We start from the raw sequence: 72,089 nt of genomic DNA on the forward strand, positions 1-72,089 counted from the left end.
AATTATATGGTTTTGGGAATCTTTATGATAATAGGATAAAAATAAAATATTTGGAAAAAACATTCGTCCTAAATTGAGCACTTGCAGAACAAATCTCAACTCACTGGATTTTGAAGGCTCAAAATAAATAATGTCTTTTTGGTCAAAATAATATTTTGCAAGAACAGTTTTAGATCCTATACACACGGTATAATCATTGGGCAAGGATTTGGATCAAGAAGATAAGCATTGGGAGAGAGAATAATTTTTGTGAGTAAAAACTAAAATAGGCATACAAGAACATAGCAATCAATTTTATCATCACATGCACACAAAAAGTTTCAAATGGTTCCAAATTTTATAAAATCATATTGTGGCAAAGTGGTACAAAGACACGGTGTGATAGACCTACCCCCCTTACGAGAATCTCGATCCCAAGATTCCTATTGAAAAGGATTGAGATGGACCTAGAGGGGGGGTGAATAGCTACAAATCCAAATTTTAACAATTACTTAGCAATTTTAGGCTAAAGTGCGGAATATAAGTGTAAGCCTAATAATTGCTATGACAAAGAGTAAGCTATTAGGAGTGAATCAAGGCAAGCGGTAAACAATAAGCAAATACAAGTATGTAATAAGGATTAACACAAGTAGAGAGTTAGGGTTAGGAATAACCGAAACTCCGAGAGAGACAAGGATGTATCCCGATGTTCACTTCCTTGGAGGGAAGCTACGTCACCGTTAGAGGGGCGGATGTTACCACGAAGGCACACCAACGCCACGAAGGCTCACCCTATTCTCCCTTTGAGATAACTCCACGAAGGCGTTTCTGAACCACTAGTGGTAAGCCTTGAGGTGGCTTCCAAACCTTCACAAACTTTCCGGGGGATATCACAATGGTTTGATTCCTCTCCGAAGACTCCTACCGCCTAGGAGTCTCCAACCTCCAAGAGTAACAAGATCACGGGGATTGCTCAAAATTTGCTCAAATCACAAATCACTTTGGTGGGAAGGAGGAGAGGGAGACGATCTATCTTTTGACTGGAACAACACTCAAAAGGACTCACAAATGCTCTTGGGTCTAGGATTTGGTGTAGACAAGAGTGAGTGAGAGGAAAGGTGTTCTTGGATGTGTCTTAGCTGTGTTGAACAACCTTTCACAAGGTGGGAGAAGAGTATTTATAGTGTGGTGTGAAATCCAGCCGTTGGAGGTGCAATAAGTCACACAGGGTCCGGACGTCCGACACTTGTCGGAAGTCCAGGCGCCCGTGAGGGGCCGGACGTCCGACAGGGGTCGGACGTCCGAGACCTGTAGGCATGCCTGGAACTCTTCTGAATTCATCAGCGTCCGGACGTCAGACAGGAGTCGGTCGTCCGAGGCCTATAGATGTGCCTGAACGTATTTGAATTCATCAGCATACGGACGTCCGGAGTGGCCCGGAAGTCCTTGTTATACAACACAATTTCTACTGGTGGTGGCTTCCGGATTTCCGATGGGTGTCGGACATCCGGCGCTCGGACGCCCGGAGGGAGCCGGATTTCTGAGATATAGTGCACACAAACTACTGGTGTTGACCTCCAGATTTCCGGAGCTTGGCTGGACGTCCGACCCTCGGACGTCCGGAGGGTGCTGGATTTCCGTGATATAAGCCTAACAAACTACTGGTGTCTGGCTGCGGATTTCCGAAGTCAGTTGGACGTCTGGCCCTCGGACGTCCGGAGGGAGCCGGATGTCCGAGGAGATTGGACATATGTTGAATTGTAGAGAGTGGACAGTATGTGGTTTTTGATATGGTTGTAGAGATGTGGTATGAGCAAGTTTATCGCAAAGCCTGTGATCCCCTCTTAATAGTGAGGGATCCCTATACTCAATATTAGTAAACTCAAAACACTATTCTACAGCATCTCTTCTTAATCCCGAGTCTTCTCGAGATATAAATCACCAATCTTTTCAGGCAACCTTTGGCACATAAATCTTAATCTACTAAAGTACTTGTCGTCCTGAGGTACACTCAGCAAATAGGATTAGTTTCCTATGTGTGTGTTGGCATTAACACCAAAAGACAATTAGGGGCATAGCATGCACTTTCAATCTCCCCCTTTTTGGTAGTTGATGACAACATATACATAGGTCTCAAAAATATTAACCATACATTATAGTCTAGGAGACATTAAGTACGGAGCTCCCCCTTAGGATATGCATGATAAAGAAATCGAAGCTCCAAATGGATCAACATGGAAGAATAATAGATCATCATAGAAATAAAAGAGCAAGACATAATAGTCTATGATGATATCATAGCAAATCACAACCATTCATAAGTAGCCATACATGAGTTTTATCCATTACATTAAATCTCCAAAGACTAAAAATGATGAGAATAAAAATTTTAACTACGATACATTACTCCTCTTTGGCACCATGTACCAAAAAGGGAGCCATCAATAACACCAACCAAACTCAGAGCTCATCACCATCATCATCAGCATCATCAGCCAAACCACTGCCCCCAGCCTCGTCAAAGAACTCAGACCACTCAGGACCAGAAGGGAAGCCAAAGTTAATGGAAGGAGCAGCAGGAGGGGCCTCATCATCACTCACATTAAGATCGCCCGAGGCTCTCAGACGAGCCTTGAGGGCATTCTGAGAGGAAACTAAGCGGGAAACCACATCATGGGTTTGACCACACTGAAAGGAGACAGCCTTCATCAAAGCAGAGTGAGCTTTGCCAAGGAATTTGGCAATGCGACCGAGAGAAGAGGAGCTAGATGAAGGGGTGGCGGCCTGTGCAGCAGTGCGGCGAGTGGTAGTAGAGGAAGAAGGGGCGTGCTTGGGAGAAAAAATCATTGGCCATGTGAGCGGGAATGGACCACTTGCGATGGATGTGAGTGGTAGCCATAGAGAAATCAGCAACGTGGTTAATAAGTGCCTGGATGAAAGGAGCATGAGGAAAGGCTCGCTTGTACTGAAAGCTAGCAAGCCGAATCTCATGCCATAGGAAATGGGGCACATTGATTTTGGTCTTGGGGTTCTCGAACAAGTGGTACATGATGTCGATACAATAGCCAATGCAAGAACCCTTATCACCCATCTTGGGATAGATGGTGCGGATGACACACTGAAAGATAATGAAGTAAGGTGAGCGCCAGATGGATACCTGTTTAAGGTCCTTCTGGTGCTCATCCTCATCAAGCTCACGTAGTGGTTTGAGGAGGTGTCCACACACGTCAATAGTCTTAGGCGCATGGTTAGGATCATCCTTATGTATTTTATAACCGGAATGGGGATAACCAAGTGCGGCAACAAAAGTAGCATAAGTGGCTTTGAAGCGAACGTCAGAGGTCATCCAGGTGACAGTGTTGTCGGAGCCAAAATGGCATGTGGCATAGAACTGGTGAATGGCAGCAGCATTATAGTCGCAATGAAAAGCAAACGGAGTGGCAAGCCACGATGACTCAATAAGCTCAATCGCACCCGGATATTTCGACACGTGCTTGCGAATATGCTCAATATCAATGTAAAGATGATTAGATAACCCCTTAGGAACTATGGCGGTGGAAAAGATGTCCGCCTGGACGTTTGTGCGAAAACGTGAATCCGTAGAATCACTGCCGACCTCATATTGATTTACGTCGTGGCGGAAAGTAAGATAGGAAGCTTCCCCAAGTGTGGTAAAGTTTGTGATATTACGACCTAACGTGGCAGGAGGCTCTAAGGAGATGCAGCGAGCTTCACCTTCAGGCTGGGCAGGAGGCGGTTGTGGCATGTAGGACGCCCTGCGAGACCCGAGCTTGGACCTTCGAGCGACGGGTTGAGGAAGTTCCTCGACGGCAAGCTCCCCCTCGAAGTCGGTGTCAGCATCATCAAACGGCGAGGGAGACGGAGACCTCCGGGGCGGAGAACGCCGGTCAGCCCGTTTGAAGGGACGGTGAGGCTCATCCGATTCCGACCCCGTGTTCATAAGGATGCGAGAGGATGAGCCGGCCACGGTCTTCCGAGCGGTGTGCTTGGTCTTGCCCATGGAGCCCTACGCGGATGAAGAATCCCCAAATGAGGAACGAACAAGGAGAGACATGGGGGAAATCAAATCCAACGCGAGAAAAGACGGAGGAGCAACCTGAGATGGATCCCGTGAAGAGTACGGATGGAGGATTAGGGGATCCGCGGAGGAGATCGGCTCGATCTCGTGGGTGGCGGCGCTGGGAAGGTGCTCCTCGAGCAGCTCCCAGGGCTGGCGGCGGCGGCTGGGGAAAATGGGGCGCTGGGGATTAGGGCAAAAGAGCCAGCCCCGCGCCCAGCTTTATATAGGGGCCCCGAGGCGTCGGACGTTCGAGAGGCGTCGGACGTCCGGTGGTCGGACGTCCGAGAGATAGAGGAGGGGAGTGTTTTGATGATAAAGACTTGCATGGTATATATATATAAAAGACAAACTATGAGCACTGTTTTCCTAGAAGCATTACATGCATGAAATGATCTCTGCGTACGTTGTAAGCTTAAACATACATAGAATTACTACGCACTCCCCCTAAATATATGCGCACATCAAGACACAACCATAATGTGAGTGTATGTATGTGTGCAAGATTTCAAGATATATTGTCAAGCTCCAAGATACCAAGTTCACGCCTAAGTTGACAGAACCTAGCTACGCTAAGTGGCTTGGTGAAAATGTCGGCTAACTGCATGTCGGTACCCACATGGGTAATATCAATGTCACCCTTTTGCACAGGGTCTCTCAAGAAATGATACCTAATATCAATATGTTTTGTGCGAGGGTGATCAATGGGTTTTACGGAGATCTTTATGGCACTTTCATTATCACAGAGAAGTGGAACGTGTCGATACATGATACCATAATCCTTCAGTGTTTGCCTCATCCATAGCAATTGAGTAGCACAGCTTGCGGCTGCAATATATTCGGCCTCGGCCGTGGAGAGAGAAACAGAGTTCTGCTTCTTCGAGGACCAACTTACCAACGAGCGTCCAAGAAACTGACGTGCACCAGAAGTGCATTTCCGTCCCACTTTATCACCGGCCCAATCCGCATCAGAATACCCAATAAGATCAAACTTTGCATCCTTAGGGTACCATAAGCCTAACTATGGGGTGTGAACAAGGTATCTAGGAATGTGCTTAACCGCCGTGTGATGGCTTTCCAAAGTGGAAGCTTGAAATCTAGCACATATTCCTACACTTAACATGATGTCCGGTCTAGATGTGCAAAGGTAAAGCAGCAAACCAATCATGGAGCGATAAGTAGATGGGTCAAAAGGAATACCGTTTGAGTCTTCATTTAGAAGTACATCAGTGGCCATGGGTGTCTTCATTGGTTTAGCATTTTTCATATCAATATTCTCAAGAATGTCCTTGAGATACTTAGTTTGAGACAAGAAAAGCCCTTCTTGAAATTGTTGTATTTGAAAACCAAGAAAGAACTTCAAGTCCGTGTTGAGTGACATCTCAAAGGTCTTGGTCATGGAAGCCGCAAACTTCTTGCACAAATGGATGTTAGGAGAACCAAAAATGATGTCATCTACATAGATTTGGCATAAGATCAAATCACCATTTTCCCTCTTAGTAAAAAGTGTGGGATCGATCACCCCCACCACAAAGCCATCGTCGAGTAGGAACTTCTTAAGATGATCGTACCAAGCACGGGGTGCTTGTTTAAGACCATAAAGTGCCTTGTGAAGTTTATATACATGGTCTTTGTGATGAGGGTCAACAAACCCAGGTGGTTGTGATACATATACCTCTTCTTGTAGAGGACCGTTAAGAAAAGCACTTTTCACATCCATTTGATGCAAGGTAAAACCATTGAAAGCAGCATAGGCCAATAAAATGCGAATGGACTCAAGACGAGCAACAGGGGTGAAAGTTGCACCAAAGTCCAAACCTTCAACTTGGGAGTACCCCTGTGCTACTAACCTTGTCTTGTTGCGTAGAACAGTCCCGTTCTCATCTTCCTTGTTCTTGAAAATCCATTTAGTTCCAATAACATTATGTTCCTTAGTTGGTCGTTCTACCAATGACCATACTTCATTGCATGTGAAAACTGCTTAGCTCTTCTTGCATAGCAAGTAGCCAGTCATTGTCACATAGTGCATCCTGAACCCTGTGTGGCACGGTACTAGAGACAAACGAAAAGTGAGCACAAAAGTTTGTTAACTGTTTACGAGTCACTCTACCTTCCGATACGCCTGTGAGGATTTGATCAATATCAACACGACCGGCAACACGTGGCATGATGGAGGTCAAGGTTTCACGAGGTTCAACTTCGTTTCCATCATCAATGTCCTCAACATATGGATCATTTATGTGCGGAGGAAGATATTCCTCTTCGCGTTGCACCAGTTGAGGTTCATCATCAAGCATACGCATACTTTGGTCTACCTTCTTGAAGATCAACTTGTTCTTGAGTGTCATCTCCCACTTGATCCTCAAAAACTGGCATGATGGGTGTGCTAATATATTGTGGAGGTACGGGTAGTGAACTGTCTTGAGGATGAGAGATGTTCTCATCATCTTCATCATCATCATGGGGTCTTTGTTCCATGGGCAGAAGTGCACCTACACCCATGTTTTAGATATCTTGTGGGGAGTCTTCTTCACCTGCAACATTTAGATCAACTTGCTCCCCATGGGAGCGGTTAAATCCATGAAACGTCACGTCACAGGTTTCTATAACACATCTAGTGGATTCGTTGTAGAATCTGTAGGCGTGAGAGTTTGACCCATAGCCAACAAAAATCCCTTCAGTTCTTTTGGATTGAAATTTCCCTAACCGTTCTCGTTTGTTGAGGATGAAGCATTTGCATCCAAACACACGAAAGTACTTAACATTGGGCTTGTTCCTAGTTAGGAGCTCATATGGAGTTTTCTCCAATATTGATCGGAGGAAGAGCCGGTTTGATGCATGACATGCTGTACTGATGACCTCAGCCCAAAAACTATGTGGTGACTTGTATTCATCTAACATGGACCTTGCCATTTCCACAAGTGTCCGGTTCTTCCTTTCTGCCACACCATTTTGTTGTGGAATGTAAGGTGTGGAGTACTGATGTTCAATCCCCTCATCACTCAGAAATTCTTCTAGGGTGTAGTTCTTGAACTCAGAGCCATTATCACTTCTTACTGCCTTAATGTCCTTGTCAAACTTCCGCTGGGCTTGTTTGGCAAAATCAATGAAAGTGACCTTTGTCTCGTCCTTGGACTTGAGAAAGAACACCCATGTATATCTTGAGTAATCATCAACAATGACTAGGCCATACTTTTTCCCTCCAAGACTCGCCCATGAAGGAGGCCAAAATAGATCCACATGAAGGAGCTCTAATGGCCTCGAAGTGGATACTACGTTCTTGGGTGGATGTCTTGATTGATGTTGCTTCCTAGCTATGCATGCACTACACACACGATCTTTCTTAAAAGATACATTTGTTAGTCCAAGAATGTGATTACCGTTTAAGAGATTTTGAAGATTTTTCATGCCAAGATGGGCGAGCCGGCGATGCCACAGCCATCCCATGTCGGCCTTGGCCATTAGACAAGTTGTATCGAAAGTGCTCTCTTTCAAGAAATCAACCGAGTAAAGGTTGCCATCCAACTCTCCAACAAAAGCCACTTCAAGAGTGTCTCTCTTAAAGACTTTCACATCCGTTAGTCCAAATAGTGTGTCATAACCGACGGAAGCCAATTGGCGAACTGAAAGTAAATGATATTGAAGAGATTGGACAAGCATGACATTTGCAATAGACATGTCACTAGTGATTGCCACCTTGCCCAACCCAATTACCTGCCCTTTCGACCCTCCACCAAATACAATGCTCATGTATGGTCGAATGGCTTGCATGAAGTCATACATCAAGTTACTATCTCTGGTCATATGATTGGTGCATCCACTGTCGATCACCCATTTTTCTCCACCGGAGAAAATAACCTGTAAAGAATTAAGACTTGGTTTGAGGTACCCATTTTGTCATGGGGCCTTTCACATTAGTTACAAGAGTCTTAGGGACCCAAATGGCATAGAATCGAAATGCATTACGGGGACCAACGAATTTAGCATAAACTTCTCCTTCCTTTGATTTGCGTAGTACATAGGATGGAGGCATGAATTCGGTTGTCTTTTTGTGTGTAGATGGACCCCTAGTGGCCAATCCACTCACAACCTTACCTTTCTCCGTGTGTCCCTCTGGTACAAATATTTCCTTAAGAGGAGTGGTACACTTCAGAGGAGATGCACTTTTCTTGGCAGTGCTTGGGTTGAACCCAAGCCCTTTCTTGGCGACACCTCCATTGTGTCGACTTAAGATCTCATTGAGAGTCTTTTGTCCTTGTGCACATGTCATGAGACCTCTGTCTAGCTGTGCCCTTAACGTACAGTGTTCCTCAAGGATAGATGTCAGTTCACTACTAGGGTTAGTAGTGCAGGTATCAACATTGATAATAGGTGAGGAGTAGGCCTTAGCTAGAGTGTCAAGATAAGTGACCTTAAGTGCCTGAAACCTCTTTGTAAGAACAGTGAGTTTCTCTTCATTGTCTTTGAGAGACAAGGATAGACGCTCACAGTCCTTAGAAAGAGAAGCATGAGAGTTCACAAGTCGGTCTTTATCATTTAGTAATTCTCTGCACACATTTTCAGCCTTTTTCAAGGAGGCAAGATCATTAGCATGTTTATCAAGGTTTTCACCTACTTTTGAACATAATGCTTCCTTTTGTGCTTCCTCATAAAGGACTTTCTGCTCAAGCAGTTCATTTCTCTCCTTCTCCCCAGTGACGAGGGTTTCTAGTTCCTTGATGGTATTGGTGTGCTTACTCACCATTTCCATAAGTATGCGAAACATAGTGAGCTTCTTTCCTTTAAGAGAGCACATAAATTTGTTCATTTTAGCAAACATGGGATGATCTAAATCATCATCCTCATAATGATCTTCCGCATCAAGATACTCATCAGAGTGGGTAGAAACTAGACTGAAAGAGTTTAACCGTGGGGTTACCTTAACCTTATCATGGGAGCTTTGGTCTTCCCAATCTCCCATGGCAGTCTTTGCCATCACACACTTGTGAGCGTTGCCCTTGTAGTCCTTCATATAGTTGTAGTGAACTACATCACCACTTTTGTTGACTAGCCTCAAGGTACTCTGTGTATCTTGAGCTACTCCGGCAACTCCACCAACATCTTCTAGATCTGATTCTTCTTGTGCAACCATTGCTCTTCCATCTGTCCTCTTGGACTTGGAGTTCATAGGGTTTGGTAACTTCTTCTTTACAAAGGTCTTTGGAAACCTTGGTTTGTCTTCTCTCTTCTCGTAAGGGCAGTCGTTGGAGAAGTGGTTAGTTTCCTCACAGTTATAGCATTTCCTTACCTTCTTCTTTGGGAATCTTCCCTTGAACTTCCCTGCACTGAACTTCTTCACAAAGAGAGCAATGTCCTCAAACGATGGGCTTTCATCAGAGTCAACATCATCACCATCTTGACTGTCATCATCACCTTCTTCTTCTTCACTTTCTTCTTCGTCATATTCATGCTTGGCTTTCAAAGCAAGATTGATCTTTGATGTTGAAGTGCCATGCATGGCTAGGTGCTTTGTTGCATTTTCCTTTGCCTCTTCAAATAATTGGAAAGTGGATATGATGTCATAAGGAGTCATTTGTTTGAAAGCATGATGTTGTTTCATGTCCCATACCATTTGATGGTGATATGGATCAAGAGCGTGAAGTAACTTGTCCACAAGGAATCTCTTGGTCAGATTGAAACCATCTTCCGTCTTGTCGCAGTCACATGACTCAATGTCTACGGCGAGAGTCATGAGACGTTCTCGTAGCTGCTTGGGAGATTCACCCTTTTCCATACAGAAATTCTGTAATTGCCCCTTGGCAATTTCATATTGAGCAAGCCGAAGAGTGTAGGTGCCGGTCTTGGTCCTTATGATGCTGTCCCACATTTCCTTGGCACTTGTGATGTGAATGTAAGGTCTTCGTTCCTTGTCATTCATTCCTTTTCTTATGCACATGATCGCAGTGTCATTTAGATGCTTGTCATAGGTTTCTCTAGGCGTGAGGCATCTTGGATAAACAGGATTGTACCCATGTTCGAGGATGTCCAACATCTCATCATTGGCGTACCTAAGATAATCCTGCATACCAACTCTCCACAAAGCAAAATCGGAATTGTCATCAAGCAAGGGAGGTTTTCCTCTAGGATTGTACTTAGGTTTCTCAATTTGAGATCTAGCATAAAGCCATGGAACACTGGTTTGGTTCCTCTCTGGAGGAGGTTGGCCAAATGGAGTACGGTGCACGTGGGGCCCTGAGGCCCTCGGGGACGTGGTTGTCCCCGTGGTTAGTGATGCTAGTCTCATTTGGATCATGGTCTAAAGAGAAGCATCATGCTCCTCTTTTTGCTTGGCAAGGGCCCGTTCCAGATCCTCAGAGGTGAAAGACTTGACTTCCGAGGAAGTCCCGTCCCTCTGCATTCACGTCCATCTCGCTCTAGGGCGGTTAAGCCACACAAATAGAGCACGAGGCTCTGATACCAATTGAAAAGGATCGAGATGGACCTAGAGGGGGGGGGGGTGAATAGGTACAAATCCAAATATTAACAATTACTTAGCAATTTTAGGCTAAAGTGCGGAATATAAGTGTAATCCTAATAATTGCTATGACAAAGAGTAAGCTATTAGGAGTGAAGCAAGGCAAGCGGTAAACAATAAGCAAATACAAGTATGTAATAAGGATTAACACAAGTAGAGAGCTAGGGTTAGGAATAACCGAAACTCCGAGAGAGACAAGGATGTATCCCGATGTTCACTTCCTTGGAGGGAAGCTACGTCACCGTTAGAGGGGCGGATGTTACCACGAAGGCACACCAATGCCACGAAGGCTCACCCTATTCTCCCTTTGAGATAACTCCATGAAGGCGTTTCTGAACCACTAGTGGTAAGCCTTGAGGTGGCTTCCAAACCTTCACAAATTTTCCGGGGGATATCACAATGGTTTGATTCCTCTTCGAAGACTCCTACCGCATAGGAGTCTCCAACCTCCAAGAGTAACAAGATCACGGGGATTGCTCAAAACTTGCTCAAATCACAAATCACTTTGGTGGGAAGGAGGAGAGGGAGACGATCTATCTTTTGATTGGAACAACACCCAAAAGAACTCACAAATGCTATTGGGATCTAGGATTTGGTGTAGACAAGAGTGAGTGAGAGGAAAGGTGTTCTTGGATGTGTCTTAGCTGTGTTGAACACCCTTTCACGAAGTGGGAGAAGAGTATTTATAGTGTGGAGTGAAATCCAGCCGTTGGAGGTGCAATAAGTCACACAGGGTCGGGACGTCCGACACTTGTCGAAAGTCCGGGCGTCCGTGAGGGGCCGGATGTCCGACAGGGGTCGGACGTCCGAGACCTGTAGGCATGCCTGGAACTCTTCTGAATTCATCAGCGGTCGGACGTCCGACAGGAGTCGGTCGTCCGAGGCCTATAGATGTGCCTGAACGTATTTGAATTCATCAGCATACGGACGTCCGGAGTGGCCCGGAAGTCCGTGTTATACAGCACAATTTCTACTGGTGGTGGCTTCCGGATTTCCGATGGGTGTCGGACATCCGTCGCGCGGACGCCCGGAGGGAGCCGGATTTCCGAGATATAGTGCACACAAACTACTGGTGTTGACCTCCGGATTTCCGGAGCTTGGCCGGACGTCCGGCCCTCAGACGTCCGGAGGGAGCCGGATTTCCGAGATATAAGCCTAACAAACTAATGGTGTCTGGCTGCGGATTTCGGAAGCCAGCCGGACGTCCGGCCCTCGGACGTCCGGAGGGAGCCGGATGTCCGAGGAGATTGGACATATGTTGAATTGTAGAGAGTGGACAGTATGTGGTGTTTGATATGGTTGTAGAGATGTGGTATGAGCAAGTTTATCGCAAAGCCTGTGATCCCCTCTTAATAGTGCGGGATCCCTATACTCAATATTAGTAAACTCAAAAGACTATTCTACAACATCTCTTCTTAATCCCGAGTCTTCTCGAGATATAACTCACCAATCTTTTCAGGCAACCTTTGGCACATAAATCTTAATCTACTAAAGTACTTGCCGTCCTGAGATACACTCAACAAATAGGATTAGTTTCCTATGTATGTGTTGTCATTAACACCAAAAGACAATTAGGGGCATAGCATGCACTTTCACCTATGCTAAGGGCTAAGAGATAAGGAAACTCAGATCTAAGGTAGTCTTCACGCTCCCATGTTGCTTCTGCTTCAGTGTGGTTGCTCCACTGAACCTTAATGTACTTGATGGTGCGTCTTCTGATGCAACAATGGCTTCATTCAGGATGCGTAATGGCCCCTAACGGTAAGTGAGGTCTGGATGAAGGTCGATGGCTTGATGATCGATATCCTTGTAGATATCGGGGCGGTTGGGAAATCGGAGGCAGTTCTAGAGTTGAGACACATGCAAAATGTTGTGCACATCCAAAAGCTCGGAAGGTAGCTCTAGATGGTAGGCAACTTCTCCTCGTCTTGGTGTGATCTTGACGGGGCCTATGTACCTTGGTGCGAGTTTTCCCTTGACGTGGAATCGCTTGGATCCTTTGAGAGGTGTGACTCAAAGGTATACATGGTCTCTGTTGTTGAAACTCACTTCCCATTTCTGTAGCAACTACATAGCAACCTATCTAATTCCCTCCCGCACAACTCTAAGCACGAGTAGAGTCATGTCATGCAAGTATCAACGAGGCATTAACAGAGGCAACACATACAGGTGGTCACCATAGTCATCATGATTTGATGCAACAAAGTAGTTTCTCTATGCCATGCAAAAAGGGTTTCAAGTCATGGTCAAGGGGCTGCTTGTATGGGTCAACAAAGTCTCTAGGGTCTTCAAAATTTTCTCATCCAACTCCTTCGGAAACCATGCAATCTATTGTCGCAAATTTAACAAGCAAAAACAAGACCACGACAAAATAGTGAAAACAAAGTTCTCCAAAAATGTCGCACTATTTTGTAAAATTGTACGGGTCAATATAAGCTTTGTAAAAATTATAAGATTTGGTTTTGAAGTGCAAAAAGTAACACAAAGCATTTTAACAGATGGTTAAAATGATTCAAACAAGTTTTTTAAATACAATAGTGTGTAAAGTTTTTTCTACAAATTTCACATCTGGCACCATTTAATAGATTGTATTTTACAAAAATTTACAAATTAGAATTATAAAATATCAGCTTACTTTGCAACCTTGGGGATTTTTCAAAAACTAGAGAAAAGAAAAAAAAATCAACCACATGGGCTGGGCGAGAACAAGGCATAGCTCAGCCGGCCTAGAGCCTCTCCTGCTCAAGGGTGAACTAGTGCGCGGCGCTCGCGTTCAAACCTGACCATGGGGGTCCTGGCTGTCAGCGACCCAGAGAGGAGGAGAGGGAAGGGAGAGGATGATAGGTGGAGACCACCTGTCATCTCCTACTTTGCGACACGGATGGGGAAGCACTAACTAGTGATGGAGGAGGGCTTGGCGACGCCTGAGATTTGTGTGGATGGACTCAGGGGCGAGTCGCGGGTCGGGAGGAGGTGGAGCTCAATGGAGAATCGTAGGTCGAAGTGGGGGCTTGGCTCGTCGGCGACGAGGCCCTGCAGCGGAGAGGCTTCGGGTGATGGCCGCTAGGGTTGTTTCCTGCTGTAAATAAGGTGGAGAGGAGGGGGGAAAGGGTGAGGAACACTCTACGGCTCCATATCAAAGAAGAACGGGGGTTGAGGGGGAGTTTTACGGTGCGAATACCGGCGGCCCGAAGCTGCAAGCTTAGGCTTGATCTCATGCGTCGGAGCTCCAAAAGGAAGGGGGAGAGATGCAGGATTGCCATTGGGAGTGCATGGAATCCATAGGTGGATAGAAGACGGCTCGGGGGTCGCCTATATAGCCCATCCAAGGTCCAACACACGCTGGTGCGCTGGCAAGGATACAACCCACGCTGGAGGGCACCGGGGCGAGCGGGGGTGAGTTAGAGGTGTTCATAGGGTTGGTCCACGAGTGGAGGAAGGGACGAAAGGACCAGGGCGAGTCCAGGGGCATCGCGCATGTGAGTGAGCTCACGGTTCGAGTGGGCTGTGCTTGGCATGAGTGGGAAAGATGGCACAGGGGGGAGGGAGGAGGGGGCCGACAAAGTGTCGTGCCACAGATGCCGAGGGCTCCTCACAGAACACCACAGAGAAGCCTGAGACTGTCGGGGCTAGCCATTGCACATCGGCTATAGTGGTGGAGCACTCTTTAGCATGTTCCAGAGCTCCTTTTGGCATGCCATGGCATGCCCATGATGCCTTGGCTGCGGCCAGTCCTATCTTGGTCGTCTAGGGGGGATAAACAAACAGGAAAAGGCCTTGGATGCTCTCAAAGCTCACTAGGATAAGAGGAGAGTGGAAAGGTAAGTTGAACATTGTGGGGACCCCGACTTACTAGTCGAGAATCGCCGTGCTTAGTGATCCCAGAGATCAATGCTCACCGAACACAGATACTGAATAAAGAGTCTTACATCCAAATACCGATTATTAAAACACGTGACCGAAGGGTCATGTTCACAAGACAGGGCGTAAGGCCAAATCACACGAATACACTAATAGCGGAAAACATAGGGCTAAGCGGGTGCCCATGCCCTCAAGCCTACACCGACACGCATTCTGACTCAGAAGCATCGTAGTTCGCAGGGGTGTCGCCGAAGACATACTCATCTCCAAACTTTGGTCCTTCCATGTCTGGTCAATAACTTAACCAGTGGCAAGCCAATGAGTACTTTGAATGTACTCGCAAACAGCCCATGATATGAACAATGAAAGTGAAGGATAACAATATCATGCATCTTTAGTGTAACTCATCTGGGTGGAATGATCACGAATGTGCATCAAGTTAAAGAATTACTCTTGAAGAACATGTTACAGATATCAACATATCTGTTGAGGGCTGAGCCATCCGGGTTCACCCTATATGCCATCATAGCAACCCTTTTCTTATCACCACACACACTCAAGGACACTTGGTTTATGCGGAACTATCAGGACGTAATTTAAGCAGGCTTACCCAACTATCCTTGACCGTGGACACGGCTATTCGAATAGTTTACACTCTGCAGAGGTATTATGCTGGACCACCTGATCCGGGAAACTTACGTGTCATCCACGACTCGCGGTATATCACATGCCCGAGGTAAGTACCCGATCAATGTCTTTCCCCTGACGATACTAGACAAAGAGGTCCACTCGATTGGTACCCAGCCCACATGTTGTACGTCTTACAAGCACCAACTCCGAACAGTACCAACCATGCGGGGACCAACGGTGTGACTGGAACTCATAAAAATGGCATAGTCGTCCTACCCGGCACGACCCCATCACGAGAGTGACCACACATCACTCCCGCCACTAGTAATGTGGCTCTTTGCTAGCACCGACCAGAGTAATTAACATAGCCCCGTCCCATAAGGGGTAACGTGGTCGTACTGGTAAGGTTTGGACGGTCGACACATCATAAATCTAATCCCATTTCCGAAACCTTACTCACACAAATACTAGGTGCATCACTTCACCAAAAGTGACCACCTAACTCTTCATCACCCTCGGGCATTAGTGGCACCCGACGGGGTTTTCATAAACTCTTGCTTTGTGACAACAACATGCTCATGATGTTTTTACATCTATCTTTACTTGTCAACATGGTATTAGCATGACCCTCAAGGGGTAGGGTCAAGGTCAATGCATGTGCTCCGGGGGAGCCTTTGGTAAAATCATATCAAATGATTACCGGTACTTATCATCATAGGCAGCGGGAATACTTGCTATTTAAACATGCAAAGTAACATATGCTCAGTCATGGTCAAAGGGCTGCTTGCCTTGGTCAGCTAAGTATCGTCGATAAAAAAATGAATAAGAAGTAGCTCACACGCAAACAGTCCACAAAGTCATTTTAAAAATGTTCCCTATTACTGATAAATCTAAGATATCATTTAAAAAATATTTGCATTAGTTTTCTTTGAAGAAATATTTTTAGAAACAACCAAGCAGAAGCAAAACTATTCCATTCTAGCCCTTTTTAATATTATAAAATAGAATAGTTATTGGAAAAATTCATCTAAGCATATCATTAAATGGTTCACATTTTTAGAAAAATAACAGTGGTAGAATTATATTGTTACACTGGTTAAATGTTTTTTATAGAAATCTTACAAATCCAGGTTTTAAAAATAAAAAGAAAACAGACCAGCTCCTGGCCTGGCTCGGGCCAGAGCTGGGGTGGCCCATTGCCAGCCGACGGCTTGTCCAGGAGCGCGCGCTATCAGGTTTGAACCTGACGTGCGGTGCCCTGCGGTCAGTGGCCGAGGCCAGCGCGGGGGTGGAGGCTGGGCCAGCGACAGGTGGGGCACAGCTGTCGGGGTTGTCTCCTACCTCCAGCCAGAGAGGAGGAGGAGGACACGGACAAGGTTGCCGACGCGCTCGAGCTCCAGTGAACACGGGAATGGGTCTTCCTGACCATCGCCTACCTGCTGGTGGTCGAACCAACGACGGGGAGGCATGGGTTCGCCGGTGACGAGGAGGCCATGGAGGAGGAGTTTCGGGAGGTGGTCGAGGGAGAGGCTAGAGACACGGAAAAGCTCGGGCGAGCTAGGGGAAAGCTTCCTAGGATCAAGGGGGTCAGTTTGGTCGGTCGAGGGGTGCAGGCGACGTCGTGTAGTCGGAGATCGAACGGAGCTCCGAGGCGGAGGGGCCTCGGTTGATCTCGAGCACCGGGGCTCTGCTGGTTTGCTGGGGTGGCTAGGGACGTGCTAGTGGATGTGGCGAAGCTATTTGAGGGGTGTTGGAGCGAGGGGGAGGGCTATTTATGGGCCCACAACGGTGAGTAGATTCGGGAGCGCCGGTGACTCACCGTGGCACGTATGGGGGTGCAGAGAGAGGTCGGGGTTGAAACCACTGTCTCAGGACGTGGTATTGGACTCCACGAACCATCTGCAGCAGGGAGAGGGAGAGAGAAGGGGAGCATTCGTGGCCGCACAAGCTTGGCCAGTTTTGGAGCGCGCGGGCACGCATCGCGCGATCTCTAGCACGAGAGAGGAGGGGCCTTGAGGCTTGCCCGACGTAGAGGGGCTATCGTGGAAGAGGTTGGACATCTCGGGGGAGGCTGGAACTGGCCGAGGGCGTCGCCGCCACCTTGGTGACTCCCTGTAGCACGCCCAGAGCGCAGTTTTGGCATGCCACGGCATGCTGGTGTGCTTTGAGGCACTTTGGACGTGTCTAGCATGTCCTGGCACTTGTTGGGGGTGTGGCCAGCCGTTTGGTTTTAGTGTGAGCTTCGACTGGTCAAAGGAGGCAAGAAATACTGGTGCTGTCAGTCATGAACTGAGGTCTAAATTGGGGTTTCTGGCCTTTCCACTTTGAACCAGTGAGGGGCCAGTTGACTGGGGTTAGATACAGGTGCTGGCTACTTAATCTAAGAGTTTGAAGCAAAGGAGTTTGGTTTTGTTGTGGCTAAGGTGCCTTTTTCCTGTCTGTCAAAAGGTGTTCGACAGTGGGTATAGGGGGTTGCACCGCACCACTGGTGCTGAGACTTAACAGGTTTGGTTTTGGTGGTAAACCATGGAGTTCCACCAAATTTGAGCTCCAACGGACAAGTTTAGCTTTGTAAACTTGAAATCACTCCAATATGACCAGATGTGTCCCTTCCAAAGGGAGTGTGGGCAAACTAAGTCCCACAAATCCCATTTTTGGTTTAGAACCCTCATTTGAGGTATTAGGCACTCCTTCAAAGTTTTAGCATCATTGGGCAAACTTTGCTATGTAGAGTTGCTCTAACTTGATTCTGGAAAGATAGGGTTTTTGGGTTATTTGGGGTCCTTATCCACCTTTGATCAAGGTGAAACTTTATGTGGACACCGAGCAAGGCATAGGGACACTACTGGAATTTTCTTGGAATTTATTGAGAATATTTCCTTTGGAAATATTTCAATATGCCAAAACAGACAGAAATAGCTTTTATAGTTTTAATCAATAAATATAATATAAAAATGGGTTTAAAATCCTATGTATGGAAAATATATGTCCTTCTAATCATCTCTAAATTTGATCAGATTTTTCCAAGGCAGAAAAGTATTTTTCCATGTTGGAATACCAATTCTGACCTTAGAAATGGACATGTTATTTAATTAGGAAAATAATCACAAAAAAAATATTTTTGTAATTTTGAAATAAAAGGATAGGCAAAAGTCAGATTACCAAATATGAGTATTAGCACTGCTTGCTATCAAGGACATGCAGTGCAACTCAAGGTGGTTTTACTTTGGTTATCAAAGGTTTTTGGAAATCAGTATAATACCAAAGGAATTTATGGTTTTAAAACCTCACATGATCAAGCATACAAGCATACAATGTCAATCATGGCACTCACAACCTTAGTTTTGAAAAAGTTTTAACAAGCTCAGAATTTTAGAACACAAAGAAGTGATAGCAAAAACAGGGTGTGACAAACTTGGGGTTTATACACCACTTATTATTTAGCAAAGGCCTGAAATCTTTATGAGGGATGAATGGTAAATAGAAGGAGCTCTCGTAAGAATTGAGGGCGGAGAACAATGGTAGAAGTGGTCTAAACATGGTTTTTACCCACTCAATGTGAAATTTAACATGACTGAATGTTTGGTGAAAACAAGGGTTAGCACAAGGTTTGAGCTCATTTTAGCAAAGTTGACAATGTAAACATGAAAAACCTAGGAAATGGATAGAATCAAGTTTCTATAGATCTAACCATGCAAAACCATTCCTCCTAATGCACAACTAGGTCTGGGGGCATTATTTGTTGATTAGATCATGCACAAAAAGTTTGGTATCAAATGGGAAAACTTGTCAATGTAGAGTTGCTGAAATTTGATTCTAGCGAGACAAGATTTTTGAATATTTCGGTGAATCAAATCAATTTGGATTGTGATGAAACTTGGGAAGATCCTCACATATAGTACGTGTGACTTGCTAGAAGTTTCTTGGAATTTCTTGACATCATTTCTTATAGAAATATTTCAAAAGCTTGAAATAGACAGAAATTGTTTTGGATGGTTTTGTCTAATATTTTGAACATGACCATGTGTTGAAACTCTTATATAAGGTAAATATATGTCCACTAAGTTTCCTAAAGTTTCACAAATATTTTGAAACCATAAAAATAAATTTTCCCTGTAAAAGACCATTCTTGGTCTTAAAAAAGGTATTTAAACAAAATTGAGAAATTACTTTTCATATAATAATTTGGTGGTTTTGGGAAGTCTTGTATATGGTAGGTTCCAAATAAAGTCTTTGGGGCAAATAATTCCACCGAATTTGAGGAATTGTAGTACAAACCTCAATTCAGGGGTTTTGGAAAAACCTAAATTTAATAAATGCCTTTTGGCCAAAATGATTTTTTATAAATATATCTTTAGGTACTATACACATGGCATGTTCATTAGGCAAATATTTCGAGCAAGAAGGTGAGTCTTGAGAGATGGAGAATTTTTGCAAATAAAAACCCAAATAAACAAGAAAGAAAATAGAAATCAATTCACGCATCACAAGTACAACAAAAAGTTTTAAATTGTTCCAAATTGTGTAAAAACATATTATGACAAAGTGGTATAAACAGTGGGTGTGATATACCTACCCCCCTTACAAGAATCTCGTCCCCGAGATTCCTAGCCTAAGAGCTAAAGAGATAAGGGAACTCCGATATAAGGTAGCCTTCACGCTCCCATTTGTTTATGCTTCAGTGTGGTTGCTCCACTGGACCATGAAGTACTAGATGGTGCGGCTTCTGGTGCAACGCTCGGCTTCATCCAGGATGCGAACTGGCCTCTTATAATAAGTGAGGTCTGGCTGAAATTCGATGGCTTGATGATCGATATACTTGTAGAGATCGAGCTGGTTGGGAACTTGGAGGCACTTCTAGAGTGGTGACACATCGAAAATGTTGTGCACATCCAAAATCTCGGCGGGTAACTCTAGCTTGTAGGCAACTTCTCATCACTTTGTGATGATCTTGAAGGAGCCAATATACCTTGGTGCGAGCTTTCCCTTGACGTGGAAGCGCTTGTTCCCCTGAAAGGTGTGAATTGCTAGTAAACATGGTGTGCGACACAGAATTTAACTTCTCGGTGGTGTGACTCGGCATGGCTCTTTTGTCTTGATTTGGCATTCTCCAAACACTCTCTGACTAGTCGTATTCGCTCTTCGGCTTCACAAACAATTTTAGGTCTGAAGACTAGTCCTTCTCAAATGGTGATATCTGAAGAGTGGACTGATAACTGTTGTTGTAGGAGAAATCGGCAAAAGGTAAGGAGTCTTGCCATTTTGCTCCATATGCCGAAACACGAGGACTAACCATGTATTTGAGTATCCGGTCTACTCGCTCCATCTGTCGACCTGTCTGGGGTGAAATCAGTGCTAAAGGATAGCTTGGTCACAATGACTTCTTGGAACTTTTTCCAGAACCTCGATGTAAATTGAGTTCCTCGATCTGACACGATCTTCTTAGGAATTCCGTGGAGTCTCACAATGCGGTTGATGTAGAGGTCGGCTAACTGCCTTCCATCATAGGTGGTACTGAAAGGAATTAAGTAGGATACCTTGGTGAGGTGGTCGATGGTGACCCAAATGGAATCATGTCCTTTGTTTGACCTGGGTAATTCCATCCCAACTTTGCTCCACTTCCATTCAGGCACTTGGAGAGGCTATAGGAATCCAGCGGGTCGCTGATGCTCAACTTTGACTCTTTGGCATATGTCACACTTACCAACATAAGAGGCTATCTCTCTCTTCATGCCATGCCACCAGAATCTTGCCTTGAGGTCTTGGTACATATTAGTTCCTCTAGGATGGACGGATTACACAGTTTTATGGGCTTTTTGCAAGATCGGGTTCTTGAGCTCAACTTTTTTGGGGACACAAATGTAGTACCCAAACCATATGACTCCTCGGTCATCCACCCAGAATCCTAGGCCCTTGCCTTTCTTGATCTTCTTCTTGATACCCTCAATGCTCTCGTGTCCTTTGTGAGCTTCCTTGATATCATCCATCACCGTAGGCTTTGCTTCGAGGTTGGCCGGAAATCCTGGCACGACTAGTTCCAATCCAAAGCTTTCAAGTTATTCATATAGGGTGGGTGGACTTTCCTTTATTACAACATTCAAGGAACAAGCCTTTTTGCTCAGGGAAGTTGCTACTACATTGGCCTTTTTGGGGTGGTACTGAACACTGAGGTTGTAGTCTTTGATCAACTCCAATGATCTGCGCTACCTCATGTTCAATTCCTTTTGAGTGAGAATATACTTCAAACCCTTGTGGTCTCTGTATATCTCACATCTTTACCTAAAAGGTAATGTCTCCATGTCTTCAAGGCATGAACCACTGATGCCAACTCAAGATTGTGATTAGTGTAGTTCTCTTCTTGAGGGCATAGTTGTCTGGATAGATATGCTATGACCCTAACTTCTTGCATCAGAACACCACCAAGCCCGGTTCTACATGCATCACAATGTATCACAAACTCCTTTTGAATATCGGTAGAGGCCAAAATTGGGTCGTTGTTAATCTCTTCTTGAGCTCCTGGAAGCTTTCTTCGCATTTTATGTCCATTCAAACTTATTGTCTTTCTTCAAGAGTTGTTTCATAAGTCAAGCAATGCTTGTGAATCCTTCAACAAACCCGCGGTAATATCTTGCGGGTCCAAGGAAGCTTCTCGCTTTCTTCACATTGCTTGGGGATTGCCATTCAGTCACCGCTTCAGCTTGGTAGGATCTACTAACAATCCTTTTGTCATCAACAAATGACCTAGGAATCCAACTTCATGGTGCCAAAATTCACAATTAATGAATTTGGCGCAAAGTTGGTGCTCTTGAAGCTTATCTAGGACCATCCTCAAGTGTTGCTCATGCTCCTCTTAGAACTTGGAGAAGAAATGTATGTCATCGATGAAGACAATAACAAACTTGTCAAAATACTCCATGAAGACTTTGTGTCACTCAAGCTAGCCCCCCCCCCCGTCTATCTTTGAGCTTGGACGCCGCATGCACCAGTTCGCCCCTCAGCAGGAAAGGCTCTAAGCCAGCCCTGTTGTGCCCTGTTCTGGCCCACCCTTGTGGTTGGTCTTTCTTTTTCGTTTTCTCGCAGTTTTGCAAACATCCCTGAGGATGCAAACTAAGCCCAAATTTAATAATTTTAATTTCTGTTTTTTTGTAAAACTAAAACATATTAAATGGTGCCACTTGTGATTTTTTTTGAATTTTTTTATACACGTATTTCAAAACCTTGTTTGAATTCTTTTAACAATGTCTTAAAATGGTTTCTATTACTTTTTGCACTTCAAAACCAAAATCTTATAGTTTTCACAAAGCTTATATTCACCATACTATTTTACAAAAATGGTGCGACTTTTTAGGAGAACTTTATTTTCTCTATTTCTCATGGTCTAATTTTTGCCCGTTAAATTTGCGACAATAGATTGCGTTGTTGACGAAGGAGTTGGATTAGAATATTTTGAAGACCTTAGAGAATTTGTTGAGAAACGCAAGCAGATCCTTGACCATGACTTGAAACCCTGGTTTGCATGGCATATAACACCTACTTTGTTGCATTGAATCATGATGACTATGGTGACCACCTTTATTGGTTGCCTTTGTTATTTCCTCGTTGATACTTGCACGACATGACTCTACTTGTACTTAGAGTTGTGTGGGTGGGAAATATATAGGTTGCTATGTATTTGCTAATTAAATAGGGTGGGATTATTCATTGTGTTGGAAATAGCTATGTTCTCAAAGACTTCTCGAACACCCGTCAGTGTCACTAATGACCAATGGAGATGGTGTTGAGATTATGTGACTACTAGAGAAAGAAGTGCTGTACCAAGGCAACATGTGTGTATGTTTTAAAAAATGGAGATATTAAAGATTTGTCGACCGTCCCAAACTTACTTGTAGAACCATGATATCCCTTACGGGATAGGGCTTTGTTCATTACTATGGTCGATACTAGCTAAGAACCCGCATTACTAGTGGTAGAATCGACATGGTGACTCTCGATACGGGGTCGTGCTGGAAAGGACGACCATGGTATATTTTCACACACACCGGTCACACTGTTGCGTGCCCTCGTGGATGATTCTAGTCATGTCCATCACGAGGGATGGCACCAATGAGTGGACTCTTTGTTAGTGTCCTCTTGGGAAAGGCATTGTTCGGGTACTTACCTCGGGTACAAAAAATATCGCGAGTCATGGATTGCCATGGATACTAGCTTGGTGGGGACGCCAACTCATAAGTCGTGATCACCAAATGCACGTGTACATTGATCCTAAAGATCCATGGTCGCTGAAAATAGAAGCTGAATAACAAGAGTCCTATATCCATACATATCGTCGGATACAAATAAAGACTGTTGACGTCTAGTCTTACATAGATAAGGCCTTGAAGGTCAACACACCAAACATACTTAGGAGCGGAAATGTTGATCGAAAGTGTGAACCCATGCCAAGTGCCTTAAACCTACATGAATTCTGACAGTGAAGCGTCCTAATTTGCATGTTTATCTCAAATGAAGTCTTCATCAAACTCTTGTTCTTCCATGCCTCGCTAATTAAATAACTAGTGGCAAGACAATGATTACTTTGAATGCACTAGCAAGCAACCCATGTTTGGAACAAGGCAATAACAAATACATGACATATCACTAATAGGTAAGTTGTAGAAACCTAATTTTGAGTGCAATGATATGATCAATATCTAAGGAAGGCATGCATAATGAGGTAACCGACATTCATATGAACATGTTACAAATATCAATAGTAACGAGGGTTGAACATCTCGTGTTCACTCATTGTGCCAAGTCATCTAACTTAGGTCGAGTATCACCTTTTCACACCATTTTTGTTCCAACGCAAACACACACAGTTTGCAACAATGGACGTAGCCCAAGGGCGGTCATCCAATAGTGCTTGATCGTGAACACGGCTATTCGAATAGTTTTTGTCACACCCTGTTTTTTCTATCACTTCTCTGTGTTGTAAAATTCTGAGCTTGATATAACTTTTTCAAAACTAATGTTGTGGGTGCCATGATTGACATTCTATGCTTGTATGTTTGATCATGTGAGGTTTAAAACCCTAAAATCATTTTTTGGTATTTTTCTGATTTTCAAAAAACCTTTGATAACCATAGTAAAACCACCTTGAGTTGCACTACATGTCCTTGATAGCAAGCAGTGCTTCCACTCATATTTGGTAATCTGATTTTTACCTATCTTTATATTTCAAAACAACAAAAATAATTATTTTTGTGAGTATTTTCCCAATTAAATAACCTGTCCATTTCTAAGGTCACAATTGGTATTCCAACATGGAAAAAATACTTCCTGCTTTGGAAAAACTGATTAAATTTGGAGATGATCAGAAGGACATATATTTTCCATACATAGGATTTTAAACCCCCTTTTATATTATATTTATTGATTAAAACTATAAAAGCTATTTCTGTCTGTTTTGGCATTTTGAAATATTTCCAAAGGAAATATTATCAATAAATTCCTAGAAAATTCCAGTGATTACCCTAAGCCTTGTTTGGTGTCCATATAAAGTTTCACCATGATCAAAGGTGGATAGGGACCCCAAATAACCCTAAAACCGTGTCTGTCCAGAATCAAGTTAGAGCAACTCTACATAGCCAAGTTTGTCCAATGGAGCTAAAACTTTGCACGAGTTCCTAATACCTCCAGTGACGGTTCTACACCAAAAATGGGATTTGTGGGACTTAGTTTGCCCACACTCTCTTTGGAAGGAACATATCTAGTCATATTGGAGTGATTTCAAGTTTACAAAGCTAAACTTATCCATTGAAGCTCAAATTTGGTGGAACTCCATGGTGTATACCTAAAACCAAACCTGTTAAGTCTGAGCACTAGTGGTGGGGTGCAACCCCCTGTGACCACTATCTAACACCTTCTGACAGAGAGGAAAAAGCCACCTTAGCCATAGCTAAACCAAACTTCTTTGCTTCAAACTCTTAGATTAAGTAGCCAACACCAGTAGCTCACCCCAGTCAACTGGCCCCTCACTGGTTCAAAGTGGAAAGGCCAAAAATCGCAATTTAGACATGAGTTCATGATTGACAGCACCAGTATTTCGTAGCTCCTTTGACCAACCGAAGCTCCCACTAAAACCAAACGGCTAGCCACACCCCCAGCAAGTGACAGGACATGCTAGACACGTCCAAAGTTCCCCAAGGCGCACCAGCATGCCGTGGCATGCCAAAACTGCGCTCTGGGCGCGCTACAGGGAGTCTCTGAGGTGGGGGCGACGCCCTCGGCTTGTTCCAGCCTCCCCCGAGATGTCCAACGTCCTCCCCGACAGCCCCTCTGCATCGGGCCAGCCTCAAGGCCCCTCCTCTCTCGCGCAAGAGCTCGCGACATGTGCCCGCGCGCTCTAGATTCGGCCAAGGTTGCGCGGCCACGGATGCAGCTCTCCTCTGTCTCTGCAGCAGACGGTTCGGGCAGTCCTATACCACGTCCTCAGACTGTGGTTTCAACCCCAACGTGTGTCTTCACCCCCATGCGCGCCACGATGAGTCACCGGCGCACCCGAGTCTGCTCACCGTCGCGGGCGTATAAATAGCCACCCCTCGCTCCAGCACTCCTCAGATAGCTTCGCCGCATCCACCACACCTCCCTAGCCACCCTAGCAACCTAGCAGAGCCCCGGTGCTCGAGATCGGCCGGGGCTCCTCCGCCTCGTAGCTCCGGTCGATCTCCGGCTACACGACGGCTCCCGCGGCCCTCAACCCCTCAAACTGACCCCCTTGACACCAGGAAGCTTTCTCCCAACTCGCCCATTCTTTCCCGTGTCTCTAGCAACCTCCCCGACCGCTTCCCGAAACCCCTCCGACACGGCCTCCTCGTCGTCGATGAACCCCTGCCTCCCCGTCGTTGTTTCGACCACCAGCAGGTAGGCGATGGTCCGACGAACCCATTCCCGTGCTCACTGGAGCTTGAGCACGTCGGCATCCATGTTGGCGTCCTCCTACTCCTCTCTGGCTGGAGGTAGTAGACGACCCCGACACGTGTGCCCCACCTATCGGTGGCCCCGCCTCCTCCCCTGCGCTGGCCTCGGCCACTAACCACAGGGCCTCGTGCGTCAGGTTTAAACCTGACGGCGCGCGCGTCTGGGCAAGCCGTCGGCTGGCCATGGGCCAGCCCAGCTCTGGGCCGAGCCAGGCCAGGAGCTGGCTTGTGTTTTACTTTTATTTTTAAAACCTGGATTTCTAAGATTTTTATAAAAACATTTAACGAGTGTGAAAATATAATTCTTCCACTATTATTTTATTAAAAATGTGTAGTATTTAATGATATGCTTATTTGAATTTTCCAGCAACTTATCTATTTTGGAATATTAAAAAGGACTAAAATGGAATTGTTTTGCTTCTACTTGGTTGTTTTAAAAAATATTCCTTCAACGAAAATTTAGGGAAGTATTTTTAAAAATGATATCTTAGATTTATCAGAAATAGGGAACATTTTTAAAATGACTTTGTGGATTGGTTTTGTGTGAGCTATTTCTTATTTGTGGTTTTATCGACGGTAGAAAACACGTGTGACAACGGAATCGGAGCGGAAGACCTCGAAGACCCCGGATACTTATAAGCTAATTAGCTGACAAAGGCAAGCAGCCCTTTGACCATGACAGAGCATATGTTACTTTGCATGTTATAAAAGCAAGTATTCCCGTTGCATATGATCATAAGTGTCGGTAATCATGTGATATGATTTTACAGAGGGCTCCCCCGGAGCACATGGATTGAGCTTGACCCTACCCCTTGAGGCCATGCTAATACCATGTTGACAAGTAAAACTAGATGTAGTATTATCATGAGCATGATGTTGTCACAAAGCAAGAGATTATGAAAACCCCATCGGGTGCCACTAACGCCCAAGGGTGATGATGAGTTGGTGGTCACTTTTGGTGAAGTGATGCACCCGATGTTTTGTGTGAGTAAGGTTTCGGAAATGGGATTAGATTTATGATGTGTCGACCGTCCCAAGCTTACTAGTACGACCACATTACCCCTTATGGGACGGGGCTATGTTAATTACTCTAGTCGGTGCTAGCAACGAGCCACATTACTAGTGGCGGGAGTGACCGTAGTCACTCTCGTGATGGGTTCGTGCCGGGTACGACGACTATGCCATTCTTATGAGTTCCAGTCACACCGTTGGTCCCCGCATGGTCGGTACGGTCCAGAGTAGGTGCTCGTAAGATGTACGACATGAGGGCAGGGTACCAATCGAGTGGATCTCTTTGTCTAGTATCATCAGGGGAAAGGCATTGATCGGGTACTTACCTGAGGTATGTGATATATCGGGAGTCATGGATGACACAGAAGTTCCCCGGATCTCATGGGTCGAGCGTACTACCTCTGCAGAGTGTAAACTATTCGAATAGCCGTGTCCACGGTCAAGGACAGTTGGGTAATCCTGCTTAAACTACGTCCTGATATTTCCGCATAAACCAAGTGTCCGTGAGTGAGTGTATGTGTGGTGTTGGAAAAAGGTGTTGTTACGAAAGTAATAATAATATGACCACGTTTGGTGACTTGGCATATAGGGTGAACCCGGATGGTTCAGCCCTCAACGGATATATTGATATCCGTAACCTGTTCTTCAAGAGTAATTCTTTAACTTGATGCATATTCATGGTCATTCCACCAAGATGAGTTACACTAAAGATGCATGATATTGTTATCCATCACTTTCATTTTTCATATCATGGGTTGTTTGTGAGTACATTCAAAGGACTCATTGGATTTCCACTGGTTATGTTATTTGACCAGACATGGAAGGACCGGAGTTTGGAGATGAGTACATCTTCGGCGACAGCCCTGCGAACTAGGACACTTCCGAGTCATAATGCATGTCGGTGTAGGCTTGATGGCATGGGCACCCGCTTAGCCACGTGTTTCCGCTATTAGTGTATTCGTGTGATTTGGCCTTAGGCCCTGTCTTGTGAACTTGACCCTTCGGTCACGCATTGTAATAATCGGTACATGCATGTAAGACTCTTTATTCAGTATCTGTGTTCGATGAGCATTGATCTCTGGGATCACTGAGCACGGCGATTCTCGACTAGTAAGTCGGGGTCCCCACAGAGTTGGTATCAGAGTTGTCCTGACTATAGGAAGCCTAGAGTGACCCGAGAACCACACCCACTATATATTTCTAACCCTCTCCTCTACACCTTGTAGATGGCCGCCGTATGCGAGCCGCTTCTGGAAACCAGCTTTCCTCTGCTTTTGAGTGATAACCTCGAGAAGTATAAAGTGCGTCGCACGCCCGTCTTTCTCTACCACGAATAGCAGGTCAATGCCGACACTAAGGAGTATCACCTGGACGTGATAGTGAAGGATAATGACTCCCTGACTAGCTGGTTCTTTGAAGGGCCGCAAATGGAGGATCTGATGTTGGCCGTGGAGAGTGCAGGACGAGAGGCACTCCCGCGACTCCACGACATCCTTCCTGAGATGGCGAACGAACGCGCTACTCATCACTTACCTTTTGTTAAGGATAAGCTAGACGGGAGCTAGACACTCAACCCCTCTTCTGAGGACGGGATGCCATTAAGGTTTCGAACCTACTTCAGTCTCTCCTCAGACACCTTGACGCATCTCTTGATCAAGGAGTCAACTAGGATTCGCCAAGAGCTACACCAAGTTAAGGACCTATATCGTCTAGAGAAGACGAAGAACAACAAGGAGAAGAAAGAAGGAGCACCTATTATATCACCTGGTTTTGCTTTCCAAGGAGGAATACGCCCACTTCAGGCAGTTCCTCTTCAGAGTCGATGCTTAACCGCAGAAGAGTGCACCGAGCTTTTCGCATCCTCAACAACCAAGAGACGTCGAGATGGTTTACTCCCTTCCCCTACCCCTTCGAGGAAAGGAAGCACTAATGAAGATGAAGACAGAGATGAAGATGAAGAAGAAGATCCCACAGAGCCGGCATATGAGACCGCGCAGTCCATCGTGTAGTAGCATAGGATGTACCGAGCATAGAAATTCTTGTATTAGGATTTTATGACCGGATGTTGTGCAAACCTGTTGGATGCAAGTCGCATTCTGCCTTGAGCAGCGTGTGAGCGACTGCATCGCTTGCTTTTAGATTAATGCAGTAGTTTGTTTCAAAAAACCTTGTCATACAACTTTGCACACTTGCACACCACACCCCCTCGTTATTAGAACATCATCCCTTTTGAGTACAACCAGATTAGCAGTATTTGACCTGTCTACTCCCCTGGCAGGATGGTGAATGAAACTCGCAACAGCACTTTCGGCAACCGGAGGGGAAGCTCAAGCTGGAGATCACCATGTGCTGCAAGACGATGTTCCTCCGCCACCACCTCCCCCTAAAAGCTTGACCATGGCTCAATTCCTTCAAGCTCTTCGGGAGGAGCGCCAAGCCAACAATGCCGCTATCCAGCAGCTGGCTCAAACCTTGGTGAACCACCCGTCGCAGAACGGGAATGGCAACGGTCGTTCAACTCTCTCTGAGTTTATGAGGACTACGCTGCCCATATTCACGGAGACGACAGAGCCCTTGGATGCCGATGACAGGATCCGCACTATCGAAGACCTTCTCGCGTTGGTCAAGTGCACTGACGACAACGAGAAAGTTCTCTATGCAGCCCACTATCTCGGAGGCACATCCAGAGCTTGTTGGGATGGATTTAAGATCATGCGAGTCGGGCAAGTCATAACTTGGGCCGTGTTCAAGGATGGATTCCGCGCCGCTCACATTCCTCCGGGGATGATGACCATTAAGAAGAGGGAAGTCCGAGCCTTAAGGCGAGGCAGTGGATCAGTCAAGGAGTATTTGCAGAAGTTCAACCTTCTATCAAGGTATGCACCTCAAGATGTCAGCACTGAGGCTGCCAAAGTGGAGCGCTTTATGGAAGGACTGCAGAAATCACTCCAGTATCAACTGGTTGTTTGTGAATGTTGGACCTTCAGTGACCTGGTTAATAAGGACCTTATGTTGGAAGACAAGTGTCGTGCAATGTACGACACCCGTAAGCGCAAGCTAATGGGTATTTGAGGACCGGTCAACTTGAAACCACGACTATGGTAGTCAGCACCAGCAAGACCCAACTATCAGCAGCAGCAGTACAAGCACCCAACATTTCGCAAGAATTACCAACCTCAGCAAGTCAGCATCAAGCCAGCAAGCACACCGCCAAACAAAGGTGGAAACAAGACCAATCTTCAAGTGCAAGTTACCTGTTTCCGGTGTGGACAACCATGGCACTATTCCCGGTAGTGCCCTAATAAGAAACCCGATGTTCCGCGCCCCAATGCGCGAAATCCAGACCATGGAGCACCAGGCACGAACCAGGCTCCCCGCAATCAGCAGTACCACAGCAAGGGGCGGATTCATCATATTTCCGCGGAAGAGGTAGAGGAAGACCCGGACTGCATTCTAGGTATGTTCCTCGTCAACTCTACCCCACCAACAGTATTGTTTGATTGTGGTGCTTCGCATTCCTTTGTTACACAAAAGTTTGCGGAAAAGTTTGGACTAGAACCTACCTTGCTTCGTGGGCATATGGCAATTCAGACCCCGGGAGCAGTTTTGAGAACCATCCTAGGGTGTAGAATGGTTGGGATAGTTATCAATGGGACAAGCATCTCAGCAGACCTCATTGTGCTTAAGTCGCAAGGCCTAGAAGTAATCCTCGGTATGGACCGGTTGACCAAGCATCAGAGTATCTTGGACTATGCTAACAGGGCCATTACCATGACAAGTGACCAAGGGGTCAAAGTTAAGTATGTCTTTGAGCCAGTACCCACTCGAGTGCCATGAGTTAACAACCTATCAGAGGAAGGACTCGACCGAGTGCCGATAGTTTGTGAATACTCGGATGTCTTTCCTGATGAGCCACCAGGGATGCCTCCTGACCGAGACACCGGGTTCATCATCGAACTCATGCCCGGATCAAGGCGTATCTATAAGAAGCCTTACAGGACGGGATCCCAAGAGCTAGCAGAGTTGAAGAAGCAACTGGATGAGAAACTTAGGAAAGGATTCATTCGTCCAAGTGTGTCACCTTGGGGATCTCCTGTTCTCTTCGTGTCCAAGGATGGGACAATCCTACTTTGTGTCGATTACCGTTCACTCAATGAGGTCACGATCAAGAACAAGTATCCACTCCCCAAGATTGAAGACTTGTTCGACCAACTTAATGCAGCAAAGGTATTCTCCAAAATCCACCTCCGATCTGGATATTACCAACTAAAGATTCAACCCGAAGACATTCCGAAGACGGCATTTGTGACCCGATACGGTTTGTACGAATGCACTGTCATGTCCTTCTGATTAATGAATGCCCCAGCTTACTTCATGTACCGCATGAATAAGGTCTTCATGGAATATTTGGACAAGTTTGAAGTCGTATTCATCGACGACATATTGGTCTTTTCCAAGTCTGAAGAAGAGCATGAGCAACACTTGAGGTTAGTATTGGAAAAGCTTCGAGAGCACCAACTGTATGCCAAGTTCAGCAAGTTCCAGTTTTGGCTGAACGCAGTTGGATTCCTAGGTCATACCATGACGGCAAGTGGATTGGCAGTTGATCCCTCTAAGATTACCACAGTAACCAACTGGGAATCACCAATCGACGTGAAGGAAGTCAGGAGTTTTCTCGGACTCGTAGGATATTACCGCAAGTTCGTAGAAGGATTCTCCCACATCGCGCGACCTATGACTCAGCTCTTGAAGAAAGGAAAGAAGTTCGAATGGACGCCAGAATGTGAGGAAAGCTTCCAAGAGTTGAAGAAGAGGCTAACCACCGCCCCAGTATTGGTCACTCCAGATATCAGCAAGGAGTTCGCGATATATTGTGATGCCTCCCGGACCGGGCTAGGTGGGGTTCTAATGCAGGATGTCAGGGTCGTGGCATATTTGTCGCGGCGACTGCGCCCGCATGAGGAGAATTATGCCACCGATGATCTAGAGTTGGCAGCAGTAGTGCATGCCCAGAAGACATAGCGACATTAACTTCTGGGGAAGCGATGTGAAATATACACCGACCACAAGAGTCTGAAGTATATTTTCACCCAAAGGGAATTGAACATGAGGCAATGGAGATGGTTGGAGTTAATCAAAGACTACGACCTCAACATTCAATATCACCCCGGTAAGGCAAATGTAGTGGCTAATGCCTTGAGTCGGAAAACTAGCACCTTAAACGTCATGCTTAAGGAAAGGCAGCCCGCCTTATACGAAGAATTGGAGAACTTCGGACTGGAACTGGTGGAACCAGGATTCCTGGATAATCTCGAAGTCAAACCAACACTGGAAGACGATATCAAGGAGTCCCAGAAGGGTCACAAGAGTATAGAAGTTATCAAGAAGAAGATTCCAGAAGGCAAGGCCCCAGGATTCTTGGAGGATGATCAAGGAGTGGTGTGGTTTGGGAAACGTTTATGCGTACCCAACAAGGCCGAGCTCAAAGAACTCATCCTACGGGAAGCTCATGATGCACCCTACTCCATTCACCCCGGTGGTACCAAGATGTATCAAGATCTCCGAGGAAGATTCTGGTGGCACGGCATTAAGAGGGAGATCGCGTCGTATGTGGCCAGGTGTGATGTGTGTCAGCAAGTTAAGGCTGAGCATCAGCAACCTACAGGACTGCTGCAACCTCTCCAGGTGCTAGAGTGGAAGTGGGACAAGGTAGGTATGGATTTCATTACCGGTCTACCAAGGTCTAGCAAGGGACATAACTCGATATGGGTTGTTGTCGACCATTTCACCAAGGTGGCCCATTTCATCCCTGTCAACACCACTTATGACGGGAACAAGTTGGCCAGTCTCTATATCGAGCGCATAGTAAGCCTTCACGGAGTTCCCAAGGAGATTGTATCTGACCGAGGCACGTAGTTCACCTCAAGGTTTTGGAGGAAACTTCAGGAAGCCCTCAATACCAAGCTCTCTTTCCGCACCGCCTTCCACCCACAGACGGGAGGACAGACGGGCAGGGTGAATCAGATATTCGAAGATATGCTTCGCGCATACGTCCTAGCGCATGGATCCAAATGGGAAGTCTATCCTGCCGTTCGCTGTGTTTTCTTACAACAACAGCCACCAGTCTAGTCTCCACATGAACCCGTTCGAAGTGTTGTACGGACGAAAATGCCGCACCCTGCTCAACTGGTCAGAAACTGGAGATGGGCTGATTTTCGGACCATAAGTTTTGCACTAGGCAGAAGAGAAGGTGCAACTAGTCCAAGAGAATTTGAAGGAAGCCAAGTCGCGACAAAAGAGTTATGCGGACTCTCGCCGCAGGAATGTGGAGTTCATTCCCGGAGATCTGGTGTACCTCCGAGTCACACCTCTCAAGGGAACCAAGCGTTTCCACGTTAAGGGGAAACTCGCTCCAAGGTTCATTGGGCCATTCAAGATCACGGCAAGGCGTGGCGAGGTCGCTTATCAGTTGGGGTTACCTCCGGAGCTTTCGGGTGTGCACAACGTTTTCCACGTGTCACAGCTTCGGAAGTGTATCCAGACGCCAAGTCATTCCGATCCTTATAAGGACATTGATCACCAGGCCATTGACCTTCAGTCTGATCTCACCTATCGCGAGAGGCCAATCCGCATTCTGGATGAAGGAGAGCAATGTACTAGAAGCCGCACCATCAAGTATTTCAAGGTTCAACGGAGCAACCACACCGAAGCCAAAGCTACATGGGAGTGTGAGGACTATCTCCGATCTGAGTTTCGAGACCATTTTAGCACCTAGCTTAGGAATCTCGGAGACGAGATTCTTGTAAGGGGGATAGGTCTGTCACACCCTGTTTTTGCTATCATCTGTCTATGTTGTAAAATTCTGAGCTTGATAAAACTTTTTCAAAACTAATGTTGTGAGTGCCATGATTGACATTGTATGCTTGTATGTTTGATCATGTGAGGTTTAAAACCCTAAAATCCTTTTTGGTATTTTTCTGATTTTCAAAAAATATTTCATAACCATAGTAAAACTACCTTGATTTGCACTACATGTCCTTGATAGCAAGAAGTGCTTCCACTCATATTTGCTAATCTGAGTTTTACCTATGTTTATATTTCAAAACCACAAAAATAATTATTTTTGTGAGTATTTTCCCAATTAAATAACATGTCCATTTCTAAGGTGAGAATTGGTATTCCAGCATGGAAAAATACTTTCTGCTTTGGAAAAATATGATTAAAATTGGAGATGACTAGAAGGACATATATTTTCCATACATAGGATTTTAAACCCCCTTTTATATTATATTTATTGATTAAAACTGTAAAAGTTATTTCTGTCTGTTTTGGCATTTTGAAATATTTCCAAAGGAAATATTCTCAATAAATTCCTAGAAAATTATACTTATGCCCCTAAGCCTTGTTTGGTGTCCACATAAATTTTCACCTTGATCAGAGGTGGATAGGGACCCCAAATAACCCTAAAACCCTGTATGTCCAGAATCAAGTTAGAGCAACTCTACATAGCAAAGTTTGTCCAATGGAGCTAAAACTTTGCAGGAGTGCCTAATACCTCAAATGAGGGTTCTACACCAAAAATGGGATTTGTGGGACTTAGTTTGCCCACACTCCCTTTGGAAGGAACATATCTGGTCATATTGGAGTAATTTCAAGTTTACAAAGCTAAACTTATCCATTGGAGCTCAAATTTGGTGGAACTCCATGATTTATCCCTAAAACCAAACCTGTTAAGTCTCAGCACCAGTGGTGGGGTGCAACCTCGTGTGACCACTGTCGAACACCTTCTGACAAAGAGGAAAAAGCCACGTTAGCCACAGCTAAACCAAACTTCTTTGCTTCAAACTCTTAGATTAAGTAGCCAGCACCAGTAGCTAACCCTAGTCAACTGGACCCTCACTGGTTCAAAGTGGAAAGGCCAAAAACCCCAATTTAGACATCAGTTCATGATTGACAGCACCAGTATTTCTTGCCTCCTTTGACCAGCCGAAGCTCCCACTAAAACCAAATGGCAAGCCACACCCCCAGCAGGTGCCAGGACATGCTAGACACGTCCAAAGTGCCCAGAGCGCACTACCATGCCGTGGCATGCCAAAACTGCGCTCTTGGCGCTCTATAGGGAGTCTCCGAGGTGGGGGCGACGCCCTCGGCTAGTTCCAACCTCCTCCCCGACAGCACTTCTGCGTCGGGCCAGCCTCACGGCCCCTCCTCTCTCGCGCAAGAGCTCCTGCGACATGTGCCCGCACGCTCCAGATTTGGCCAAGCTTGCACAACCACGAATGCAGCTCTCCTCTCTCTCTCTCTCTGCAGCAGAAGGTTCGGGCAGTCCAATACCACGTCCCGAGACTGTGATTTCAACCCCAACATCTCTCTGCACCCCCATGCACGCCACGGTGAGTCACCGGCGCACCCGACTCTACTCACCGTCGCGGGCCTATAAATAGCCCTCCCCCTCGCTCCAGCACACCTCAGATAGCTTCACCGCATCCACTAGAACCTCCCTAGCCACCCAAGCAACCCAGTAGAGCCCGGGTGCTCGAGATCTACCGAGGCTCCTCTGCCTCGGAGCTCCGGTCGATCTCCGGCTACACGATAGCTCCTGCGCCCCTCAACCCCTCAAACTGACCCCCTTGACACTAGGAAGCTTTCCCCCAACTCGCCCAAGCTTTCTCGTGTCTCTAGCAACCTCCCCGACCGCTTCCCGAAACACCTCCGCCATGGCCTCCTCATCGCCGGCGAACCCCTGCCTCCCCATCGTTGTTTTGACCACCAGCAGGTAGGCGACGGTCCTGCGAACCCATTCCCGTGCTCAATACAGCTTGAGCCCGTCGCCAGCCATGTCGGCGTCCTCCTCCTCCTCTCTGGCTGCAGGTATGAGACGACACCGAGAGGTGTGCCCCACCTGTCGGTGGCCCAGCCTCCTCCCCCGCGCTGGCCTCAGCCACTCACCGCAGGGCCCCGCACGTCAGGTTCAAACCTGACGTCGCGCGCGCCTGGGCAAGCTGTCGGCTGGCCATGGGCCAGCCCAGCTCTGGGCCGAGCCAGGCCAGTAGCTGGCCTGTGTTTTTCTTTTATTTTTAAAACCTAGATTTCTAAGATTTTTGTAAAAACATTTAACCAGTGTAAAAATATAATTCTTCCACTTCTATTTTTCTAAAAATCTGCAGTATTTAATGATATGCTTAGATGAATTTTTCCAGCAACTAATCTATTTTGCAATATGAAAAAGGACTAAAATGGAATAGTTTTCTTTCTACTTGGTTGTTTTCACAATATTCCTTGAAGGAAAATTTAGGCAAGTATTTTTGAAAATGATATCTTAGATTTAGAAGAAATAGGGAAATTTTTTAAAATGACTTTGTGGACTGTTTTTGTGTGAGGTATTTCTTATTTGTGGTTTTATCGACGATAGAAAACCCGTGTGATGAGGAAATCGGAGTGGAAGACCTCGAAGACCCCGGATACTTAGCTGACCAAGGGAAGCAGCCCTTTGACCATGACTGAGCATATGTTACTTTGCATGTTATAAAAGCAAGTATTCCCGTTGCATATGATCATAAGTGTCGGTAATCATCTGATATGATTTTACCGAGGGCTCCCCCGGAGCACATGCATTGAGCTTGACCCTACCCCTTGAGGGTCATGCTAATACCATGTTGACATGTAAAAATACATGTAGCATTATCATGATCATGATGTTGTCACAAAGCAAGAGTTTATGAAAACCCCATGGGGTGCCACTAATGCCCGAGGGTGATGATGAGTTGGTGGTCAGTTTTGGTGAAGTGATGCACCCAGTGTTTTGTGTGAGTAAGGTTTCGGAAATGGGATTAGATTTATGATGCGTCGACCGTCCCAACCTTACTAGTACGACCATGTTACCCCTTATGGGACGGGGCTATGTTAATTACTCTGGTCGGTGCTAGCAAAGAGCCACATTACTAGTGGCGGGAGTGATTGTAGTCACTCTCGTGATGGGGTCGTGCCGGGTAGGACGACTATGCCATATTTATGAGTTCTAGTCACACCGTTGGTCTCCGCATGGTCGGTACGGTCCAGAGTTGGTGCTCGTAAGACGTACAACATGTGGGCTAGGTACCAATCGAGTGGATCTCTTTGTCTAGTATCGTGAGGGGAAAGGCATTGATCAGGTACTTACCTCGGGTATGTGATATAACGCGAGTCGTGGATGACACAGAAGTTTCCCGGATCCTGTGGGTCGAGCGTACTACCTCTGCAGAGTGTAAACTATTCGAATAGGCGTGTCCACGGTTAAGGACAGTTGGGTAATCCTGCTTAAACTACATCCTGATATTTCCGCATAAACCAAGTGTGCGTGAGTGAGTGTATGTGTGGTTTTGGAAAAAGGTGTTGTTACGAAAGTAATAATAATATGACCAAGTTTGCTGACTTGGCATATAGGGTCAACCCGGATGGTTCAGCCCTCAACAGATATATTGATATCCGTAACCTGTTCTTCAAGAGTAATTCTTTAACTTGATGCATATTCATGATCATTCCACCCAGATAAGTTATACCAAAGATGCATGATACTGTTATCCTTCACTTTCATTCTTCATATCACGGGCTGTTTGAGAGTACATTCAAAGTACTCATTGGCTTGCCACTGGTTATGTTATTTGACCAGACATGGAAGGACCGGAGTTTGGACATGAGTACATCTTCGGCGACACCCCTCCGAACTAGGACACTTCCGAGTCAGAATGCCTGTCGGTGTAGGCTTGATGGCATGGGCACCCGCTTAGCCCCGTGTTTCTGCTATTAGTGTATTCGTGTGATTTGGCCCTGTCTTGTGAACTTGACCCTTCCGTCACGCGTTGTAATACTAAGTACTTGGATGTAAGCCTCTTTATTCAGTTTCTTTATTCGGTGAGCATAGATCTCTGGGATCAGTGAGCACGGTGATTCTCGACTAGTAAGTCGGGGTCCCCACAGTTTTAGACTTTGCACGGGTTTCACAGTTTACCCACAAGACCGACCATCTTCCTTTTCAATCCATGACTCACGGTATTTTCATATGTGAGGTAAGTACCTGAACAATGCCTTTCCCATGACGATAATAACAAAGAGTCCACTCGTTGGTCCCATCCCTCGTGATGTATATCACAAGTAACGTCCACGAGACCATGTAACAATGTGCCTGGTGTCTGTAACAACAGCACATGGTCATCCTTTCTTGGCACGACCCCGTATCGAGAGTGACCCGATACCTCCTGCCACTAGTAATGCAGTATCTCAGCAAGTACCGACCACAGTAATCAACAAAGCCCCGTTCCATAAGGATTATCGTAGTCGTACATGTAAGGTTGGAGTAACGGTTGTAACGTAAACCAATGCGTTTTCAAAAACTACACACTCACTTGCCTTAGTACACCAATTATTTATCAATTGGTTACCTCACTCAACACCATCTCCCTCAGGCATTAGTGGCACCCGATGGAGTTTTCGAAAAGTCTTCAAAAACACCGTTGTTTTCAATACGATGCATAATCCCATCCCACTTGTGTAGCAACTGGATAGCAACCTATCTACTTACCGCCGACACAACTCTAAGCACAAGTAGAGTCATGTCATGCAAGTATCAATGAGGAAATAACGGAGGCAGCATACAAAGGTGGTCACCATAGTAATCATGATTCAATGCAACACAGTAGGTGCTATATGCCATGCAAAAGGGTTTCAAGTCATGCTCAAGGGGCTGCTTGCCTAGCTCAACAAATTCCTCGGGATCTTAAAATCATTCTTGTCCAAGCTCTTCTTCAACAATGCAATCTACTAGTCAGAATATAACAGGCAAAACTAAGGCCACAACAAATATAGCGGGAATAAATCACCGAGAAAAATGTAAACATATTTTTGTAAAATACTAGGGTGATTATTAGCATTGCAAACATTATTATGTTTTTGTTTTGAAGTATAAAAATTGGTGAAAAGTAATTTAACATAGAGTTAAAATTCTTTAAAGAAGGTTTTTAAATAAAACAATGTCTCAAATATTTTCCAAAAATTGCAAAAGTGGCATCAATAAATAGGTTGCAATATTACAAATTTTTAGATATTAGAATCATTGCATCTAGACTATTATTTTGACCAACAATTTTTTTGAGTCGAAAGTAAAAAAGAAAAGAGAAAAGGCCGTGTGTCCCTGGGCTAGAACTGGCCGCAGTTGGGCCAGCCCAGAAGCATAGCTGACCAGCCGAGATCGGCGCGCGTGCGATCAGGTTTTCCAACCTAATGCGCGGGCCCCAGGCATCACCGAGAAGAGGCAAGTAGAGAGAGGCAACTGAGGACAACGGGTGGCCCCCACCTGTCATCTTCAACCTCGAGACATGGAGGCGGTCATGCTCACCGTCGGTGATGCCGGGCACTGCAAGAGTAATAGTTGGCACGGGGCTTCTCAGCATCAAGACACATGTTGCCTAGATGAGGACAAGACCACCTGGGTGCACGGAATCACCAACGTTGAGGAGGTCGCGACGGTGGGCTTCAGGTCAAGCTGGAACCTCTCGCTTCGAGCTGCATCCAGCAAGAGGGAGAGAGGGAAAATGGACAGAGAGGGTAGGCAGCTCCACATAGAAGACAAATGAGAGCGTAGGAGCTCCTTACTGTGCCAACACCGGAGACGAGCGATGGCGGCGCTCAGCTAGATCTCGAGCAGACAAAGCATGAGTGGGGGAGGAGGAGGTGCGAGCGTGCGATTGTGGTTGGGAGAGGGGATCGAGAGAGCCTTGGGGTGGCCTTTTCTAGGCTCTGGATAGAGCATCGTGGACGTGGTCCATCGGAGATGGCAGGAGGGACAAGGGAGGCCACAAGAGGGCTCTGGTCTGAGCCAGAAGAGCTCGTGGGCGTGTACTACATCGACCGAGAGAGAGACAAGAGCGGAAAAGGAGTCAGCGGGCATCGCAGATGTGAGCCCACTCACTGGCCGAGCTAGGCGGCGCTTTGGCACGCGGAGGAGGGGGGAGATAGGAAGAGAGAGCGGGTGGGCAGGATGGTGGCGTCTCCGAGATGCGGAGCGAAATTGACTAGAAGATGCGGGAAGCTAGATGTGTCTAGGCGCCCGAGGTCAACCCTCTGGAGCACACCCGCGCGCTCCAGTGCGGTTTTTGGCCGACATGGGCATGACATTGACATGCTATGGAACGGCCACTCATGCCGACTTGTTGCAGGAGGGAGTAAACAATATGAAAGGAGTTTGGTTGCTCTGGAAATGGTCATGAGTGAGAGACGGAAGAGGGAGCTGGGGAAAATGGGATGTCCACGGGGTTGCAAGTGGAGTTTCACCCACTCAATCATAGAGCTAGCCGTTAGGATTGGTCATGTAGATGCTCTCGGTCTCCGTGAGGCCGTGGTAAAATTTGGGGGCGAGGGGAATAGCTTTTAGGGTGAAAACAGTAGTTTTAGGATTTAGCGTGAAGGTGTTTGTTGGTTGTTCGAGTAGGATAAATTTCCTCACTAGCTATGATACTTAACAAGATCAAATAGTGGGATTAATTCGGCTTGATCACCACGTTAGGGCCCATTTGGAGAAAGTAGGCAATGCAAACACACAAAACCCTAGAAATCAACACATACAGGTTTTGTAGATCTAGCTAGGAAAATCAACTCCCACAAATGCACAACTTCGAGTAGCATCCATATTTGCGTACTAGATCACTCTTGCAAAGTTTGAGAGCAATTGGAGAAACTTGATAATCAAGAGTTTCTCAAATTTGGTTGTGTACAAAGAAGGGTTTGGAATATTTTGGAGGACCAAACCAATTTTGATTGAAATGGAAATATTTCAAAAGCTTGAAATGGAATTTTTCCAATGTTTTTCCAATGTTTCCAATGTTGAAACTCTTATATATGGAAAATATGTATCCATTGAGTTTCCCTAAATTCTATGAAATGTTTTTGAGACAATAAAATATTTTTCCTCCATTAAAAACCATTTCTAGTCACGGAAAGAGGTATTTACATAAAATAGGAAAATAACTTTAAAAAAATAATGTTGTGGTTTTGGTAAGACTTTTTGACAGTGGGACCCAAATAAAATAATTGGAGCAAAAGATTCCTCCCAAATTGAGGACTTGTAGTTCAAATCTCAACTCAGGGTTTTTTTAAGGCTTAATATAAATAAATGCCTTTTTGGTCAAAACAAAATTGTTAAAAGTGTTTTAAGTCCTATACACTTGGTATGGTCATTGGGCAAGGAATTGGAGAAAGAAGATGAGTATTGAGCGAGGGAATAGTTTTTGTGAATAAAAACCCAAATACGCAAACAAGCACATAGCAACCAATTCAATCATCATATACACACATAAAAAAGTTTTAAATGGTTAAATTTTTTATAAAAACATATTGTGGTAGAGTGCTACAAATAGAGGGCGTGACAGATCTACGCCCTTAAAAGAATCTCATCCTCGAAGTTCCTAGGTTAAGCGCTAAAGAGATAAGGGAACTCTGATCTAAGGTAGTCTTCACGCTCCCATGTTGCTTGTACTTCAGTGTGGTTGCACCATTAGATCTTGAAGTACTACATGGTACAGCTTCAGGCGAATGATCGGATTCATCCAAGATGCAGACTGATCTCTCAAGATAAGTGAGCTCTGGCTGAAGATTGATGGCTTGATGATCGATATCCTTGTAGAGATCGGGCGGCTGGGGACATGGAAGCACTTTTGGAGTTGTGACACGTGGAAAACATTGTGTACATCCTAAAGCTCCGAAGGTAGCTCTAGCTCGTAGGCAACATCTCCTTGCTTTGAGGTTACTTGAAAGGGCCGATATATCTTGGCGCGAGCTTTCCATTTACATGGAAGCATTTCGTTCCCTTGAGAGGTGTGCCTCGAAGATAGACATAGTCCCCAACATGGAAACTCGGGCCTCGGCGGGGTGAGTCAAAGTAGCTCTTCTGTCTTGCCTTGGCGGTCTTCAGGCGTTCTCTGACATGTTGAACTCTCTCTTCTACTCCATGAAGGATATATGGCCCAAAGACAAGTCTTTCTCTGGTTTGTGACAAGTTGAGGGGAGTGCAACATTTGTGTCCATACAACACCTCCAATGGTGCCATCTGAAGACTGGACTGATAGTCGTTGTTGTAGCAGAACTTGCCAAAGGGTAAGCAGTCTTCCCATTTGGTTCCATATGCAAAAACACAAGCATGAAGCATATTTTCGAGGATCTCATTTACTCGTTCCATCTATCTACCTATCTGAGGGTGAGAAGCGGCGCTGAAAGATAGCTTGGTTCCTAAGGCTTCTTGGAATTTGTACCAAAATCTCAAGGTGAATTGGGTACCTCGGTCTGACACGATCTCCTTAGGAACTCCATGGAGACTCACAATCCGGTTGATGTAGAGATTATCTAGTTGGTTTCTAGTGTAGGTTGTCTTGGCGGAGATGAAGTCGGCTACCCTGGTTAGGTGATCGACAATGACCCAAATGGAATCATTTCCGTTGGTTGATCTGGGCAATCCAGTGATGAAGTCCATGCCAACTTTGTCCCACTTCCATTCAGGCACCTTAAGAGGTTCTAACAGTCCAACGGGTCGCTGATGGTCGGCTATGGCCCTCTGGTGTACGTCACACTTAGCAACATAAGTAGCTATCTCCCTCTTCATGCCATGCCACCAGAATTTTTCCTTGAGGTCTTGGTACATCTTGGTTCCTCCAGGATGGAGGGAATACAAAGTGTCAAGAGCTTCTTGCAATATCAAGTTATTGAGCTCAACTTTGCTGGTACATAGATGCAATTTTGAAGCCTCATGACTCCATGATCATCCAATGAGAGTCCTAGGGCCTTCATCTTGTTCCAAAAGTAAGGCCAAGAGGATTGTTACCATGACCAATAGCCAAGGAGTGGAAGTCAAGTATGTTACCAACCCTACTTCCGCTCAAGCCCCTCAGGTAAATTGTGTGTCGGGGATTGAGTTGTATCAAGTTCTAGTGGTATGTGAATACCCGCATGCCTTTCCTCATGAGCTTCCAGGTAACCTCGACCCTGACATTGAGTTCATCATTGAGCTATATCCCGGAGTAGGACCCATCTATAAGAAGCCCTATAGAATGGGATCCGAAGAGTTGGATCAATTGAATAATAAACTAGCACAGCAACTCAGAAAATGGTTTATTCGGCCTAGTGTCTATCCTCGTGGATTGCTTGTTCTATTGGTGTCAAAGAGGGACAAGACTATCAGACGTAGTGTCGATTACCGTTCTCTCACTGATGTCACAATAAAGAACAAGTACCCACTTCCAAAGATTGAAGACATCTTCAATCAGCTCAATGGTGCCAAGGTGTTCTCCAAGATCGACCTCAGGTCTGGGTACTAACAATTGAGGATATTCCAAACATGGCACTTGTGACCAGGTACGGCCTGTACGAGTACACGATCATGTCATTCGGGTTAACCAATAACCCATCCTACTTCATGTAGCTCATGAACAAAGTCTTGATGGAGTATTTACACAAGTTTGTTGTTGTTTTCATCGATGACATACTCTTCTTCTCCAAGTCTTAAGAAGAGAATGAGCAACACTTGAGGATGGTCCTCGATAAGCTTCAAGAGCACTAGCTGTAAGTGTGAATTTTGGCTGCATGAAGTTGGGTTCTTGCATCATGTGTTCACGACAGAAGGATTTATCTACTACCAAGTATACCTCGTTGATCTTAATCCCAACTCCTTTACATCCATTGGTCCTTAATACTGCACCCGGGATTTGTACCATCATATGAATACCCAGAGTTCTAGAATTCATACCACTCTCTAATGGAAACGTTTGGGTAACAAAAGAATGCGAAGCACGACAATCAAAGAGATCTATTGATGGGGTTGAGTTAACAAGGAATGTACCCAGTATAACATTCGGGTCTTCGTGGGCTTCATTACCGGTGACGTGATTCACACGACCCTTGACATTATTGGGATGGTTGCAGGGAGCTCGGTTCCTTGGTTGCGCTCCACGGCATAGTCCTTGGGTTGGCACACTTGTTGGGGCAATGCTTTGAGATGTGTCCAGGCTGACCACACCCAAAGCACGTGACCTGCCTGAAGTTCTTGGTCTTGCCACCGATGTTGTTATTGGGGTTGTTGTATGCTGGCTGGGATTGGCATGCAGCTAAGGGTGGTAGATCGGAAGATGTGCATGAGTCTGGGCCTGATGAGGCTAATAGTTTGGCTTTGCTGGGGATGGTATCGAGGGGCGACACTTCTGATTGTTGTAGCTTCCCTTGTTGATCATCCTGCACTTGCGAGTGTCTTCCATGGCATGAGCTTGTCCTCGAGCATGAGGACCATGTTCACCAACTCGAAGAAAGCTTGGCAGTCACACACAACCAGCTGATACTACAGTGCTTGCTAGAGTCCTTCCATGAAGTGTTCTATCAAGGCTGCCTTAGTGCTACCTTGTTCAGGTGCATACCTCGGCAGGAGGTCGAACTTCTGCAAGTAATCCTTGACAAAGCCACTTCATTGCTTAGCGCTCGAAATTCCCACTTCTTGATAGTTATGATTCCTGAAGGAATTTGGGAAGTGGAAAATCCTTGCTTTATGTCAGCCCAGGTGATCACACGGTCACCTTCATCACCTTGAATCCATGCCACCAACTATGGCAGTACCTCCAAGGTAGTGAGAGGCATAAAGAACCTTGAATCCAAGATGCATAAAGAGCGTTGGATCCATCCCACAAGAATCTTGAAGAATATTTCGAAAATGAATAAAATCCTTGATGACCCACCAAGAAGAACCTTCGTATACAAAAGATTAATCAAACAGAAATGAAGGTTAAAAAGAATAAGATTATGACCTTGCAAGATTAGACGAAGGTTTGCGACGAGATACATGAGAAACTTGAATTCTCGAAAATAAAATATAAACAACTTAGAACCGAGAATTTGATATCATGAACAACTCCAAAACAAAGATTGAAATAACATTGATAATAAAAGAATAATAATTATGTTATGCTCATCCTTCATCAAGTTAAAATGGTGACAAGAAAAGGATTGGCATAAGACTTATTCTTCTGGAAAAATATTGAAGAGAAAGGTATGGCAAAACTTAAAGAACCCTTCAATGAAACTCCGTTACGAATTCACAAACGAATGAGGGAACCATGAATGAATGGGGATACATGAGAATGAAGTGATCATGATCCGCCTAATACAAAACTTCAACAAGCCAATAGGATAATTGAGAGACGAACGAAGATAAAACAATTGAGAAGAATTTGAGAATGAAAGTTGAATGCTAAGAGTGAGGAAATCATTGGAAATGATGGCCTTCAGAGGAATAAGAAATGAAACAACTATGAAATGTTCTAGATAGATATAGAAGGAATTTCTCATGATCAAATTTTTTTTAAGAGGATAGCATGAAGCTGAAAGCATGAATATTCATGAGAACGGATAAATATTTATTAGCACCCATCCTTCAATCTTCTAAAATGAGAATGATGATGATGGACAACACCATGAACTACTGACACTCTAGAATAAAGAGGAAAGAAAGGTTGAGCCAATGATGGAAAATAATTTGAAGCGATCTTGGAGGAGGAATATGACTGATGAAAATCATGCTACATCATATTTGAAAAGAACTTGAGATCTCCAACAAAAAAAAGATTAGAAGAGCCAAGTAAGATCCTAAGAAAGCATGTGGCTTATGGGCCCACTCAAAGTAAATCAGTGTAGAAACGATTGCTTAGAAGGAGAGATTGCACGGGTACAAATAAAAAGTTGATGGGGTGAGACCCACAAAATAATTCAACTGGATATGAATGGAAACACAAATTTTCTAAGATATCTTGCCACTCCGGATAAAAAAGAGAGGGGAATAAACAAGAGAGGCTTGGATAAGAATTTCCAGCAAGAGAAAGCATTGAACGAATGACAATGCTATGATGGACAATGAAAGCTTGAATTGAATCCAGAGGAGAAGAACTCTGAGATGAAGAAATGATAAACTTAACACATGAGCATCTTCACAATGAATCCTCAGATACAATATGGTACAAAAGATAGCGGAAGCATCAATGAAAAGAATGGCACTTCAATGATATTTAACCGTTGAAGAAAAAGGGCACCTCGTTGATGTTAACAATCAGCCCAATGCGGTGGAATGGTGAAATGGTAGTGGAGCCTTGCCGTGCACGATGGCTCTCGGTTATTGTTCACTGGCAAGTTGGCTTGCTGGTGGCTTGGTCTTAATGCTTGGCATTGTACTGGACACATCGTGTCCCCGCAAGACTTGCCAGACAGGAGGTCATTGTCGTCTGGGCACAAGTTAGGGTACTAAGGGACCTGTTCTGTGGGGACCCAGATTTACGAGTCGAGATCGACAATGAACATGCTCAGTGACCCAGGAATCAATGCTCACGAAACACACAGAAACTGAATAACAAGAGTCTTACATCCATACCTACTGTTTGATACAATAAATGTCCATTGCGGTCAAGTCTTACATATATAGGGCCTTGACGGCCAACACACCAAACTTGACCAATATGGAAATACTGGTCGAAAGAGTGAACCCATGCCATCAGCCTTAACCTATAGGCATTCTAATTTGGAAGCATCCTAGCTCGCAGGAATGTCACCAAGTTACTCCTCACCATTTCATGTTCTCTCATACATGGTCAATGAAATAACTAGTGGCAAGCCAATGAGTACTTGAATGTACTCGCAAACAGCCCATGGTTTGGATAGTGCAGTTGATACAGTAATAAGTAATATGCAGCCTTTGTGGAAAGCAAGTTTTGATTGTAAATCAACATGATCGTTTGCTTGAATGGACATGCATCATAAGCTAGATGGTATTCAGAAGAACAGGTCACAGATATCGACATATCTGCGGTGTGTTGAGCACCACAGGTTCACCCTATATGCCAAGTCATCGAACTTTTCATATCATCTTTCTCATATAACACCTTTAAACATACACACACACACACACACTCACACTTGGTTTATGCGGAAACAACTAGACGTAGTTTAAGCAGGATTACCCGACTGTCCTTGACAGTGGACAGGACTATTCGAATAGTTTTACACTCTGCAGAGGTTGTACGCTATACCCACGAGATTCGGGAAACTTCCGTGTCATCCATGACTCGCGGTATATAACATACCCGAGGTAAGTACCCTAGCATTGCCTTTCCCCTGACGATACTTGACAAAGAGGTCCAGTCGATTGGTACCCAGCCCACATGTTGTACGTCTTATGAGCACCGACTCTGGACAGTATCAACCATGCAGGGACCAACGGTGTGCTTGGAACTCATAAAAATGGCATAGTTGTCCTACCTGGCACGACCCCATCACGAGAGTGACCACACATCACTCCCGCCACTAGTAATGTGGCTCTTTGCTAGCACCGACCAGAGTAATCAACATAGCCCCGTCCCATAAGGGGTAACGTGGTCGTACTAGTAAGGTTGGGACGGTCGACACATCATAAATCTAATCCCATTTTCGAAACAATACTCACTCAAATACCAGGTTCACCACTTCACCAAAATTGCCACCTAACTCATCATCACCCTCGGGCATTAGTGGCACCCGACAGTGTTTTCATAAGTCTTTGGTTATACCAACATCATGCTCATGCTATTTACTCTAGCATTACTTGACAATATGATAATAACATGATCCTCAAAAAAGGGGGTAGGATCAAGCTCAATGCATGTGCTCCGGAGGAGCCATCGGTAATATCACCTTAGTGATTTACCGGCACTTATGAAAAAATGAAATGGAAATACTTGCTATCTTAATCATGCAACATAATATATGACCAGTCATGGTCAAAGGGCTGCTTGCCTTTGCTCACATAAGCCCTCGGGGTCTTCGAAGTTATAACTCACACAACAGGTAGAAATAAAGTGCTAAAAAATAGAATTTATATTTTTCTTGGACCTCACTGGTCATAATAAAAGTACATGAAGCTTACCATCGGAGATTTGGATCATCAGGGATTTCTGAATGGAGAAAAGGAGAAGTAGGGGATTCTTAATGAAGCCCACATAAAATATTATGATAAAAATGAGTGGAGGCACTCATTTAAGAGAGAAAAATCTTAGAAATATTAAGAAAAATATAAGTTCGAAGACCCCGAGGGCTTATGTGAGCAAAGGCAAGCGGCCCTTTGACCATGACTGGTCATATATTATGTTGCATGATTAAGATAGCAAGTATTTCCATTTCATTTTTTCATAAGTGTCGGTAAATCACTAAGGTTATATTACCAATGGCTCCTCCGGAGCACATGCATTGAGCTTGATCCTACCCCCTTTTTTGAGGATCATGTTATTGTCATATTGTCAAGTAATGCTAGAGTAAATAGCATGAGCATGATGTTGGTATAACCAAAGACTTATGAAAACCATGTCGGGTGCCACTAATGCCCGAGGGTGATGATGAGTTAGGTGGCCACTTTTGGTGAAGTGGTGCACCTGGTATTTGAGTGAGTATGGTTTCGAAAATGGGATTAGATTTATGATGTGTCGACCGTCCCAACCTTACTAGTATGACCACATTACCCCTTATGGGACGGGCTATGTTGATTACTCTGGTCGGTGCTAGCAAAGAGCCACATTACTAGTGGCGGGAGTGATGTGTGGTCAATCACGTGATGGGGTCGTGCCAGGTAGGACAACTATGCAATTTTTATGAGTTCCAAGCACACCGTTGGTCCCCGCATGGTTGATACTATCCAGAGTCGGTGCTCATAAGACGTACAACATGTGGGCTGGGTACCAATCGACTGGACCTCTTTGTCTAGTATCGTCAGGGGAAAGGCATTGATCGGGTACTTACCTCGTGTATGTTATATACCGCGATTCGTGGATGACACGAAAGTTTCCGGATCTCATGGGTCTAGCGTACTACCTCTGCCGAGTGTAAAACTATTCGAATAGCCGTGTCCACGGTCAAGGACAGTTGGGTGGTGCTTCTTAAACTACGTCCATTTATTTCCGCATAAACCAAGTGTGTGTGAGTTGTGATAAAAAGGAGTTATTATGAAGGTAATGATATGACCAAGTTTGGTGACTTGGCATATAGGGTGAGCCCGGATGGTTCAGCCCTCGACAGATATATTGATATCTGTAACCTGTTCTTCAAAAGTAATTCTTTAACTTGAAGCATATTCATGATCATCCCACTAAGATGATTTCCACCAAAGATGCATGTTAATGTTAACCTTCACTTTCATTATTCATATCACGGGCTGTTTGCAAGTACAATCCAAAGTACTCATTGGCTTGCCACTCATTATTTCATTGACCAGGTACGAAAGAACAGGATATGGTGAAGAGTAACTCGGTGACATTCTTGCGAGCTAGGATGCTTCCCAGTCAGAATGCATGTAGGTTAAGGCCGATGGAATGGGTTCACGCTTTTCAACCAATAATTCCGCTATTGGTCGAGTTTGGTGTGTTGGCCTTCAAGGCCCTATATATGTAAGACTCGACCGCAATGGTCATTTATTGTAACAAACGGTATGTATGGATGTAAGACTCTTAATATTCAGTTTCTGTGTGTATTGTGAGCATTGATCTCTGGGATCACTGAGCACGCTCATCGGTGATCTCGACTCGTAAGTCGGGGTGCCCACATAGCTGGTATCAGGGCCATCCTGACTGTAGGAAGCCTTAGTTAGCACGGACATTAGTTAGGATAAAACTTCTTTCCAGAGTTTTCAAAAGTATATACAAACCTGTATCTTTCTCACCTCTCCTAAAGATTCAAAGGAAGCAAGGTTTTGCCTTAGCACTCTCTGTCTTATTTCTTGACATCCTCGTGTGCATCTTCAAACTTGCAAATAGCCAATAACACCCTTATTCCTGACCATGGGATTACTTAAAATCCTGTTGAGAAACTTCGAAGGAAGCAATCATTCCAAGCAATCACCCCTGTGTTGAAGGACAAAGATGACAACTCTACGACCGGACGACACTAACAAAAGAACCTCCAAGAGGAACAAGGACCTCGAGGCATAGAAGATGGCAACACCCCATCGCTGTTCTAGAGTGATGTCACTTACACCTACGATAATCTGGACGTAATATATGCAAGCCATGATCTGCATCACTAATAGAGCGACCCTGTGAATAATAAGGATTGTGTCGACCACCACCGGTGGATAAGAACCTCGCCAACTTGTCCGCCTCACCTTAGTGAGCAGGAAAATTGTACTCTTCATCCCCCGTTCTAGGTGTCGATATCGCAATTAGAATGATTGACAGATCAGAACTCTATCATGTCTTGCAAATGTCAATGCATGAATATGTCCACTTGAGACTCTCGAAGCCTCAGAATACAAGAAGACGATGACAGGATCATGAAGACAACAGAAGATCCTGTCAATAACAGCAACGTAGAACTACCTTCGTCAGCGACTCCCCAGACTAAAAGTCATCAATGATTCTTTCAACTCAACCCGAGACGTTCGGCGAGCAACAACAAGAAACGTAGCAACACCTTGAGAATCTCCAGAAGACTTAGCGGACTCCTCCCCGGAGCACGAAGCAAGCACGACTGTCGAGTCCGAGTACCCTAGGGTAGGACGAGTTGTAAATCCCCTGTGCGTAGTCGAGTCCGTGAAATGGTACGAATGGACCATATTGTGTGTTGTTGTTTTTGATTTGTGCTATGATGTAAGTCACACTTTTGCTTAAGAAAAAAGCATGCGGTTATATCACCTGTCTTATTTTGATGTTCGAAATGATTTGGCACTTGTTTGAGTTGACTTTTGAGCGCTTGGTTGATTGGAATAAAACCCTTAGACACTCCCCTCTATGTAACCCTCTATCTTTCACCCCTCTCGACAACTAAAGACCGGCAAGACAAGATGCACCAAGGATCCACTTCGAAGGACGACTGACACTGAAGACACTAGATGTACTATGCTTAACCACACGCAACCCGTAGGATTTGTGCTCTTCCCTCTAGATCGGAAAACTATTCTAGACCAGACCAACCTAAAGCCTTTTTCGACTCAATTTTCTGGTCACGTGTCTAATACACGAATTTACCAGAACATCCATAGATCCCCGACGAACCCCGTTTAGCACCGGGTTCTTAATGGAACGAGTGATTACAGTGAAAAAGTATCCTTCAATCTTAAGGTAGCCCCATAACCCTGATTCCATAAGTAAGAGTGTTATCAGATATAGAGTATTAAACTAGATTGTTGAGATAATGATGGTTGTCTTGAAGATACAACTAGATTACCTCGGTGGATCATAAGACCCTTATAAAGGTAGATGAACTTGGTGGAACAATTTGATGTAGTAGAATAACCTACACATTCCTGGAGTAAGGTTGGATTTAGTAGGACGATTACGATCGTGAACAATAAATTCTCGGTGGTATACCCGACTTTAGAACGTAGTTGGCATGATTTGCTGCTTTTACCAAAATAACTTGGAGTATCAAACAAGAGTTCCTATTGGACTTGATATTGGATTTAAATAGGTAGACCCGGCAGACTATTAATGATATATGAGGCCACATGGTTCGGATTGAATCAGAATTTAGCCTGATAATCTTCATCGTGATACCATGTTTCTCGGTGTATTATGAGTGCGTATACTTGGAGTTGTCGAATTGATTTATGAGTCTATGTGAATTGGTCTCGGAGATTAGATGGCCATGATATTGGAAGTAGTGGGTATACTATGACATAAACCTTGCAATAATATATGAGTTATGGGGACTCTAAGAGATTATGCATAACCCCATCAATATTGGATTTGTAGGAGTGATGGGTCCAGTCATCATTGATCAGATTGATGGATCACTTGATCGGATTCTTAGAAAGGAAACAAGATATTGGATTGGTATAGATGTGCTTCCTTAATATACTAATGCAGTACCCTGTCTATTTGAATGATCTAGCTGGACATTTGGATTTGTGGTGTCTTAAATTCAATCTTAGGAGCTTGTATGCCTCCCTGAGGTTCTTGCTTAGGAATGCATGTGCATCGTAGCTACACCATACTTGTAGTGCTTCGTTTTAGTTAGCCCCTCAACCCTGGAGTTGATTTGCATAAGCAATGTAGAGTGGACTCATGCGAGATGATATCTTGATGTAGTAGGGTGATTTGTCCAGAGTGAGAGGCCACACTATTGACATCTAAGGAATGTTCTTAGAGATAAGACGATAACTGTTCACCCTAAGCTTCACCGAACCATAAGGTGGACGGATTACGACCGTAGAAAAACGACTCGAAGCCATTGGAATATGGCCAGTACCCCGCCCATAGCAAGATCCCATTCCCCACACCTGTCTCATGGGCACTGCGCTTATGTAATGCTTGGGAATAATATGTGTTGTCCTCGCGGATGGCATGCTCATTCACCAGTAAGAGGAGGAGTGCCTCAGTTCTATTTAGATGGGCCACAGACAACGCAGACTGCAACCCTCCGACAACGCAGAATGAACATGATCAAGGAGCCAGGACGACGCAGAAGAAACGACACATTTTATCGCAGCTCCAACGTCAACTACGCCGACTACGACATGCACGGCAATAAGACCAGCAAGGACAGACACACCGGGAGCAACATCCACCCACACCACGATAGCGTTCACAGCCATACACACATCAACACCTAACCACTTGCCACAATGACACACCTCGGTTCCTTCGTAAGAACAAACCGCGCAGGTATTTATTCACGGAAACACCACTAGCACTAACACCACACGTGCCCTGAGCAGTTGCCTAATTGTCATGAAGCCTGCCACCGCGGAGGGCTGTCGTGCGGGCGACATCATCATGACGATCATCGTGGACGATCGCGCAGTAGAACATCGAGACCCCGACCATCAACGCCACCATCCCGGACAGGAAGATTATGAGCCACCCCGGAGTCTCGTTCACCGTTGGCATCGCTCCTCGAGCACATGCAAGGAGAAGAAGCAGGAGGAAGAGGACTGGAGCAGCAGCAAGGAACGAGGCTGGGTGGGAGACCGAGAAGGACTTCCTGGACAATCTATAGCCAGGCTAAGAGCCACTAGCAAGGCCACAAGCCCTGTTTGCCGCTCGGACATCGATGCTCGCTGGGAATCCCAGAGCAGTGCGGACATGCCCATGCCCGCGAGGTGAGTGCTCACTGCGCCGGCAGTTGGCTCACCGCGCGCCACAGCAGGGCGGCCCCGGATACCCTACGCCCTAGGCACCGCAAGTGGAAGCAACACATGGGACTCACTCAAGAAAGAAGAATCAGAGGAAGAAGAAGAGGCTGACGGCGGCTCCTGGGCTCACCTGTCAGCCGAAGTAGGTGCCAAGCACCAGGTACGACTAGCAACCAGGTATTGGAATTTTCCTTTCTCTAGCATCTTCGTAGAATGCATATGCACCAATAAGTGGCAATCTTGAGGTGACCACGCCGGACCGCGTGTTTAGAATATTAATATCAATGTGTCCAGTAGCATAGCAGGAGCAGGCCCTTGTTTTCGCCTTAACAAATCTCGGGAACGAGATTTTCATAAGGGGGTAAGGTATGTAACACCCTATGTTTAGCTTTCCTAACTAATTTACTTGTTTCAAAAATTAGGACCAATTAAATTTTTTGTGAATGCTTGTGATGCTTGAAGTTATTATTGTTTGCCTGCTTGCTTGTATGCATATGGTTGCTTGCCAATAATTCTTGCTATTCTCCAACTCACCTCCTTAGCCCATGTTCTCCCCCCGAATGATTATGCGATATGTTTAGGACCAATATCTATTTTTTCCAAATATTATTTTCACCAAAGAGCATTTCTTTGAATTAAACGTTCAAACCCCTCACATGAGATTGTACTACAAGTCCTCAAATTAGGGAATTTATTTTGCACCAATTATTTTATTTAAAACCTATTATCAAAATTTCTTCCAAAAACCACAATATTATTATTTAAAAGGTATGTTATTATTTTATTTAAATGCCTTTCTGTGATGCTAGAAATGGTCTCTTATGAAGGAAAGTTATTTTTATTGCTTTCAAAATATTTAAGAAAATTTAGGGAAACTCAGTGGATATATATATTTGATATATATGAGTTTCAACACATGGTCATGTTCAAAATATTAGGCAAACCTCTTCAAACCCTTCGTGCCTATTTCAAGCTTTTGGAATATTTCTGTAAGAAATATTCTCAATAAGTTCCAGTAAAATTATAGCATATCACCTATGATATGTGTGATGATCTTGCCAAGTTTCATCTCAATCCAAGTTGATTTGACTCCCCTAATGATTCTAAAACCCTGTGTGTCCAGATTCAAATTTGAGCAACTCTACATTGTCAAATGTCTCAAATTGTGTTGAAATTTGGTGGACATGTTCTGATACTCCAATAATGCATCCACACCAAGTGGTGCATCAAGGAGAATAGAAGAACGTGTCCCAAGCCCCTCAAAACCGTCTCTGTTGATTTCTGACTTTGGGAAACTTTACATTATAAAGTTTCTCCAATTGACCCCAAAATTTTTGTGCATGCTTTAATGCTCAAATAATGCCACAACACCAAATAATGGATTTGTGGGAATTTATTTGAATAGTTTTGTAACAAGAAATCCATTTCTGCCCATTTCATGGGTTTTCCAAGTCTACATTGGAAACCTTCTCCACCAAATCCCAAATTTGGTGTCCAAGCTTATTTTTATCTATTATTTGATCCTGTTAAGATTGATATCCATTGAAGTCTATCTGGTTGCCCTCCCACTCATCGAACACCTTGTGTGCATTCACTTTATTGACTACTTTGGCCCCTTCCACTTTAACCCTTGAGCTCCACTTTCTAGCACAGCTTCACATAGTTACATTTTACCTCCAGTAACATCTCCATGGCCACTGGTCAATTATTGGAGAGAGGCTCCATGTAACCACTCCTCATTTTACCCTTGGAATCACCATCTTTACCCCTCTTGCCTCACTTGTGTTTAAGCCAAAGCCCCCACCTCTTTCCAGAGGGTACCTAGCATCCCAAGGCATTGTTTCAAGCCAAGATATGGCATGCTCATGTGGAGAAAATGAGAAGCACATCCTCAAGTTGATTTATGGCTGAAAAGTTGCATTGTACAGCAAGTACTAGCTACCCTCCCTTGCTTGAGCTGAAACTTTGCACAAATGTAGTCCTTCCATGCCTAAGGCTGCTAGACATGCTTTTTGCCCATTATCTCTCATGTTAGTGCCCTCATTAGTAGCCCTAAGTTTGCTGCTGCAAACTTAACACCAGTCAAAACCTATTCAAACCAGCTCTACTTTGACACCTTGGCCTGGCCAAAGGGTGGCCCAGGACACCAAGTGGTGTGGTGTCCACCACCCTGGAGTGTAGAAATGGTGCTTTGCACTTTGTCTCCTTCCTCCAGTCCATATCTAGCTGGTCCAAGATGTCTCAGAGCACTCTTTTGACCGTTCAAACCACACCCCATCTTCAGCAAGCTTCCAAGCTTCCTCAGGCACGCGTGGCATCTATGCACTAGGAAGCTCCAAGAGCTTCCGAGCTCTCTCTTCTCTCCTCCCTCTCCATATGGCCATCTTGAGCATCCAGAGCCTAGGATCCACTCTCCTCTCTCCCTAGAAGCCTCCCAAACCTCCCCAAATAGCCCAAAACTGCCCCGACCTCCTCCTCTCCTTCCATGGCTGCCATGCCCGTTTCGGCCATGCATGCATCCAAGCCGACCCGACGTCCCTCCTTCTCCTTCGTGCCTCCAGGAGAACCCCCAGACCTGCAACCCCCGTCCCCTTCCTTTCTCTTTCCTCCAGGTGGCCAGCGCTCCTCTCCCCATGGCTACCATCGCCGCCCTCAGCCGTGGCCAAGACCCGTTCTCTCCGAGGTTCCCCTGCGAGAACGGGACTCCCAGGTGGACGCGGCTCGTTGCCCCGAGCATGCTGGTGGCCGGAGCGCCATGGGAGATGGCCGGAGTAGCCAGATCGGTGTCGGCGCCTACGCGGCCCAGCCTCCCGTGTCCTCCTCTGTGTCGAGCAGGAGGAGGACGAAGGAGCTGACGGGTGGGCCCCTCGTTTAGCGGCTAGGACCCGGGGCCACTGGTTTAAGTGGTTGCACCTCCGTAGGAAGCCGCCTCCTCGCGTGGAAGGCATACTTCGCGCAATGCGCCTCGTGCGTGGCCACGACTGGCCAAGACGAGCCAGTGGGCTGGCCTGAAGGCATCTCTAGCGCCCTGGGCGCAAGATAACCCGAGGCTGAGCTCCTTTTCTCATTTTCCTATATTGATTAACTTCAAAAATCCTTTCAAAAATCATTCTAACTCCAAATTGTTTGATTCAAACTCCTGCAGGTTCCTGCAATTTAGGGCTATCCAAATATGTGCTTTGCACATTTTTCCAGGGCTACTTTCCATTGTGTATTTATTAAAATACAAATCTGGATATATTTGTCCCACTTGGGAAAATCCTATAGGGTTCAAATCTACTCCAAATGGAGTGATTCCAATATCTAGAGCCTTCTAATATCATGCCCTATTTTTAGAACCTTGGTCAACATTTTTATCAGGCTTTATTCTGTTGTATAAAATGAATAGCTCCCTTTTGCTATTTATTCCACATTAGGAAATGCCTTGAATATTCATGCCAACTCAAAATCCAGTGAAACAACTTGCTAAATATTTCTAAGACTGTTCTCTGTTAAATGAGTGCCTCCACTCATTTTTACCATAATATTTTTTGTGGGCTTCATTAAGAATACCCTACTTCTCCTTTCCTCCATTCAGAAATCCCTAATGATCTAAATCTATGATGGCAAGTTTCATATATTTTCCTTATGACCAGTGAGGTCCAAGAAAAATATAACTTCTATTTTGTAGCACATTATTTCTGCCTGTTGTGTAGCTTACCGTGGTTGTTTTCGACGATAATTAACGGGTAGACAGAGTACTCGGAGTTGGAGCGGAACACCCCGAAGACCCCGAAGGCTTATGTGAGCAAAGACAAGCAGCCCTTGGACCATGAGTGAGTATGTTTTATATTGCATGATTAAGATAGCAAGGATTTCCGTTTCATATGATCATAAGTGCAGGTAAATCACTAAGGTGATGTTACCGATGGCTCCTCCGGAGCACGTGCATTGAGCTTGATCCTACCCCTTTTTTGAGGATCATGTTATTATCATGTTGTCAAGTAATGCTAGAGTAAATAGAATGAGCATGTTGTTGGTATTACCAAAGACTTATGAAAACCCCGTAGGGTGCCACTAATGCCCGAGGGTGATGATGAGTTAGGTGGCCAGTTTTGGTGAAGTGGTGCACCTGTTATTTGTGTGAGTATGGTTTCAGAAATGGGATTAGATTTATGATGTGTCGACCGTCCCAACCCTCCTAGTACGACCACATTACCCCTTATGGGACGGGGCTATGTTGATTACTCTGGTCGGTGCTAGCAAAGAGCCACATTACTAGTGGCGGGAGTGATGTGTTGTCATTCTTTTGATGGGGTCGTGCCAGGTAGGATGATTATGCCTTTTTTATTAGTTCCAAGCACACCATTGGTCCCCGCATGGTTGATATTGTCCAGAGTCAATGCTCGTAAGACGTACAACATGTGGGCTGGGTACCTATCGACTAGAACTCTTTGTCTAGTATCGTGAGGGGAAAGGCATTGATCGGGTACTTACCTCCGGTATGTTATATACCGCGAGTCGTGGATGACCTGGAAGTTTCCAGTATCTCGTGGGTCCAGCATACTACCTCTGCAGAGAGTAAAACTATTCGAATAGCCCTGTCCACGGTCAAGGACAGTTGGGTGGTGCTGCTTAAACTACGTCCAGTTGTTTCCGCATAAACCAAGTGTGTGTGAGTTGCGATACAAAGGAGTTATTTTGAAGGTAATGATATGACCAAATTTGGTGACTTGGCATATAGGGTGAGCCCGGATGGTTCAACCCTCAACAGATATATTGATATGTGTAAGCTGTTCTTCAAAAGTAATTCTTTAACTTGAAGCATATTCATGATCGTCCCACCCAGATGATTTCCACCAAAGATGCATGTTACTATTATCCTTCACTTTCATTATTCATATCACGGGCTATTTGCAAGTACAATCCAAAGTACTCATTGGCTTGCCACTGGTTATTTCATTGACCAGGTATGAAAGAACACGATATGGTGAAGAGTAACTCAGTGACATTCTTGCGGGCTAGGACGCTTCCCAGTCAGAATGCCTGTAGGTTCTCGCTGATGGCATGGGTTCACGCTTTTCAACCAATAATTCTGTTATTGGTCGAGTTTGGTGTGTAGGCCTTCAAGGCCCTATATATGTAAGACTCGACTACAATGGTCATTTATTGTAACAAACGGTGTGTTGGCCTTCAAGGCCCTACATATGTAAGGCCCTATATATGTAAGACTCGACCGCAATATTCAGTTTCTGTGAGTTCAGTGAGCATTGATCTCTGGGATCACTGGGCACGGTCATTCGGCGATCTCGACTCGTAAGTCGGTGTGAAACACATAATCGCCCTACCGAATTCAAACATACTCTAGGAATATGTAGGTTATGCTACTTATCAACTTGTTCCACCAAGTTCACCTACCTATATAAAGGTCTTACGATCCACCAAGATAGTCTAGCTATATCCTCGAGACACCTATCATCATCACAACAAACCCTAGTCTAATATTCTTATATCCGAGACTGGTCCTCCTTATGGCGTCGGGGTTTTGGTGCTAGCTTAGGAATGAAGGATACTCATTCACCGTGGTCACTTGTTCCATAAAGAACCGGGTGCTAAGCGGGGGTTTATCGGGGCTCGACGGTTGTTCTAGCAAATCCGTGTATTAGACACGTGACCAGAAATTCTAGCCGGAAAGGTTTGTGGAGGTTAGGCAGGGCTAGGGAGGGATCTCCATTCTCGAGGAAAAGCATAACCTCTATAGGTTGTGCCTGGTTGAGTACGTTGCCGTCGGAGTCTTCCATGCCATTTGTCTGTCAGGGGGAATGCTCGGTGCATCTTTCCTTGCGGGTTTCCAATTGTCAAGAAATGTGGGGGACAGGGAGTAGAATAGAGGGAGTGTCAAAGGGGTGCTATGGTGCAGGTGAAATCAAATAAGTCCTGAAAGTCAATTCGAACATCAAGATAAGACAAGTGATATAATCGCATGCTTGTTGCCTAGAGCAAAAGCGTGACTAATATCAAGGCACATACAAGACACAACATGGTTCCATTCGAACCATTTCACGGACTCGACTTTGTATAGGGGATTCATGACTCATCCTACCCTAGGGTTCTCGGACTTGACAGTCATGCTTGCTTCATGCTCCAGAGAGGAGTCCGCTCGGTCTTCTGGACCTTCTCATGGTGTTGCAATGTCTCTTGTTGTTGCTTGCTAAAATGACTCAGTTTAAGCTAAAAATAATTCCTGACGACTTCTCATCTGGTGGGATGCCGACGAGGGTGGTTCTTCATGGCTATCATTGACAGGGGCTTTTGTTGTCTTTGTAATCTTGCCATTGTCTTCTTTCCTTCCAAGGCTCCGAGAGTTCCAAGTGGACAACTTTCATGCAATGACATTAGCAAGGCATGATAGACTTTCGACCTGTCAGTCATGTCGATCACAATATCGACACCTAGAGCGGTGGATGAAGAGAACCGTTTCCCTACTCACTAAGGTGAGGTGGACCAAATGGCGAGGTTCTCAAACACCAGTGGTGGTCGACACAACCTTGATTTTGACTGGGTCGATCTCTTAGCGATGCAGATCATGGTCTTGCATATATTACATCCTGATCATCGTAGGTGAAGGTGGCATCACCCCGGAACAGTGTCGAGGGTGTCACTATCTTGTGGGTCTGGATGTGCTTGTTGCTCATGGAGGTACTTTGTAGTGTTGGGTCTCAATGATTTTTGTAGCGTTGTTCTTCTGGTTCTGGATGTCCTTGTTCCACCGGTGCTGGTGTCGTCTGGTCGTAGCGTTGCCATCCTTGTCTTCCAAGTACGTGGGTGATCGCTCGGAAAGGTTGCTTCCTTCCAAGTTACCCACGAGGACTTTAGTAATGCCGTGGTCAGGCGTAAGGGTTCTAGTGGCCATTCGCCAGTTTTGAAGAAGACGAGGGGTGTCAATAGAATAAGAGTGGAAGTGATAAGGCAAAAACCTTGCTACCTTTGAAATTTAGGAGTGCTGAGGAAGATACAGGTTTGTAAGTACTTTTTAAGGCTCTGGAAATCAGTTTTGTCCTAACTAACGTCCGTGCTAACCAAAGTTGTCAGAATCACGACTCAAGTCTTAGAATCTTATGACTTTACGATCCAAACTAACCCTCCGATTCTGCGATTTTCCTAATAGAATATAAGTTTCTACGATCCTAGTGGTTATGACTCTATGATTCACGATCCTACCAACTGAGCTCCAATCTGATTCAGAATCGCGATTCAGACAACCCTAGTGCTAACTAAGGGCTTCCTATAGTCAGGATTGCTCTGATACCAGCTCCGTGGGGACCCAAACTTAGGAGTCGAGATCGCCGAATGAACTTGCTCAGTGATCCCAGGGATCAATGCTCACCGAACACACAAAAATTGAATAACAAGGGTCTTACATCCATACATACCGTTTATACAATAAATGTCCATTGCAGTCAGGTCTTACATATATAGGGCCTTGACGGCTGCCTGGAAAAACCAACACCTATGCGAAACTTGAGGAGACCTTTGACCATTTGGCGGGGAGAGGGAGGTATGGCGTTGAGAGCAGAACTAGCGATCAACACCGGCAAGGTTCCTTTACCCAGGTTCGGCCGCTTTGCGCGTAAAACCCTACTCGTGCTTAGTTTATATTGCGGGCATACTGTAGGTTGATTCTGCTACAGTAACTTAGTAGGTTATTAGGGAGTCTCTGATCCCCACAAGGTCTTACCTCTCTGACCTATAACCTCCTAAAGGTCCAACCTCTAAGAATGAGCTTTCGGCCTCCTTTTATAGGCAAAGGGGTCACCAACAGTGCGGTCAAGGGATGTACAGTGAACAATGTTCACTGCTCTACTTCTTCGGTGGTGTCAGGGGCAATAAATGCCTTGTCTGGCCCCTGACCTGCCGCAAGGGGGTAGTGACACGTACTCAGGTGAATCAACACTTGGGCCTTGCGCTGGCACAAGAGGGGTGTGCTGGAGCGGTCGGATTTGCGGTAGAAACTTGTGGGGACACCTAGCGAGCGAACAGGGACTTGCTGGCCTGAAGCCTCCTTCAGGTGACCTGGTCTCCTCCGTGGAAAGGAAGGCTTGCCCGGGGCCTTGGAAACTTTCCACGCAAGGAGGGTTTGCCGGGGGCCTCACCAGTGTGTGCGATACTTCCCGGCCAGGGAAGCTTTCCGGGGCCTTGCTAATCTTTGGGTAGTCTTCTCGGCGAAGTGGTCTTGCCGGGGCTTTGGGAATCTTCCCTCAAAGGAGGGCTTGCCGGTGCCTTGCGTTTGGAACCCTTGTATCACACGCCCCTCGAGAGGGAAGGGTGTGGCCTTGGTGGGTCTTGGATTGCCTCCCTGCTATTTTTCCTGGCACACTGCTGTCGGGCAGGTTGCAGATGCCCGTGCACAAGTCTGGGCACAAGGGACCCCAGTCTCTAGTGCAACGACAGGAGCCCGCAGGCCTAGGCCACGCACGCACGCTGGGCCTTGCTTTGCCAGGGTCAAAGTAGTGCACGGGCTTCCCTGGCAGGGATCTGTGTAGTGTCGTGTGTCAAACGTGCGAGGTGGAGAAGTGCGCGCATAGTAGCCTCCCCACCTGCCGACACATTACTGCCACGCGTGAAGCATGTGTAGTAAAGGTTGGGCAAGTGGCGTTCGTGGTCATAATGGCTGCAGTCGTTGCAGGACCCGCCCCCGCAATGCATTGGTGCAGCGGGGTGATCCTTGTTCGCCCGTGATCATGGGTTACTGGGCGGATGGGGTTGTGGTTTCTGGAGGGAGGGGTGTCAGCCCCCCGCGCCTTGCCCTATAAATTAGGTAGTTTGCGAGGGGGTTTTTCTCATCCATCAGCTCCTAGAACATTACCACCCCTAGATTTGGATCTATAGAATATTTTCTAGCTTCGAGTGGCACTCAACCTTAACCATGGCTAGGGGACGCGGGAGGCAACCATCTGCCGCCAGGGCGGCAAGGGGATCCCACTCGGATCATGCCATACCTTCAAGGGGTGCACCTGTGGAGGGGAGCACGAGCGCCCATGGTGGCAGAGGGGCGAGAAGCCACGGTCGCCGTGGAGGCCATGGTCGAGGGAGGCGGAGTGCTACTCCAGCATCTCCGTCTTCTCTTGGGCTTGGCGGGCGCTTGCACGGGACGACACTGGAGTTCGTCGTGGATCTCCACGGCATTCCGCGGGGCCATTTGCATCTCTCTTGCCCTTTTGCTAGGGTGATGCAGGCCGCCAAGTCCCCTGTATTGTGGATGCTGGCGTATGGCTGCTCCCACGATGCTATGCAAGTGCACGTGGATTACCCGAAGAGCCGCTCCATGTTACTTGGCGGGGCTGGAAAGCCTTCGCCCGCACCCACAACCTCGAGGATGGGCATATCCTTTGCTTCAAGCTAGCAGATGATAATATGTTATCCATCAAGTTTTATGGGCGCTCAGGTGTCTGTCTCGGCTGCTGCGAATAGAGCTCGAGCAGCGCCGAATGTTCCTCCTCGAGCGATAGCGACAAGGAGGACAACGGCGGCAGTGGCACTCTAGGCATGTCAGGATCTCGGGGGCATCAAGTCGGGGTAAGATTCCCCGAGCTCCGACTGACCGCCGGCCCTGCCGCGGAAGCTCGCTCACGCCTCTCCCCCACCCGATGGGGTTACTCCGATCGAGCCCGCATTGATGCCTTGTCTTTGAGGAAGTGTAATCGCAGGTTCTGGCTTCTTCATCCCCTCGGGTCGCCCTGTCTTCCGCCTCCGTTATCCTCCACGTAGTGCCGATCCAGGAGGAACCAACCTGGGTTGTGCCACGGGTCGTCCCGATTTTTGTCTTCTTGAACTTCTATACAGCGAACGCGTTCCTCGCCATAAGATATTGTAATAGGTTAGAGTAGCAAAAATCATTCATGTAATATGTCTAAGTTTGTTTTAAACAAACGAATGAAATGTTGTCTCCCTTGCGTCTGATTCTTCCCCTTGTATGATACGCCTTTTGCATTTTCCGGAAGCTTGCCGGCATGACTGGTCCTGCCGCTAGTGCTTTGAGGAACGAGTCCTTAGCAGTTCTCTTGAGGGGTCGTTACTGACAAGGCTCCTTGCCGCACTCAGTGGAACCATTAGATCGTCGAGGGCAGCTCGAGGCGAAATAAGGTGCTATGTAGCCACATAGACTGTTGAACCGGTTCGGTATGGTGAGAAGGCACTCTGTGGCTGTTCTGGTCGTTGAACTAGTTCGAAACAGAACTAAGACACACTGAAACTGACAAGGTACCATCTACGCGCAGGTTTCTCAAACAAGGTGCATGATCTTTTAGAAAGGGAACAACCTATCTACTCTGAAATCACAATCTGAAATATTTATCACTTATCGGTCATGCCGCGGTACCTCTCCCCGCGGTTCTTGGGTCTTTTGCCGGGGCTTCAGATCCCCGACAAGCAGGAGACTATACTCTTCCGGCAACTTCCCCTCTGGCAAGGTATTTGCCGACAGATTCTCGACTGTCGTCTAGAAGGGGGGTTGCCGGAGTATAATTCCTTTTCCTATTTTGCCTGGCCGTGCTGGCGGAGCCCCCAAGCAAACCTTGGGCGAAGACGTGACGCTTCATGGGGGGAAGCGTTCGATTGGAGTGCGCGCCTGGGTTCCGGGGCCCGTCGGCGCATTCTCGACGGGTATGCTCCTCTCGTGGAGGTGTGTTGGCCGGAGTATGAGCCGGAGGCCTCGCTGGAGCCCCCAGGAACACCCTCTACAACAACGCATTGTCTCGGAGTGGTACGTCAGCCCGGTGCTTGCGGGATCGAGGTCTCCGCCCTCCCTAGCCCACGTTCGCACAGCGGGGTGCTCGCGAAGGCGTCGGGAGGCAGTAGCAAATAGAGGAACCACCGTTGCGCCCTGGTTCGAGGGTCCACAGTGGTGTGGTTCACCTCCCAAGATCTGATGCAGAACTTGCTTGAATACGCGAAGAAGTCCTCAACCATAGATCCCCCCTTGCACGCCAAAGATGTCGGGGAAAAACCAACACCTATGGGAAACTCGAGGACTCCCTTGATCGTTTGGCGGGGAGAAGGAGGTATGGCGTCGAGAGCAGAACTAGTGATCAACACCGCCAAGGTTCCTTTACCCATGTTCGGGCCGCTTGTCGCGTAAAACCCTAGTCCGGCTTAGTTTATATTGCGGGCTTACTGTAGGTTGATTGTGCTACAGTAACTTAGTAGGTGATTAGGGAGTCTCTGATCCCCAAAAGGTCCAACCTCCAACCTCCTATAGGTCGAACCTCTTAGAATGACCTCTGGGACACCTTTTATAGGCAAAGGGGTCACCAACAGTGCGCTCAAGGGATGTACAGTGAACACTGTTCACCGCTCTACTTCTTCGGTGGTGTCAGGGGCAGTAAATGCCTAGTCTCGCCCTTGACCTACCGCAAGGGGGTAGCGACATGTACTCAGGTGAATCGACACTTGGGCCTTGCACTGGCACACGAGGGGTGTGCTGGAGCGGTCGGATTGCGGTAGGAACTTGTGGGGACACCTGGCGAGCGAACAGTGACTTGCTGGCCTAGAGCCTCCGTCGGGTGACTTGGTCACCTCCCTAGCTAGAAAGGCTTTTCTGGGGCCTTGGACACTTTCCCGTCAAGGAGGGCTTTCCGGGGGACTCGCCAGTTTGTGCGAGTCTTCCCTGCAAGGGAAGCTTGTCGGGGCCTTGCTAATCTTTGGGTAGTCTTTCGGGCGAAGTGGTCTTGCCGGGGCTTTGGGAATCTTCCCGGTAAGGAGGTCTTGCCGGAGCCTTGTGTCTGGAACCCTTTTATCCCATGCCCGAGGAGAGGGAAGGGCGTGGCCTTTGTGGGTCTTGGATTGCCTCCCTGCTGTTCTTGCCGCCACACTGCTGTCAGGGGTCTTGCCGATGCCCGTGCACAAGTCTGGGGCACAAGGGACCCAAGTCTCGACTGCACCGACAACTGCCAACACACCAAACTTGACCAATATGGAAATATTGGTCGAAAGCGTGAACCCATGCCAACAGACTTAACCTACAGGCATTCTAACTGGGAAGCATCCTAGCTCGCAGGAACGTCACCAAGTTACTCTTCACCATTTCCTGTTCTCTAATACCCTGTCAATGAACTAACCAGTGGCAAGTCAATTAGTACTTTGAATGTACTCGAAAGAGCCCATGATATAGATAGTGCAATTGATACGATAATAAGTAACATGCAGCATTTGTGGAAAGCAAGTTTTAATTGTAAATAAACATGATCAATTGCTTGAATGGACATGCATCATAAGCTAGATGGTGTTCAGAAGAACATGTCACAGATATCGACATATCTGCGGACGGTTGAACACCACAGGTTCACCCTATATGCCAACTCAACGAACTTTTAATATCATCTTTCTTAGATAACATATTTAAACACACACACACACACACACTCACACTTGGTTTACGCGAAAACAACTGGACGTAGTTCAAGCAGGATTACTGAACTATCCTTGACCATGGACACACCTACTCGAATAGTTTTACACTCTGCAGAGGTTGTACGCTGTACCCACGAGATGCGAGAGACTTCCGTGTCATCCACGACTCGCGTTATATAATATACCCGAGGTAAGTACTCGATCATTGCCTTTCCCCTGACGACACTACACAAAGAGTCCACTCGATTGGTACCTAGCTGTTAGGTCATATTTCCCCTAAGTGGTTTTAGTGATTGATGACATTACTTGTGCGGACTAATCATGTGCATTGTTCATTTCAGATAATTCATATCTAGGCACAAGACAATTCGATGCCCCTCGGAATCTCTCGAAGACGGGTGCTTTCTACGTTTCTCTTTGGTGGTTTTGAGTCTTAGGAAAGCCGTACTACTAAGAGGGGTCTGCATCGGAAATGTTTGGGTGGAATCATCACGTACACATTTGTGCATCATCTTTCTTTTGGCTACAATGCAGCTCCTCATCCACATTTATTGTCTATGCAAAAAGGTGAGCGGCAGTACCACTGGTGTCAGTGGCAGTACCGCTGGCAGAGGGGTAGTACCGCACTCAGAGGGGGAGTAATTTTTTACTGCCTCTCCAAGAGCAGTACTACTGCCCTGAGTGCGGTAGTAATTTTTTTACTACGCTCCAAGAGCGGTACTACCGCCCTCAGTGCGGTAGTAATTTTTTACTACCACTCCGACGGACCTTTTTGCATACTTTCCCCCCCCCCACAGTAGTAGGCACGGTAGTAATTTGGTACTACCGTGGTTGGTGAGATGCAGCGTAGTAGTTCCGCCCTTAGGACTGGTAGTATCGCTCATAGCAGCGGTAGTACCACTCCCAAAGCGGTAGTATCGCTTGTCTATTCCTGTGGTGGGTAGGTAACGGTTGGATCTGAGCCCCCCATTATATAAAGGTATCATCTTCTTCGAGGAGCTTACCTTCAACCTCTCTATGCTTCATTGTTTGTCCACAATCTTACTTTGGCTTGATATCTCTCCCTAGCCAATCAAACTTGTTGATTTTCTAGGGATTGCCTGAGAGGGCCTTGATCTACAATTCCACCAAAGGATATTTGATTCCCCCACTAATCCCTTGCGGATCTTGTTACTCTTGGGTATCTGAGCACCCTAGACTGTTGAGGTCACCTCGGAGCCACATGCCACCATGGTGATGCTTCGTGGTCTAGTTGGGGGCCTCCAAGCTTTGTGTGGAGATAGACCCAACCTTGTTTGTAAAGGTCCGGTCGCCGCCTTCAAGGGCACCAATAGTGGACTCACGTCACCTCGCATTGTGTGAGGGTGTGAGGAGAATACGGTGGCCCTAGTGGCTTCTTGTGGAGCATTGTGCCTCGACACTGCTCGAACGGAGACATACTTCGAATTAAAGGGAAGGAACTTCGATAACACATCCTCGTCTCCAGCGGTTCCACTTGCGGTTCTCACTTACCTTTACTTCATACTTGTTATTGTTGTGATGTATTATTTGCTTGCACTTGTTTTCATTGAAGTTAACATCATATAGGTTGCTCACCTAGTCATTCATATAGAGAACCTTTTATTGTCTCAGGCCGTGGAGGTGGTTTCAGTCACATGAGACGACTTCAATGAGGCCATGGCTTCACTCAAGACGTTCGTGACTACTGAAGTTAAATCCATTCTTAAAGAATTACGTGAGTGGATGAGAAACTATCCCGACCCATTGCTTGTTGTTAAACCCACCTCATCGGTGTCGGAGGCCAATTTCCATAAGGAAGTGGCTAAAGGTGCTCAAACCTCCTCCCCTCATGACAAAAATGGGACGCGGACATTCACCTCGGTTCCCCCTCCTCCGGTCTATGGAGGACCAGTTCCTACCCCGCATATTAATAACCTAGGACCTCCTCCAAAACTAGTTAAAGGTGATTTCGCTAATTGGGTTTTCTTTCTATCAAGTTTGGTTAGAATCACAGCTCGACAAATCTTTGGAGAATCATCGAGCAAGGCTACTATCCTCATGATCCAAGGAACATTACTTCAAGAGAAGAGGTGGACACCCAATACAATCATTACGCATTGCTCATCCTTCAATCAGTTGTACCACCAGAAGATCTCCCACACCTGCGGCCCTCCAATCGTGCAAAGGGGAGCTCCAGGATTCAATGGTACTATACAAGGGGAGCACATCATGGTACTATACAAGGGGAGCTCCAGGATTCAATGGTCAAACTTTGAAGTGGTCTTTGATCAGGCCGATGAGTTTGTGATGCTAGAAGATGAGGACCCCCGTGATCTCTATCGGAGGGTGACTGCCCTCGTTGTTCCTCTCCAAGACCGTGGGAGCAAAGATACGGATGACACATGGATCAAGCACAAGTTTCTGAAGGCAATCATGCCTTTCAAGAAAGACATGTCTTCCTTCATTCGGCAAAGACCAGATTTTTCACTCCTTGTCCTCACGCGAAGTGTTGGATGAGTTCATTGCTACGGATATCATGAACAAGACCGCCGACAATGCGCTTGCTCGTGTTCGGTCGAATACAACATCTCCCAACCTAGCCTTGAAGACCAAGGACATTGTTGATGAATAAGAAGAGGAATATGATGGCTGTCCTGAAGATACAAAATACACTTATCATGAGCACATGGCTCTGGCTTCAAGGAAGTTTTGCGGAAACAAAAGAAACTCAAGACCCAACTTCTCCAAGGACAACTCAAGTGGGTACAAGAACAGACAACGAGTATGGACATGCTACAATTGCAGCAATGTGACTCACTTTGTTGCAGATTGTCCCTATGAGAAGAGGGAGAACAACGGTGGCAAGGTGATTCGCAAGGATAGGCCCAAGTCCTTCCCTAACAAGAACACCTTCACCAAGAAGACTCATCCAAGGGGCTTGGTGGCCCATGAAGAGTACACCTCCGATGATGATGAAGACGATGCAAGTCGTGAGGGGATCGCAATGGTCTCCGTTGCCATTGCCACTTCCTCCCCAACGAGAACTGTATCGCTAAGTAGTAAACTTTGTAGAGCGACCTAATAATACCGCGACATGTCTAATGGCTAAAGTTGTTGTGGGTTGGCTATGGCACCGCCGATTAGCCCATGTCAATATGATATCTTTCAAAGTCTCCTCAAAGGGGACCATGTTCGTGGACTAACAAATGTGTGTTTTGCTAGAGATCGTGCTTGCAGTGCTTGCATTCAAGGAAAGCTTCATGAAACTGCTTGCCGTCCTACAACTGTCATATTCTTTAAAAGTCCTTTGGAGCTCCTTCACATGGATCTCTTTAGACCTCCCTCTTTTGATAGTCTTGGGGGAAGAAAGTATTCCTTGGTGATTGTGGATGACTACTCAAGATACACTTGGGTATATTTCTTCAAGAAGAAGAGTGAGACTCAGCAAACTGTCATCGACTTTGCGAATGAAGCTCAACATCAACATGAAGCAAAGATATTGATGATTAGAAGTGACAACGGCACCGAGTTCAAGAACTACACCTTAAATGAGTTCCTTAGTGATGAAGGGATCAAGCATCAATACTCAACACCCTATACCCCTCAACAGAACGGTGTTGCGAAAAGGAAGAACCAAACATTGATGGACGCGGCAAGAACGATGATGGCGGAATTCAAATCTCCGTACAATTTCTGGGCTAAAGCCATTAGCATCGCGTGTCATGCATCCAATCTTCTCTACCTCCGCAACGGCTTGAATAAGACTCTGTATGAGATCCTTACAGGGAACAACCCCAACCTCAAGTACTTCCGGGTGTTTGGTCGTAAGTGTTTCATACTACAACAAGTCCACGGGACTCATTGAGGAGACGTGTAACGTGGAGTTTGATGAGAATAATGGCTCCCAAGTGGAGCAAAGTGGCCTTTGTGATGTAGGTGATGAAATTCCTCCTCAAGCCATCAGAATAATGGGGATTGGTCAAATACTCCCCATTGAGGAATCCCTTGTGGCCGAACAAGAAGGAAAATGCTCTACGTAAGTACACCATCACCCTCCCTAGACCCACTCGCTTCCAAATAACAAAAAGAGGACCCTCAACCCGATGAACCTGATCAAGGACAAGATCAACCTCATGGAGATGGTGCCACACCAAATGATGTCCAAGATCATGCTCCAGATTCCGAGCCAGCTCAAGATCAAGTGCAACCACAAGATAAAGGCAATCAGTGAGCAAGCTCAAGACGGCGCTTAAAGCGTTCTAGAAGAAACTGCTACATTATCAAGAAGGGAAATTATGAAGTGCCAAGCTACTAAGATAGCCAACGAACTCCGTGTTCAACAACACATCTTCAAGAATGTGCTTGGTAGCTTCAATAAAGGGGTAACCACTCGTCAACAATTATCAAACTTTTGTATGCATCACGCGTTTGTTTTGTGTGTTGAACCCCTAAAGGTAGATGATGCGCTTGATGATGAGGATTGGCTTGAAGCTATGCATGATGAACTTAACAACTTCGAGCGCAGTCAAGTTTGGGAATTAGTGCGAAGACCAATGGAGCTACATAATGTCATTGGAATCAAATGGATCTTCAAGAACAAGCAAGATTCAAATGGTTTGGTCATTCGAAACAAAGCAAGACTCATGGCACAAAGCTACTCCCAACTCGAGGGTATTGACTACGGTGAAACCTTCGCTCATGTCGCTCGTCTTGAATCCATTCGCATGTTACTTTCTTTTTCTTCTCATCATGATTTTAAATTAAAACAAATGGATGTGAAGAGTGCTTTTCTAAATGGTCCTTTAAATGACTTGGTATATGTCAAAAAACCCTTGGGATTTGAGGATCCCAAGTTCCCCACTCATGTATACAAACTAAAGAAGGCACTCTATGATCTTAAACAAGCCCCACGTGCGTGGTATGAGTACCTTACTGGTTTGTTGCAAGATTGTGGGTTTGAGATTGGGAAATTGATCCGTCTCTTTTTACTAAGAAGGTCAAAGGGGAATTGTTCATATGCCAACTATATGTTGATGATATTATATTTGGTTCTTCTAACAAATCTTTCAATGAAGAATTTCCCACACTAATGACCGAGAAGTTTGAGATGTCAATGATGGGAGAGTTGAAGTTCTTTCTCGGGTTTGAAACCAAACATGGAAGAGAAGGAACATTCATCAAATAAGCCAAGTACACTCAATACATGGTCAAGAGGTTCGAGCTCGAGGACGTCAAGCGAGTCAAATATCCCATGCCAACCAATTGCAAGCTCGACAGTGATCCCAATGGTAAATCCGTGGATAAAAAGGTATATCACTCCATGATTGTAACTTTGCTTTACCTTGGTGCATCTACACTTGATATCATGCTGAGTGTGGGAAATATGTGCATGGTTTCAATCCACACCAAAGGAAAGCCACTATGCGCAGTCAAACGAATCTTTCGATATTTGGCTCATACCCCAAACTTTGGCTTATGGTACCCCAAAGAAGCAAGCTTCAGTTTAGTAGGTTACTCTGACTCAGATTCGGCTGGATACTGTGTTAGTAGGAAGTCAACCTCTAGAGGATGCCAATTCTTTGGTCGTTCCTTGGTAAGTTGGTCTTCGAGGAAGCAAAACTATGTGTCACTTTCTTCAACTTAAGATGAGTATGTAGTTGCTGCATATTATGGTGCTCAAATATTATGGATGAGGCAAACTTTAAAGGATTACGATGTCATTGGTGACAAAGTGCCTCTTCTATGTGACAATGAGAGTGCTATCAAGATATCCCTCGATCCGGTGCAACATAGCAAAACCAAGCATATTGATATACGTCATCATTTCATTCAAGATCATATCAAGCAAGGAGATATTGAGGTCCTCTTCATCAACACTCAAGAGCAACTGGCAGATATTTTCACCAAACCTCTAGATGAAGCAAGGTTTCACAAGTTAAGGCATGAGCTAAATATCATTGATTCAAGTAATGCAGATTGAAACTAGGCACCCCACACCTCTCTCTTCATTATATTTGGCTCCAGATGTAGGCATGGACATAGGGGGAGTGTTGTTCTCTCAATGAACCTCACCTCCCCCTATTATGCACAAATTGATCAACTCTTTCACATTATCCATTGTTCATGGCAATTGTGCTTCAAAGACGAGCCGCCAAAGGATAATTCTTCGCGGTGTCATACCATTTGTCTCAAAAATAGGTGGCTTCGGCCACGCCATCTCAATCGGGAATTTTGGTGTTGTCTCTTATTCTTGTTGGGGATTTCATGTTTTTTTTCACTTTCTTTGTTCAAGTATTGTTTTTAGTATCAAGGAGAGAAGAGCTATTTTTCCAGCAGTTTTGTCGAACGGAGCACGGTACTAACGCCCCCAGCACTGTAGTAAAATTTTACTACCGCTGGCAGAGCGGTACTACCGCCCCCAGCACGGTAGTAAATTTTTACTACCACTGGGAGAGCGGTACTACCGCTGGCCAAGTGGTACTACCGCACCGCCACAACCTTGGGGGTTTTTAACGGGGAGGGTAGGCA

This window comes from Hordeum vulgare, chromosome 4H (assembly GCF_904849725.1).
Source record: "Hordeum vulgare subsp. vulgare chromosome 4H, MorexV3_pseudomolecules_assembly, whole genome shotgun sequence".
NCBI lineage: Eukaryota > Viridiplantae > Streptophyta > Magnoliopsida > Poales > Poaceae > Hordeum > Hordeum vulgare.